The sequence below is a fragment of the Centruroides vittatus genome, unplaced genomic scaffold, assembly GCF_030686945.1.
Source record: "Centruroides vittatus isolate TY-2023 unplaced genomic scaffold, ASM3068694v2 contig_3103, whole genome shotgun sequence".
Taxonomy (NCBI): Eukaryota; Metazoa; Arthropoda; class Arachnida; order Scorpiones; family Buthidae; genus Centruroides; species Centruroides vittatus.
In genome coordinates this window covers 519,370-590,801 of record NW_027121999.1, presented here as the reverse complement: position 1 = coordinate 590,801, position 71,432 = coordinate 519,370, and the positions used below count along the sequence as shown (strand labels likewise).

The window sequence follows — 71,432 nt, the reverse complement described above, 5'->3', positions numbered from 1 at the left end:
ATAATTTATAATAATATAAATAAGAATTAATATATGCATACCTTTTCGGAAATTTCGGCCATTGTCAAATTAATTATACACGAAGACAAAACAGCGCATACTAATATAAGTAAGGAATTAAGCATAGAATACACGTCATCGCAAAAATAAATAATTATGTATAAAATTAAAGATATAATGGAAATTTCGCCGCAGTAAATGATATTAAATATGTGTTTGGTGAAATTATTTACTTCTTCTAAACAAACACAACAATCTTTATATTTTTTACGTACGTAGTTAAGAAAGTTGCTAACGTTTCTCGTAAGGGGACGAAATTGGGAAATTTCTAATGCCAAATCGTCAAATCTCTCGAATACAGTCGTCATGACGATAACAATAAAAAACATAATTATCCCAGTTCCGTCTAACAGCAAGTAGTTAATATTTATGACAAAATAACATACAGCAGCAGTTAATTCATTGGTGGATTTGGCAATTAACCGATACGAAAATAGTCCAATCTGAATATTAAGAAACACAAAAACTGCGATGCAGGCTGCAGAAGAAAGGTTTATCAATGTTAATTGCAATTTTTCAATTCTTCTTATTTCTTTATTCTTAAAATAACCGACGTAAATTCCATTGTTTTTCCTCGAATTGTATACGATAGACAAATATGCCAAACTTAAACAATGCTGATAAACGATTAACAAGACTAGAGTCGTGAGTTTGTCCTTTCCGTATATCTCTAAGTGATTATAACATATGTAAATGGCTTGAGATTCGGGAAGAATCAGCATCATATATAGGTGAATGGTATAGAAAACAAATACAGTTAACATGAAATTTTGATGTAATTTACACGAAAATGGTACTGTAAAAGAATAATGATCGCATTTGATAAAATTTCTTATTCCTAGAAGTTTAAAGAAATTTATTGTTGGCAGTAAAATAGTACAACAACAATTGTCACTTAGAACCTCCTTTTGCATAGTTAGTTTTCTTACTGCTAAGACTTAAATATTATAAAATCGCTGATTGGGTTACAATTTGAGAAAATTGTCGACCTATAAATTCCCACTGTCTTTCCTTAATCTCGAGAATAGATTTAGATGGATGAAAGACGAGACCGGATGTGGAAACCTCAGTAGCAGACAGCCCTGATTACCTGTATACGAACTTCCGATTTATAACAAAACTTACGTTTCATCCTTTCAAAATTCTCCTCTGAAAGGTGTCAGATAGATGACCGTCACGACTGTATTGTTAAAGGAAAAGTATGATGTACAAGAGCAAGCCACACTACTAATTTGAGACGGAGAGCGTATATTTTAAATTAAATACTGGACATTAAAAATACGATTAAAAATTGCAGTCCGACATAATTGATTGCACGTTTTCATTAATAATTTTCGAAAATGCACTTACTACACATTAACATAATTCGAGTTGTAATTCTGCTTATAAAGGTTAGAATACAGAATGAAAAATATTTCAGCTACATTATGTATATTATACGTGGTTGCTAAATCTATAAAGTTAATGAGTATAGAGATGAATATGGGCACGTGTCTTTCTGAGGTAGCTACTTAATTCTTAAAGTTTAATCATGTTTACTTTCAGTGTCCTTCGTCTTTCTAGTGCTTTTATTATCATTATTAAATTAATTTCTTAAAATACTTTGTTCGTAAATATTTTTATTGATATTAAACTTTTACACGCATCCATTATGATAATGGATGTAAAGAGACATTTTATACGTAATGAATTTATATCTTTCGCTTTAAAGTTTAGTGTCGTCTTCCTGTTACAGAAAATAATGAATGAAATTTCAAATTTATATCTGCAGTATTATTTTATAAAATTCGAATTAATTCGAGTATTAATATATTTATAATTTTCTACATACAATTATTCTCTAAACATCTAATTGTTCGAATAATTCTCGATCATTTCCGAAAAACCACTATCTGTTAATGAATATGTTCCAATGGTATTACGAATATACACGCAATTTATTAAACGTTAATAAAGGAATAGGTGTATATTATAATACTTAATATAAGCCAATACTTCATAATAACATTAAAATTATTGGGCTGCAATTTGAAATAATTGTAGACGTATAAATTGCCACTTTTATCTGAATGTCTGTCGGCCTGTATTTCCCTGATCTCCAGAACCGAGTTAGATAGATAAAAGTCCAAAACAGATATTAAAGGCGTAGGGACAGCAAACCCTGATTAACTAAATACGAACGTCTGGTTTTAAATAGAAGGCACGTGATTTAAATTTAAAATTTTTCCGAGAACAGTGTTAAATAGACGACCAGCAGACTCTGTTGTTATGGGGAAAATCGAGAGCATATACTTTATTTTAAATCGAATAACTTTAAAATATAATTAAAAATTGCCGCCCGAAGTTGTCACAATCAGTTTTGCTCCTATGAATAGACATTCACTATTAATACTCAAAGGTTTTAGTGATTATATATTATTTTCCATCATTTTCAATATTAGAAAATTGCTTAAATTATAGAATATAATTAAGTAGAATTTCTTTATTTAAAACATCGATACACGAAACACTAATGGAAGTACATTAGACAAAAGATAATCAATATAATATATTATCGAAGTTTAACAATTATCTTATATTTATAATTACATTATCTAAGGCAGCGATCGCCAAAGTGGTCAATATCGACCCCCGGGGGTCGATATAACATTATTGGGGGTCGACGAAAAGACCAAAATTTACAAATTTTGAACCGAATATAGCTAATCCTGCAAAGGATCATCAAGGATTATGTGTCTCATTGATTGTCAGTTACAAAAATTATTATAAACATATATACAATAAATGCATAAATGTAAAATTTAAAAAAATGTATTAAAATAGTAAGAGGTTTTTTTTGTAACACAAACTTTTTGGTGGGGGTCGACGATAAAAAAAGTTTGGGGAACCCTGATCTAAGGTAAGAAAGCATTAAGTTAAATTAAAAGAACACTTCCAATAAACGAGTACGTTTTCATCAGTATTAATGGACAATATTCTGCTGCATAATTCATTTACACTTAATCATGTTAAACGTAGCCAATATTCATATTCATGTACTTTTATTACGTGCTTACATTAGCATACCATAAATGTATATTAAATTATATAATACATTTTTACTTAGCCATTGCAGACCTACTCTTTATATTCGTGTACTTTATTAACAAACCGATACTAAGCGGATATTATCATCAGAGCATTCAGAGCGAAGGTTTTATGTAAAGTTAGATATGGACACAACGGCGGAAATACAATCCGATGTTGAAAGATGCGCTTGCAAAGTTCTGTCTCCAACGATTAATTTCCTCAAATTAATCGGTATGGATAACATGATCAGTTGTAATCATCGACAAATTCGATATTCCTTCTGGCTTAAATTCTATCATGCAACAATACTTGTGGGTATTCTTTTGGGTACAATTGTTTTGTATCTGATGGTTTTCATACCCGAATCAATTTCGATTTATTTATGCATGAATCATTTGGATATATTTGGAAAGAATCGGTTGATCACTCTGGGCTTACACATTATTTTCCAAAATTCGACACTTCTTGTGTTCATTTTTCTTTTACTGAACGTAAAAAAGAAGCGTGCAATTAATTTCGGCTTTTTTAATTGTAGAGAAATTAAGAGAATTCAAAAAGTACAATTATTTCTAATAAATTTTACAGCTACATTATTCCTTGGGTCAATAATCCAAGTAAACATCACTCATGCATTTCGTTCCTTTTGGTTAATAGCAAAATCTACGAATCAGATAACGGCTGCTTTCTGTTACTTTTTCATTAATGTAAATTTCTTTTTCCTAAATGCTTGTATAATTTTTGTTATTTTGTTTCTAATTTTGTTAATAATCATACGTCAGAAGTTTGAAGACTTGGCAAGAAATATTGCCGAATTTCATCCGAGAAATAGAAATATCAGTAAATTTCTTCAAAGTATTCGCGAAAATTACAAAGAAATTTGTATTCACCTCGAAGAATTCAATAATATTTCTAGCAAAATCGTTGCAACTTTTTATTATGGAGCGATCTTTTCATTTAGTTTCATTCTTTACATAATTTTATACATTTTGAATCCTTCTGACATTTCATATCCTGTAATATGGGTTTTGTTAATTATCATTATTATAGCATTTATTTGTATTCGAAACGTTTCTGAAATTTCTGTTGTGGTTAGTATGCATTATTTTTTGTATGATGCGACAAATTGTCCCTTGTAATGTATATTTATTTAAAACTGTTTAATTTCAGGCGATGTCTCCTTTAATAGAATTGAAAAGATTTTGTATTTTCCGGCTGACCACAGCCGATAGATTAAAGGTAAGTTAAACTTTTTTCACCGAAGTTTTTAGAATGATTAAATAATTAATTTTCATACGTCTATTTAATTTTATTTATTTAGCTGATTTGTTCGTTAAAACTACTCGATGGTCCTCTAAGAGGATTGGAATGTCTGGATTTTGTCTTCAGTAAAACTACAGTTTTTCAGGTAGTCTATTGTCTATTTTTTACAACATTTATTTAAAATTATATATTTTAATTTATAAAGGATCATTTTTCAGATGTTCGAGGTTGGAAATACCGTATTTTCTAATCTGAAAGAATTACAACAGATGAAACGTCAGAAAACTTGTTAACTTCTCTATATTTATATGTATAATTATCCATAACAGCATGTGATATGATGCTAGAGAAATTTCTGACTTGAAAAAGAACCGATTCCGGGATTTTTTTTGTCAGGTCGAGTGGTGGAGGAGAGAAGGGTTGTTGGTAAGGCGTAGGCGATAAACGAGTAAATGACAACATTTAACAATGGAACAACGATTTATTAGATAACGATTACAATATCTAACTTTGAGAATCTATCGACTTTGTTCTCTAGCTTCCGAATACACAGAGAGGGCCGAGAGAGAGTACAGGAATTGTTACCATACCTCTTGGATGATTCCACGGAGGCTCGATTTCGTCTCTGTTTAATTGTTTGCACAAAGTTATAAAAATCGCGACTGAGACACGGATCGCTCTTAGTAAAATGGTGCTCGGAGATACGGCTGTTCGGTAGACTCCTCGACGTCATTGGGCTGGAGTTTGCTGAGAGACTCCCAAAAAGTTGTTGGATGTCATTGAGCTGGCGTTTGATGAGAGACCCCCTGAACGGGGGGAGAAGCGGGCTTTTATAGATTTGTCTTGGGAAAATGCGTCACGTGATTAATTGTTATTGGAGGTAAAGGTTATTGTAGTAGATGTGGAGGTTAAAGGTGTCCCCGGGACCAAAATAAAGTTATGAAATCAGACGTTAATTGTAGACTTATAGGCAGATAGGAGAAGGACTTGGCCAGTTTTGAAAGTTTACACTTTGAACTTAGTTGCTTTTAATTGTTACTTGAATGGCCACATCCACTTTTAAAAACTATGTGAACAAAATTAACGTTTAATGATTCTTCATTTAAATCATTTGTGATTAGATCAAATCCCTAAACATTTCAATCACACTATTTTTCCATCATTTAATTCTTGCGCATTTATTTTGTCCAATGTATTATTATATATTCTGAACTCGCAAATCTGTCGCAATTCATCCAAGCAACCTTCTGTATCCTGCCTATGAAACTAATCAACATTTTGTCACCGCGTGTTTCTTTGAATAAAATATCTGATGTTGTGTTGGCGTTAGTTTTCCTGATTTTGTATTTGGGCTTTATAATAATCAACCACTTTCAACATTGTATAAATATTTTATTTCTTACGTCTAACAATGGGAGTAGAGTTATGCACAATCATGCATATTGTAAACGATTGCTTTCAACGGAATAGGGACAAAAGTGACATGACCTTGTGAATTGGTCCCACTTGGTGTTGTATTTGTAAACAGGTGGGGAGACAAAAGGAGCACCGTCTTTGTTTATTGGACTTGCGTGAGGTGGGGCAATGTGTTTGTCACATGTTAGCTTGCTAGAAAGAAAATGTAAACAAGTTACGGACGTTATGGTGGGCTTGTTTCGTCAGGAGAACAGCCGACGTTTTGGAAAGCTTCAGATGAAAGGAAGAATCGTGATTGGTCGGAAGTGGTCGTCCAAAAAACTCTTTAAATAGTAAGACGGGCGAGAGGAAAGGTGAGAAGGGCAAGAGACTGGTATACGGTAGTCTCAGGCACTTGGAAAGCCCGCTGAGCGTAGAGAGAGTGTTCTTCTCTGGTAAACATTTCAGGGATGGGTTAGTGCGGAGACTGGACTGACCGTGCAGTTGAGCCAACTCCACAAGCTGACTGAGGCCTCCCTAGAGTCTAATAGTTCCCGAAGGCCAAGCTGATACCGTGCCACATTTTGTTCTCCTGTATATGTTATGTTGTCAAACTTGTATATTCTATGTATTTGTTTGTAAATAAACTGTAAATATTCTCTGAATTGAGTGTGGAGGTGTGCTTTCATCGAATCTGAATCAACTATCGGATCGTGATACACACGGAACCCAACTCAACGAGATGGACTTTTGGAAACATCATCACTAGATCTGCACTCACAGAATTAAAAGTAAGTCAAAGTGCGCGACATATTCACATAAGCGTGTTATTCAGGTAAGAATAAATTGAAGTTTTCTAAGGATTATTCAAGGATTATTAAGGTATATTTAAGGAAATTTGTTAAAGATTATTCAGGGCACCTCTTGGCACCCCTTAATTATTACTTACTTACTTAATTTATTTATTGTTTATTGGTTTAATTATTAAACTGTTTATGAATTTCGGAAGTAATAAATTAGTTATTTAATATAAGTTAATTTTTTAAAATATTCATATAGGCCTATATCGGTTTACTAAGTAATAAAATGAAATTGCATGTGCATTTAAAATAACTTAAAATTTTATTAAGATTTTATATTAAAATTGAATGTTTAATTAAAATACAAAAAGTTGCGTAAAATTAAAAGTATAATCCAAGAAATTACAGGTAATACATAATTTAATTTCGTTTTTAGGATAAATATGCCATAGAAATATAGCAAACTATTTAAATTTTATTATTAAATGCACAACATGCTTTTATCATTAACATTGAATACAGTAAAAAGAATCAGTTGCTAATGATTTTCATATTTCTCCTTGTAATGAATATATACAAGTAGTTACACTCTATAAGTGTTATTACAATAAATAAATAATTTATAAAAATCATTCTTTGTTTATAAAAAATAGAGGAAAACAGTTGTATCAGTAGAAATTAGTTATAACAAATTTATTTTTTGCAAATATAATTCTACTGAAATTCATTTCTTCAAATTTTCCTAAAATTTAAGTTAAATGAATTTATGGTAATGAACTCATATATGAGCAATCTGTGAAATTCATTCTAATGTAACTATGAATATTGTACATGCTCACACTTTAGTCGTAATTAATTATCATTATAAACGAGCAAAAATTATTATGACATGGTCACAACGCGGGGCGGCAATTTTAAATCATGTTTTTAATTTATTTAATTTAAAATATATGCTCTCCATCTCAAATTAGTAGTGGCTTGCCCCTGTACATCATACTTTTCCTGATAACAACAGAGTTATGCTGGTTATCAATATAACTCTGTTCCGAGAAAAATTTTTGAATTGAAATCACGTTACTTCCGGTCCAGACCGAAAGTTCATATGCAGTTAATCAGGGCCTCCTGCCCATAAGCTTTACATATTTGGTATCGACTTTTATCTACTTTATCTCTCATCGTTCTCGAGATTAAGGAAAGGCAGACACAGGGACTGAAGTAAGTGGGAATTTATAGGCCTACAATTTTTCAAATTGCAGCCAGATAACTGATTACACGACATTATGAAAATTTGGAATGAAAATGTTGTTGCAACATGAAACATTCTGTACAGATTCTAATTCACGTGTAAATCAGGATTCTGTTGTTTCCACTGATGATTCGACCTTTTCCGATTTTACCCTTTGGATTTCGGAGTTTCTTCGAACGTCTTTTGTACCTTTAGAGCAACATGTCATTATGAAAAAAATCAACATAGCTATTGCCATTAGAACTGCATATAAAAAGAATTCATAAGACTGAAATAACAAAAATATAAGAATTAATTGGATTTATTCTGTAGTCTTGTAATAGATATATATTTTCTATAAATAACTTATATAAGATTAAATAACTACATAAAATAGTATAGACGATTGAGGTAAAAAGGGAAGTTATTGCAAAGCATAAAAGCGGTTCACGTGTGGTAGATAAGGTAACTCGTGATAGGCATGATTAGTAAAAATCAACCAATGGAAATGCTACAGATGCCGTAGCACTTTATAGGAATGTAAATAGGACTTCTACAGAGCTTCGAGTTATCGTTATTCGAATTATCGTAGTGTACTGAAACTTAAATATATACTAATTTAAAGCGATATTTAACTTAAGCATTAGAAAATATGAATAAAATTTTATAAATTTAAAAGATTTTTTCGGAATTTAGATAGTGTATAATAGGAATCAAATGCTTAATAATGTTTTTCTATTATCGTGTAAGAAAAAAATTTTAAGCTAAATTACTTTATTTTAAAAATCGATATATCAGGTCTGAGTCACTAATGGAGATTTACCACATCAAGCAGGTCGAAGTATTAAATTTTATGGAAAATTAACAAGCATATCTACTTTATAGTCACATTATGTAAAGCAAGAAAGCATTAAGTTAATTTAAGAACACTTCCAATGCATTAATACCTGTTTACATTAGAATACTGTAAATGGAAAATATTCCATTAGGCTTATATAATTCAAATATACTTAGCCACTTAAATGTAGTCTATATTTATATTCACGCACTTTTGTTAAAGAAATATTATTCAGAAGATATTAACTTCGAGAATTCAGAGGAAAGTCTTTCTAGAAAGACATTTAGTCACACAACAATGGAAATACAACCCGACGTCGATAGATGCTCTTGCAAAATTCTGTCTCCAACAATTAATTTTCTCAAATTAATCGGTGTGAATAACCTAATCAGCTGTAGTCATCGACAGTATGATAGTTCGTTTAGCAATAAGTTCTATCAAACTATAATACTTTTGATTTTTTTCGTGGGAAACATTATTTTGTTTCTCATGGTTATTCTACCCGAATCAATTTCGGTTTATTTATGTATCAATCACTTGGATATATTTGGAAAGAATCGATTGATCACTCTGGGTTTGCACATTATTTTCCAAAACGCCATATTTCTCATATTTCTTTTCATTGTATTAAACGAAAGGAATAAACGCAGAATTAACTTTGGACTCTTCACTTTGAGAGAAATTAAGAGAATTCAAAAAGTACAGTTACTTGCCATAAACTTCGCAGTTATACTTTATATTGGTGTAATAATCCATATGAATATCACTCACGCATTTCGTTTCTTTTGGTTGATAGCAAAATCCACAGACCAGATGACTGCTGCTTTCTGTTACTTTTTCATTAACGTAAATTACTTTTTTGTAGATGCTTGTACTCTTTCTGTAATTTTGTTGCTGACATTGTTAATAATCGTAAGTCAGAAATTTGAAGATTTGGCAAAAGACATTGCCGAATTTCGTCCACGAAATAGAAATATCAGTAAGTTCCTTCAAAGTATTTGCGAAGATTACAAAGAACTTTGTATCCAGCTTGAAGAATTCAATAATATATTTAGCAAAATCATTGCAACTTTCTATTATGCGACGATCTTCTGCTTCAGTTTCATTCTTTACATAATTTCATACACTTCCAAAGATTCTCATATAATAATAGTTTTGTTTATAATCATTATTATAGCATTTATTTCTATTCAGGTCTTTTCTGAAATTTCTGTTGTGGTTAGTATTCATTGTGTTTTATTATTATCCATTAAATTATCACTTGTAATATTTTCGTTTCAAATTGTTTAATTTCAGGCGCTGTCTCCTCTAAAAGAATTAAAAAGATTTTGCTTTTTCCGGCTGACTACAACAGACAGGTTAAAAGTAAATTAAAGCTTTCCACTAAATGCACTGCTTTGCAAGTTAAAATAAATTTATAATTTTTCTGGGTTTTTGAAAATGTAGTTTGTTTCAATACATAAAATGCAGAAGGGTTTACAAAGGGTTCCTTTCAGCTTGTGTACTGTACATTGCACATGCGTCCCTCTTAATCGTAGGAAAGAGCATTTAAACCAGGCAAGATCACAAATTATCTGAAATTAAAAGAAGTGTAGATGATCCCAGATTTGCTCTGCAAAGTGACAGCAAAGGTATGCTGATTACGAAAGAACCCGGTATTAGGTATAAATTTTGAAAAGTAAGGCTATTGGGTTAACTTCTGGAAAGAGGGCAATATTGTAATGTATGCAGGAAAATGCTTGCACTATAGTACTGACGTCTACAGGATTCTAGCGAGTTTAATACAGTGATATAAGGACGAGTTCTTCAGACCAATTATGTAATCGTGTCTTATGCAATAAGCGAAAGCTCTATTTACGGGACGATAGTTCGCGATTCCATAGAGCCAGATTAGTGTTCATTACTTGAAACACAATGCGATCTTTTGTAAGAAACGTCTGGTGAACGAGTGGGCTATTTATTACAAAGATCGCATTGTGTTTTACGTACTGGACATCAATCTGCCTCTACGGAATCGTTCACTATCGATATACTTGTGTTGCGGGAATGCTCTCGGAAGTATTAAATATTTTTTTTAGAGTTTTGGTAAGCTCTGTTTTAATTTCATTTAACTGTCATCTTTTTGCCACCGCGTCCGACTGAATGGAGAAGAAATTACTCACTAATATTTTCAGCATAATTGTTGCAAAATTTGCAGCATTAGCATACCCTTTTAACAAAAGTTCCTTGTTTCTATGCGTTTGCTTGCGTACCAACTTTTTGTACCTTCTATAAACGTTGAAGCTTACAAGCTTAAAGACCGATACTAGCTCTTCATGCTTTGATTCAATATTCTTTTTATTTTTATATTATACGAGTATTTATAAAATTGTTAGTTTTTGACTCGTAAGAATAACATCCTTATTATCAAAGTGTTTAAAATATAAAATAAATACCGGTTTGTTTCAAACGTTTTTATTTTAAAAATTTTGATGTATGGAAGAAATCTTACTAAATTCAAAATATGTTGCTAATCCAAAAAAAAAAAAAAAAAAAAAAAATTAAGGAAAACTGTAAAAGAGCACGCGAGGATGCCGTAGAACGTAGTATTTTATGTCTCTCGCCTCCTGTTTGCACAATGCAGCAATTGATTATTACCTTGCAACATGAACCAATTCTTGTGGTCATCCTGAGTCGCGGAATGACACACTGCATTATTGTCGGAAATTATTATAAACGCTATTTTTTATAACACTCGAAATTCCTGTAGGAAAAGATCCCTTTCTTTCAGCACGCGAATGCCTCTATTGTTATAAGTGAATATCTTATAAAGTTATTCGTATGCCGAAAGGAAAATTTGGTTTCTTTATTTTGTTTAACTTATTTTGTTCATTTTTCTGGACTATTTTTATTCACTAAGTGTTTAATTATTTATTTATGTCTCTCACGTTTCATATTACTTTTGTGCCAAATTTCTTAATTTAAGTTTTTTAACTTCAACTTAAAGCAATTCAAGTTAAAATGGAACACATTTTTGAATATTTATTTATTAATTCTCTTTAATTTGCAGGACAGTGTATACTAAGAGTAATGTAATACTTAATCATTAATTAGTTTAATTTATATCTGTTTAGCTGATTTGTGCATTAAAACTACTGGATGGACCTCGCAAAGGAGTAGAATGTCTGAATATCGTCTTTAGTAAAATGTCATTTTTTCAGGTATTGTTTATTTGTTACAATAATGCGGTTAAGATTATTACGTATTTAATTTTACAAAATAATATTTTCAGATGTTCGAGACTGCATATACCATGTTTTCTAATTTGAAACAATTACAACAAATGAAACATCGGAAAATTTGTTAATTAAACACTGCAGGAGAACAATTCTTATTATTATTCTATTTGATGTTCCATCTGCACCAGTGTTTCTTCTCAAAGAGAGAAAAATAAAATAATATTACAATTAAACGTCGTAATAGAATATTTGTAAAAGGTTAATATTTGTGCTTCGTAGTTTATTGTTACATTTGATTTAATTAAATATAATTAAGCGATTTAATGTTAAATAAAAAATATGTTTGAAAATATGATATAGTTTTTAATCGAACTGTAAATTATTTTCAAATATTTTGTAGTTTTTGTATTGGTGTAATAAAGTCTTGAAAGTTAAGGCAGAATATGATTTCATTTAAAGCATAATAAATGAAACGAGCAATTATTTATTGTGACGTTGTCACAATTCCGGGCTGCAATTTTAGTCATACGTTCAATTTATTAAAATATATTTCCCCCTCAAACTAGTAGTGGCTTGCTTCTGAATATCATACTTTTCCTTTAACAGTAGAGTTATGCCGGTCAACTATCTAACACTTTTCTGGGAGAAAAGTTTTGAATTGAAATAACGTCACTTCCCGTTTGCATCAAACGTTCGTATATAGTTATTCTGGACCGTCTGCCCTTAGTCTTTCTAAATTTGGTTTTGAACTTTCATGTATCTTACTACCTTCTCGAGATTAAGGAAGGCCAGTCTGACGGATATACATCGGGCGGACGAACTACAGTGGGAATTTATAGAATTACAATTTTTTCAAATTGTAGATCTATAAATTCAATTCAATTTTAAATTGAGATCTTAAGAAGGGTAAGGATTAATAAGATAAATTCGGAGTGATAACCGGTACATTAGGGGAATTGCTGCTATTTAGTTTTGAAATACGAACCCAATGGAGTGAAGATGTGAAGGAGTTAATAAGAAAACTTTCGTTTCTTGTTTTTTGCAAAGAAATAATTTATTTTAATTTGAAAATGGAATAATACTACAAAATAACACTCGAATCAATTAATTATTTATAATATAAGAGTAAAATTTTTAAGTAATAATAAATACAGTAGACCGTCGTTTATCCGAAAGCCGGTCAACCGAAACGTCGGTTAACCGAAAGCTTTTCAGTCGGACTGTGTCGTGCTGAATCGAACGTTTTTGATACTTGATTAACTTCTAAAGTATAATTTTTTTGTTTTTATATTTTTCAATATATTTATTTTGTTTGTACAAAATAAAGAAATAATTTTCAACGATACAATAGCCTCAATTATTATTATAAAAATTTTTGTTAGGCTTAAAATCGACGAAAATTCAACACGAAGCGACACGCAACGGAGAAAAATTTAAACATCGGATAGGTTAATACAGTCGAGTCCGCATAAGTCGACACCCGGATAACTTGACAACATCGGTTAAGTAGTCACTTTTCTGTGGGGACCCTGCCGACTTACATAGGCATTAATGTTAAAAAACTTCGGTTTACTCCACACCGTTTAACTCGTCACAACTGGATAAGTCGACATACTTTTGCCGTCCCACACTCCGATAAGTCGTCACCCCCTCCCGAAAAAATGAATTGACTCCGCACGTGTGGTGCGAACTCATTTTTTTCAGGAGGGGGACTAGATTTATTTATTAATATATAATTAATATATTTAATAATATAATAATACAATTATGTGATTAAAATATGCATATTAATAAAAATGCCTTAACATTTTATGTATTTTTATGTATAAAATAATAACAGATAAACAAAAAGAAAATATGCAATCTACATCAACGTCACACCAGAATCCAATTTTGCATTTTCTCATGCCAGAGGCATTAAGAATCCTTAGACGTTACTTGCCAACAATTGACAATTGCAAAGATGATGTTTTCAAGGCGTTCGTGATCGTTGAAAAAGAAAGTCGAGACGGTTAAATGCTCAAAACAAACAACACCAAACGAATTTTCAGTTTTTCATCTACAGAGTAATTGTAAATGGAGGACACAATGTATTGTGAGCCTATACTACTGTATAACGCATTACTGTATTTTATTAATTGTAGTTTTGTGGTTTTTTTTCAACTTCGCTTTAGTCGTCACATCGGATAACTCGGACACATTTCTACTTCCCCTTGGGGTGTCGACTTATGCGGAGTCGACTGTATATTTTTTCGTACACAATCAGTTATCCGAACAACCCCAGTCCCCAATTGATTCGGATAAACGACGCTCTACTGTAAATAATAAAATAAAATTTTGTCAACGTAGACATTAATTATTAATAGGACAATTATACTGGTTTTAAGCATTTACGCAAAAATTGAGGAAAAGTTCTTAAAGAAAACAGACTATTAAGCTACCTGTACACATACATCGATTCACATCTGTGTTTCGGGCTATCATGCTCCTCATCAGCAGGATTACAATTGTGATAAAGTTTAAGATACACAAGCATCCAATTCCAGACAATAATTGTTTTCTGCATTGAAAACTAAAATGCTTCATATTCCTATTATAGAAATTAAAAATATTTTATGAGAACTAAAACCTTTTTGTAAAACTACTAAAATTATTTGTAAAGGAAACGTTTTACCTTTACAATAATAGTAAGGCAATAATAATTAAATAATAAAATAAAATATTGGTAAATATTATAATATAATAAAATTATTAAATAAATTAACTTTAACAAAAGTATTGTGGTTGTGATCTACTCTATTTCATCGACCTCTACGCCTCTACGGCTTTCTCCGACTTCACAGTCCCCTTTTCCCTTTCTCAAGTCGGGAGCACTGCCCTCTCCTTCCGTCCGCTCTGAGATCTTGACCAAGAATGGCTCTTCCGTTGGCAGCTTTGCCTCAGGCTTCCTTTTTCTTTTGTTTTCTCCAAAATTCAGAGAAACGATAATCCCCCTATCCTTTTGTTCTACCAAGAGTTCTGAAAAGAGTTAATTCCTCTAAGGCATTAAGAGTTAATATAGAAGTTTCTAGAAGGAAGTTATGACAAAAAGGGAAGAACAGAATATAAAGAAAATATAAAATATAACTAAAATACATATAACAATATGGCTGACGGCCACGGTATAATTTTACTTATGAATTTAATATACAAGAAGATATCAAATGTGTTCAAAAACACGTAACGAACTCCATCTTCGTAACAATAAAAAAAATTATACAACTTTCTGTTCAAAACTTGGAAAATTTGTTGTACGCACTTCACATCACGCACAAAACAGAATTAAATTGTTGATTAGATGCACAACTCGTCTAGTGTCATATTGTAGACAAGTTATTGCATGTAGCGGCAAGATTCCGTTCATGTTCAAACCTGCATAGATATGCGGCCGCGGTCGGCTCGACCCTCGCCGTGCGATGCTTGTCATTACTTGTATTTTACTCAGAATGTAAAAATGGCTACCAATTTATTTATTGCTATTTATTTTTAACTATCCTAATAATGAAAATGAGTCACAATTATTTTACTTTATATTAAACTTTTCGCGGACCCCCTGACGTTGTCCACGCACCCCCAAATTAATTTGCCAAAGACCCCTAAAGTGGTACCAAGGACCGCTGGAGGTCCGTAGGAACCACTGACTTATAGGAACAGATCTTCGATTCTGTATATGAGGAGCCTTATATATCTGCCGACTTTGATATATATACGAGCCTCGCTTCTGCTTAAGGGAAACTGGCCCCTATTTAGGCGTTATAAACGTGGAGAAAACCCGGAAAACTACACATGGTCAGCCCGGTCCGTCCGTGCGAGGCGCGAACCCACAACCGAACTCCCAGTGTTCGGGGTACGAAGACACCTTGGCCACTGGTGGGCTGTACCAGGTTTAGAGATACAAGTTCCATAATGAAAGGTTTCAAAAGGAACGTCTGCAATATTCAAATTTATATCGTTAAAATTCGAATAAATTATAAATATGAATGAACCACTTAAAAGTGCGAAGGTGTGAATGCTCGGAAGTGGGTTGTTAATGTAAAGTCTATCATTCCCTCCCCCCAAAAAATTTTGTTATTATTGTATCTATCTATCTGTATATTATATATTTGTGAATTGTCATTTATACTGCATTATCTGCTTAATTTTAGTTTTAATTACTTTATTTTAATCCTTTTTCTAATGTGAGAACCGAAGGGAACCCTTTTTATACTCGTTTTCGGGGGACTGACTAATGCTATGTATGATACAACTTTTTTCTAGTTCGATCTGTGTCTAAAGTTTGTTTATATTAATTGTTAATATTAATTGTTATATTAAATAATATAATAAATTTGACGAAATCGAATATTTCGTCAAATTTATTACTTTTGGCTATTGAATAGCTAAAAGTAACTTTATGAGCCAATTTAAAAGCTAATTTTATGAGGTAAAATGAGTAACAATACCGAATAGCCGCTATTCAGTATTGTTACTCATTTTACCTCATAAAATTGACAACAGCTGTCAAACATTCGGAATAAATGGTCGGAAATGACTTAAGGTCAAGATTTGTCTTACGACCTTAGTAACAATTGTTCAGTCGGTGGATCGTCTGATCGAGTTTATCAGTGACAAAATCGGGTGAAATAGGAAGTGCGTGGGTTTTTTCGGTTCGGACCCCTCTGTTGGGTGACCTTCTCATTACCCTCTGCAGGGCCGGATTTACATAAGGGCATTTGGGGCCTGTGCCCAGGGCCCCCACAAAATAGGGGCCCCCACAAAACTAAAACTTTTCTATTACCGCGACAGCCTAGTGTGGCCTAATCATGAGGGCAACAGGCAGAGAAAACCAAACCCGAGAAAAAGTCTATGAAACATCGGAAAATTTCGGGAAAAAATTTCACATAGGTATTTTTCAGTTAAATTAAAATAATTAGTTTTACACAATAAAATATATGTATGTTTACAATAACCTTATTTTAAATGAAATTTACAACTTCCTAGTTGAAATCTAATTGAAAGTACAGTATTTTGTGTAAATTTTCTAAATCATCAAATTTGCCTACTCTTAAAGGGGAGATCCCCACCGAATTTGTGCCCAGGGCCCCTGGATTGGTAAATCCGGCCCTGACCCTCTGTCGAGTAACAAATTCAGTCTTGTGTTCATTGGCTAGCGCCGAAGATTACGACGAAGGTGAAAAGGAACAAATGATACCCGGTCGCGAGGGGAGAATCGTCTCTGACGTTCGAGAAGTATTTAAAAGGGTAAAAGGTCACTTCTGGAAGTGCCGTAGAAATCAGAGGGGAGAAGGTCGTCTTCTTGACCACTCACGGAGAGAAGAGGGAAAAAAAGGAAAATTGGAGAAAGAAGGGAAATAATAATTTATCTCGAAACTTTAAAATCTCACACTAATAATGTATTTACTTTAATTAATCAGTTAGAAATTGTATTTTTTGTATTCTGAACTCTTTTTATTTTTTATTTATTTATTTATTTGCTCTGTTTGGTTGTATGAAAACAAAGAACTGTTAGCTAGCTATATACAAGACGCTCTTTAGACCCACATCTCGTAGAGAAGATGCGTATGTAAACGTGACAGCGAAATTGTTTATCTATCAAGAAAAGGTGTAAAGGAATTTCGCCTATTTTTCCAATTTTAGGGACCCCCTTTCCAAAATTTTTGTAATATCGACTTAAAATAATTTAGAGAAACAAATTAAAACAAAAAATTTATCAATTAATCGTTATAAATCTCACAACGTGCGAAGGAAAAGATGAGGGGATGCTCTTCGCTTCCCCCTTTTTCGACGGTGTTATATGACAGATGTTATGCTATCCGTGTCACATGGACACACATCATTCTTCATTGACAAGAGAGGAGGAGGACCACTAGATGACCAATCATGCATTTTACAAATTACCTCATCTTCCTCCAGAACTAAAGCATGATTGGTCAAAAGCAAAGAAAAATAGAAAGAAGTAGAGTAAGATATAATTGGGAGAGTGAGAAAGAATTGAAAGAGTGAGAGAGGATTGAGACTGACTGGACTGGCTGGACAGGAGATTGACCAGAAAAAGACAACCGACCTACTGAAGGACCTAATGATAGACTGGATAAAGGAACAAGAAAGAGGAGAAGACAACTCTTTTCCTGGTATGTTGTGAGTCGCGCAGTTCGGATATCCCCCGTTAGGTTCCCCCCGTTTTATAGACAGGAATAGGCCAATTTCCTAAATCAGATTTTATAACGTTGTTCAATACGTTGTTTTTTTAATAATAAACTTTTTTTCCATTTGTATTTGACTTTGCAATCGTCCTCCTGAGAGGCTCATTCCTGGACTTCAGAGTGACTCTTACCCTCGCGCTTTAACTATTTGTTTTTGTCTAAATTGGAGGTGTCCGACAAAACACACCTGGTGGCAGGACCCTACCCTGAACTTGCGTAATCAAATTTTTGACGGCCCCCGACTCCCACGTTAAGGATGGACGTTTTCGTCTTTAGTCGCTTATGAGGAAGCCGGGCGGTGAAAGACCCGGTTCGATATACCGTAAAACCTATCTATGGCGACCACCCACGGTTTTTTCAAAAAGTGGTTTTTTAGACAGGTGGTGCGCTGTAATACCGTTCCGCACGTATTTTGCGCACAGATATGCTAAAAGCCATATCTACTAAGCAAAACTCGAGGTGTGCAAAAATAAGCGAATTTGTTCAACGTTAGAGCTATATTAATACAGTATTTTATTCTTATCGGATAACTAGATTAACAGAAATCGTCGTGATTTTATAAAACAGATTTAATACCAGTATTTTAAAGATTAATACAGTATTCGCATTTTCTCGATTATAATGCACACTTTCTTTTTTCCGGCTTAATTAGTTCAACTTTGTTCTCTTCGTCCGCTCCTCAGTTACGTGGTTACATCATCGATATAGAAGGGCGTGGTACCTCTCCACCACTTCAGTTTTGGTTTTCGTTAGTTTAATTTTATTTTAACTTTAAAAATTCTGTATTTTGTTAATATTTAACACTTTCTTAAGTACAATAAAAAATTATTAATTAATAATAAAACGATTTTATTTCTTTTCATAATACGATTTCATTGCATTAATGACAATCGCGGAATGGAAAAAGGAAGGTTGCCTGTAAAACTGATTTTTGCGTTTATGCGTTTATTGTTCTTTGAATATTTTGTGCGCGAAAATCGCTTGGATATTATTTTTATAAAAATTTCGCGGAAATAAGGTAGGTTGATACAGAAACTATTTATCGCACATGTACTGTATATGAGCTTCAAAAAAATAAATAAATGAATTTTATTAAACGATGAGATCAGCCGATTAATTAATTGTATCGTGTACAATATTTTATACCCCTAAGGAAAATACCGTAGGTTTAAGGTAAAATAAATTGCGTTTTCCTACAGTTAAACTTCGCCACTAATTGCGGTTGTGATAAATAATTTTCACTTACTCTGATAACTTTAACACGATCTTCTGACAACAGCACTTCGCATTTCTTTCGTTTTTCGGACAATTTCGAACAAACTGAAATGAATTTCCTTTGTTGCTAGACTAATTCATTAACGCCTGCACCTAATTTCAAGGGTGGGAGAAGTACCCGAGATGGCTTTGAACAATGGTTTAGACCAGAGATATTTGCGAAAGTGGTCGCTTATTACAGTTGTTGTATGTTGTTTCTGACCAAAATTCGATGCTTGCGGTCGCGTTACACAGGTGGTCGTTTAATACAGGTAACTTATACGAAGACTATGTATAAACTATTCCTTGCCAGAAATTTTTGCCCGTTTTGACAGGTGCCTGTCGAATGCAGGTGGTCACCTAAGCAGTTTTTACTGTGTCCGCACGGACTACCCCGAAAAATTCCTGAGGCATCTAATCTTGGCGATCCGCCATGATTAGATGCCGGATCGCCAAGAAATTAATTCGATATCTGTTCTTTCGGAAATCGAACGAAAATTGATAAATATTAGCGAGGTTGAGGCCGAAGTTTTAAACGCAAAAACGTGTACGTCGGACGTTCGGCGCCGCTTTCCTGTAAGCCAAGAAGTTTGACAATGGCGTTTGGAAAGTCAGTGGAATCATGCTCGACATTCCAGAGGCCATTGTCAAACTCCTAGGCTAAGAAGAAAGCTGAACGTCCGACGTACACGTTTTCGCTTTTAAAACTTCGGTCTCAACCTCGCTATTGTTTCAAATTTTGACTTATTGTTGAATTATGACGTAACAAGATTACTAAGTATATATGAATAAATGTTTGGAATGGAGCAAAATAAAAAAAATTAGTTTAATAAATAACAAAATACCCTGGTTCCATAATTATGTCCATTGTGAGTCGACTCTAATGGATCGGAACCGACTTAAATTAATAATAAATTAACAATACTAATGAATGGACACTAGTGCAGTGATGTCCAAACTACCAAATCTGATCGCGGCACATATTAATCACTCCAGCAAGCATATTCGACGTATCACTTATAAATAATGGGAATAGGCCTATTTTTGATCTATGTGGAATGTACAAAATAATTGTTGCCCGCTTATCTACGACTTGTCTTGTATCGGCTAGTCGGATGAGCTTCAAGGCTATATCTCCCCGTGGTAAAGTGCGACGTAATTGTCACGTAATAGTAGTTCTATGCGTTTATGATGGTTGTTACGCGGAGAATAATGCCTTCCGGAAGATCTTTTAAGAGTAACTGACTCCTATTCAGGCGTTACAGACGTGGAGAAAATCCGGAAAACTCCACGTAACCAGCTCGTTATGGCTAGGCGCGAACCCACGACCGAACTCCCAGTGTTCAGGGAACGGAACAGCTTGGCCACTGGTGGGCCTTGGTGGGCCTTGGTGGGCCTTATCTACGACTTAAGCACAGTTTTGTCCCTGTATAGAGCGTGGCATTAGAAAGTCTAGCAAGGATATACTTCTATATATAAAATTACATTATTATACATAGAAGTGTAAACTTTTTGAATAGGAATGTTATAATTTTTGTACCAAAGCTTAATTCTCAATCCGCTACCAAACTCAATAAAATGAAAAAGTTAATTTTCTGATTTTTTAAAGTGAAATATTTTTTATTTTAAAAATATTATTAATAATATAATTATAAATAAATTGTTTAAATTTTATCAATATTTAAAAGAAAAAAAAATCAAATACAGTATTTTAGACGACAGATGGCGCAGAAGACCTCCAAGAAGAAAGACAACAGAAATATACAAGTAAATATAAAAATTTTTTTATAATAAATTTCGTATCATTGCGGTTAGTTATAAAAGGAGAGAATATATGAATTAATTTAGAAAGCTTTTAAAATATTGACAACAGCGAGAATGTAATATGAAATTGATTACTTCGACGTTATTGACGATATATTTTCAATTTCTTGTATGAGTGAATGTGATTGGATACTTGCGCTGCAATAAAAATTTTTCGGCCAATCGTATTGCTCGTGACAGAAAGCTATCCATATTATCTTATTACAACTGATACATTTGACATGAATTGCATTATGTTGATTTTTACAGTAACTTCCAATGCTATTACGCAACACATAAGGCTATTTACAGTTATTGCTCCAATTTTCTATATATAAAAGCCATAATCTGAAAATAAAGTAATATCTGTTGATAAAGAGTTTCATATTTATTAATATGGTAAATTAATCCATATAAAGCTATCAAAAAGATTAATTTGATGTTTGTAAACAGTCATGATAATGTGCTGATTATTCTATAACAATTACATATGTAAGGTTGTTAAATACACTTTTAAATATTAGTAAGTGAATGATCAGGAAATATAAATCAGATTTTAAAAAAGAGCAGATCCTTGAATTCATTAGCAAATTCATCTAATAATTCTCTAATAAGCTTCAAATAATTCAAAATATAATACGTTGTAACAATTAATTGGTGGAAATAATGGTTCAAATTTTGTTTGGTTATGATCTCAAACTAGGTTTTTGCAAATGAAAATGTAAAATATCAGTGATTCTGGATTCATTTTACAGCATGTTTGTTAGTATGAAAGAAATACTGAATTCACTTATTCAAGTAAATTTTTAACATGTTAAAAATGATTGGTTTACATTCTTAATTGAAAAACATTGGCTATGTTGTAATATATGTGGTGGGTATATATGAGGCCTGATCAAAATCTATCCTACCTTATTTTTTCTTGCAAGTATGGTCAAACTTGGAGTTCACAGTAAGTTATAATGAGTAAAAACACCATAACAATTTTAATTTACTCATATGTCATTTTCTCATTGTTATAATGAGCATACTTCATGGATAAACTGAGAAAATTTTTAATAGCTATGCAAACATATGAACATTCTTAATTCTTCAAGCACTAAGAAATTCAGTATAGTAATACCTCGACTTACACTACCCTGACTTACGTGAACCCAGAGTTATGCGATTTTCAAATCTCGACGATTCGTCTTTTGTTTGAGCACCACACAACTCTTGATTACTCACTCCCACTACACTATCGTTCAGCTTACACGTTCGGACATGTCACGCAGAATCGATACATAGCTACAATTTATTTCTGTGTTTTTTATATCTACAGAGACTTGAGAGACTCTACTATGTCATCCAAATGAAGCAGAACTGATTCTTCTGCATCAAACAAGAAAAGAAAAACTTTATCTTTATAATGTAAAGTTAACATTATAAAGATAAAGTTTTCACTTTCATTTTTCATCTTGTAATCCCTTTTCATTTTTGTATCGAAGACTTCGATACAAAAATGAAAAGGGGTTACAAATTTTAGAAAATATAGACTCCAACGAAGAGTGCATTTCTTCTACAAAATGAGAAATAGAAAAATTATTAGCATGCTACAAGGAAATTTTGTGGGAGAAAAAAAAAATCTTTGAGCTGTCAGACGAATTCGTTAGATTTTGTGAAGCCTTCTACATCAAAATAACTTTGGTTTACGATTTTAATAATATAATTTGTTATACATATGTATTATCTAAGATTTTATTAAATATTTTTTTCTAAATTATTGTTTTCGTTAGTCCCGGCTCCAATTAAAAATAATTTGTATGTATTTATATGTGAAATTATACCTCGACTTACACGAATTCGACTTATGCGGTTATCGCTTGGTCCCACCTATCGCATAAGTTCGGGGTATTACTGTACCAAATTCTTGAAAGATATAAAACTGAAAGGGGTAATTACTCAAGTTTTATAACCTGCATGGATTATAGGCCTATTTATCGATTATCTTTCTTTTTGGAAACAGTTCCTCTTTGTTGACTAGCTTCTGGCCCTACTCTCCTAATATATAATTTTATTGCTGTTTTGTTAGTTTTTGCAGTGTTTAGTTTTGTCTAATATTAATCAGTTGTAAAGTAGTTGTTAACCTACTCTCCTAATTTACTTAATCATCACTATGATTGTAAAATTACCATATACTGTAGTTGGAAATGAACCCTTCCGTGAAAAAGATATCTGTAAAGAAAAGAAATTTATCTCTCGATTTATGAAAAACTAGAAATTATTCATGAGTTAGAATGTGGTATTAAAAATGACAGTGTAGAAAGTTTTCTTTGTCTTCTTTGACAGTATTGACATTATGGAAAAATAAAGCAATCATTTTAAGATTTGTAGATAAAAAGACTAACTGAAATTGGGCATATATTAATTAGTGTCATCTTTAATAACAAAAAAGTAAATTGTTTAATATTAATTATATTGTAGTTTATATAACTATTAATAAAAATACAGTATAATATAATTAAATAATTTTTTTGTTTGTTCTTTGAATCTGTCAACTTATTTAGAATTAAAAGATAGATTTCATAATCATCAGTGGCATAACTACAAATTTTGCTGCCCACAGGGTACCCCCATGTGTTTGTGCCCAAAGCAGCTGCCCATTCTCTTCTAGTTACATCACTGCTCTTGGATATAACAAACAGTTATAATGAGAAAATCTTGCTGGTTCCTAGTGCATGTTATAATCGAGTTTGATTATATTTGACCTTGGATCATATGATGTGTGAATTTTGGCATCCTGTCTTATTTTGCAGTCACTGTCAGACAGCCATGATAGTTGTGTGTATATCAGGCAAATTCTGGGCTTGCTTAGCATGTGCCGCATACTTAAGACAAAGTTTTGACTGTCAATAATATTTTTATATGAGAACAGATATGCTAATAATAATTTATTCTAACTCTTTTATCATTTGTGTTTCCTTTTTCATTGGCAGCTAGCGGCTAGCCATTTTACGTCAGTGTGATGCATGCGGAAACTTGATCGCTTGCTCCTGTAGAGGTTTGCTGCAGCAAACAAGTGAGTGCACATGACATCATTCAAAGCATTTAACAGTGCACATGACATCATTCGAAACATTTAACATGGTCAGATTGTATCAAAAGCTTGCAGTACCCAGTCAGCATACATGTATTATGTACAGGGGTGGATCTACACATAGATTAATAAGGCTTAAGACCTGGGCTCTCAGTGTCAAGGGCCCACAAAATTTGAATTATCATCATAAATTTTTAATACTTTTTCATTATAATATATTTCATGTGTAGATATAATGGGCTTTATAATAGTCCATACATTTTTATTCACACCAAATAACATTTCTGCCTATTGTTTAGTGCTAGAGATAGGCCTATTATTCTTATAACTTTCAGCATGCTAAAAAATTTTGGTCAGGATTCACACCTGGTGTATATGCTGTTATTATTGCATTAATGATTTGGTGGAACATGACAGATCCTGATTTCATGAACATTATAACCAGAGATGAGACTGAGGTCTACAGATAAGACCCTGAGACAAAGGCATAATCATCCCAGTGGAAAATACAATGGTCTCCATGGCCAAAGAAGGCACAACAATCATTCAGGAATGTGAAGGCTATGTTAATTGTTTTTTTTTTTTTTAGGGTGTAGTTTGTCATGCATATGCCCCTCGTGGAAGAACTGTGACAAAGGAGTACTACCTGACTGGTTTAGTTTACAGTACCTATGAGATGCTGTTAGGTGCAAGAGCCAACAGCTCTGCAGTCTGGAAACTGGTTCATTCATCACAACGAGGCTTCTGCCCACAGATTGTATTGTATTTATCAGACATTTCCTGCAAAAAAGAATATTGTACAGATTCAGCAGTCTTCTTACTCTCCAGACAGACAGGTCTGACTGACTTTTGGTTATTTCCCAAACTCAAGATGTCACTCAAAGGAAAGAGATTTCAGGGTGCAGAGGTGATCAAGACTAATCTAACAAAGTGCCTGATGGAGATCCCAATAAATGACTTTGAAAAATGCTTTCAACAGTGGAAGCATTACTGGGAGAAGTGTGTGAACTCAGAAAGAGTCCGTTTTGAAGGGGAGTAATGTTTGAACCAAATATTCAGGTGCTTTTTTTCTGACCTCAGGTCAGATACTTTTTGATCAGACCTTATACTTAATAAATTTTTATTGTCATCAACCCCTTGTAATGGCTGATGGTAACAAGGACATCAAGAAGAGGCTGGGATTTTTTACAGGGCTTGGAGAAAACTTAGGTGCCTATAGTGGTTTCTACTCCTATAAAGTTAATGTTATTTTTACTAGAAAAAAGTAAGACTGCATTTTATTAATAAAGAAACATTGTATATTTCATTTGTCCAAAAAAAAGAGACAGAGCAGTAAAAAATGTCCACTATTTCCAGGCCCTATATAAGCTCTTGATGGCCCTGATGTGAACTAATAGTTGATCTTAACAAGCAGTATGCAATTTTGGTCTCAAAGAGTTCTCTGAATAGCTATGATGATAATTCAATATACAGTTTATTGCAAAATAGCAATTTTATTTTCAGATAAATTTTTTATTCAAAGAATCACAGAAAAATGCCAAATTAATTATCAAATATACATAAGAGGAAAGACTTAAGCATAAACAAATGAACAATAACCTCACACACAAATGAACAATAACCTCACACACAAATGAACAATAACCTCACACTATTCAGCGCGGTGTGCGATTGATGCATAAACAAATGTTACGTACTATCTTTTAAATGAGTATTTTACTATACATCTGTGCTAAATAATTAATACAACTATGTAATAAAACCTCAGTGGAAATAACAAAAAAGAAAATTGAAACTGTTGTTATGAATAGAAGGGTTTAAGTAATGAGAGTTTGAATGTAGTTGCTAGCCACTTGAAGGAGTAAGAAATGTATTCTGTATTCTTGTATTTATAACATTATTTAGGATCTAAGCAACTAATAAAACTCTATATATGGATTTGTCTGCTTTGTAGTTATTGAGTAGGTGTAATTTTTCAAACAGTTTTGCTTTTTTTCAATAACTGATTTATTAAAAATTACTTTAGCCACCACAAAGCTATTAAGATTAGAAATTTGAGAAAACCACGCTTTAAAATGGTCTATGACAAATCCTCTTTGTAACACTATCTCTGAACTTTCACCAAATAAATGCTGTTGTCTTAACCTGTTTTTCATTACTACTGTACTAGAGTTCTGTAGAACAGGGGTGTCCAAACCACGGCCCGCGGGCCGCATGCGGCCCAACGCAAGTTGCAATGCGGCCCAATGAACGTGTAAACAAAACTGACAAGTTTATTTTATTTATTTATTTATTTATTTATTTATTTCAACGGCATCAACCACAAAAAAGAAGTTTCACAAAGCCGTAAAACTTATATATATATACTGTTGAGATGGCTATTTTTGGGCTACTTTTTAGAAAATTTTGGCAACAAACACTAAAAACATCTGGCAACACTGATTCGTTCTTTTTTCTTTCCACTCGAACTCGTGGCCGGACTGATATTGCCGATCCCTCTCTAATATATCCTGTATATCTCTTGTTTTTATTTGTGAAACAACAAATTATATTATTTTTTAAATTTATTTAATAGTTGTTTCTTTTTAAGACAAGTAAGTAAATACTTATTATTTTTATTAATTTTAAATAACTAATTATAGTAATGTCAATTAACCGTTTAGCATGGCTTCTACGACTCAACAAAAAACAGTTTCTAAGAAAAGGAAATATATTGATGAAAGAAGGTTATTTAATGAGAGATGGACAGAGGACTATTTTTTTCTTCAGGTGAAAGGTGAAGCGCACTGCCTAATTTGTTGTGTTTCAATACCTGTCTTCAAAGAGTATAATTTGAGAAGGCATTATGCACAAAAACATGCTTCCAAATTCGATGCATATCAAGGAATGTGTCGCAAAGACCAAGTAATGGTACTGAAAAAAAGTCTTATATCTCAACAAAAGGTTTTTAGCAACGTTACAACTCGGAGAGAATCTTTTATAAAGGCTAGTTTTGTAGTCGCAAATTTAATCGCCAAAAAATCAAAACCATTTTCTGATGGTGAGTTTATTAAGGAATGCATGGAAAGTGTTGCAGATATACTTTGTCCAGACAAGAAAAGTGATATTTCTAAAATCAGTTTGTCTCATCAAACTATTGCCAGGAGAATTGACGATCTCGGGAAATATATCGAAAGCGACTTGAAAAGTAAAGCCTGTGGGTTTACATTTTATTTTTTGGCCATGGATGAAAGTACTGATGCTACTGATACAGCTCAATTCGCGATTTTTATTAGAGGTATTAATGACGAATATAGTGTAACTGAAGAAATGCTCTTGTTAGTGCCATTAAAAGACACGACAAAATCAAGAGATTTATATGAAGCAGTGAAAAAAACATTAATGCGATTTTCTTTATCCCTTTCCAATATATCTGGTGTAATTACAGATGGGGCCCCAGCTATGATAGGTAGAAAAGAAGGGCTTGTAAAATTAATAGAAAACGATGCCTTTGCTGTCGAAAATTCTCGTTTCATGAAGTACCATTGCATACTACACCAAGAAAATTTATGTGCAAAAGCTTTGAAAATGGATCATGTTATGCAAATCGTTGTCAAGACTGTGAATTTTATAAGAGCCCCGGGATTATATCATCGCCAATTCCAAGAATTTCTCAAAAGTGTTGATACTGAGTATGGCAATATCATTTACCTTGCAGAAGTAAGGTGGCTCAGTCGAGGACAAATGTTAAAAAGATTTTATGATCTACTTAATGAAATCAAATCTTTTATGACATCGAAAGCAAAATCTGTGCCAGAACTTGACGATGCCAACTGGCTTGCAGACTTGGCATTTTTGGTAGATCTGACTGGTCATTTAAATGACTTAAACACACGTCTTCAAGGGAAAAACCAACTTATCAGTGCAATGTTTCAAATCATAAACGCGTTCCAGGTAAAACTGAAATTATGGCAGGCCCAATTAAATGCGAACAACTTTTTGCATTTCAACACGTTATCCAAGCATATTTCTAAAAAGGGAAAAAAATATGAGGCCTTACTTTTCGATTTGATACAAGAATTCGAAAATAGATTTTCAGATTTTCGGGAAAATAATCTTAATTTTTGTATTTTTGCGACTCCATTTACAGTCGATATAGAAATGCTGCCAGCAACTTTTCAAATGGAATGCATAGAGTTTCAATCTGACATCCAACTTAAAGAAAAATTTGATCATGTCTCTTTGTTTGACTTTTATAAAACATACCTACCCAGAGACATATATCCTGCACTGCACAGTCATGCGTTATTCATGTCATCATTGTTTGGAAGCACCTACATATGTGAACAACTATTTTCAAGAATGAAGCATACTAAGAGTAAAATTAGAACCAAAATATCGGATGAACACCTTGAGGGCTGCCTGAGAATTGCAACCACTTCAATCGAACCAGATATTGACGCATTAGTTTCTCAACAACAATGCCAAATGTCACATTAGTTTTATTATTACATAAAATGTATAAAATGATGCCAAACGAGTTACATGTTCTGTATTTGTAATGAAAAAATTTTAATAAATTATACGAATGAAAAAATTCTAATAAATTATACGAATGAACAAATCTTTTAAATACTGAAATATGAAAACTCTGTTGACTTTTTTTTTGCTCTTTAGCTAACTCCGGCCCATAAATCCATGATTTCGTCCAATGTGGCCCAGAGAATCTGAAAGGTTGGACACCCCTGTTGTAGAATGAATTAATAACTCAGGAAAAGTTTATTGTTTGTTGGTACTGTAAGCTTAATTCCAACAATAAGACCAAAGTTTAATAATATTAATATGTATGACGATTGACAACTTGACCAGATTAGACTTCTCTAATAGATAATGAATATTTTTGTGTTTTTATAACCTGATCTCTCCTATTCCTATTTTTAACCAGTCTTTATTTGACATCTACAGACAAAATTTTTCCTCTGAAAGAGTATTTGAACTGATTCTTTGTTTTAGTTTTAAAATAATTATTTACATTTGTAACACAATCTTTGAACTTTGTGTGGGAGTAAGGTAGGTAGATTATGGACAACAGCACCTGTTATTTAGAGTGTCTGTCATTTAGAGGTAAATATAATATATTTCCTATTTAAAGGATCTGGAGATTGTAAAAGTGTCCATTAAGTAGAGATAGATGTTCAGTGTTTGAGAGTGTCCATCAATGGAGGTTTCACTGTATATACTCTGGATTTAAAAAAAAAAATTGGATATTCTAACTTATAGTTGATGCTAATCTATTATATGTATTTAAATCATTATTAATATAGTATATCTGATTTAAATTATATATTTTTTGATGTACTACAATATGACATGTTAAACTAAATTAAATTTATATTTATTTAGTTAATTGCAATCTTTTAAAATCATTTTAAAGAATATTAAAGTAATTAATTGAAAGAAAATATTAACTGGTAAAAATAAAACAATATGTGAATTATTCATACAATCCTCTAGCAAAATATTGTCATCAGTCATATAAAGTTCAGTTTTACATTTACTAACTGTTATTTTTTTTCTTAAAGAAAACTTTTTTAATGTGTATGAATGTATAATGAAAAAATCAATGTTTAGTTAAAGCAGTGGTGATATTTGAAATAGTTAACAAAGGGTTCGCTAGCAGAAAATTTTTCCCTGACAATCACTAACAAACGAAATGGAAGTTTTGGCTAGAAATTAATACAATACCTTTTCTTGCTATATATCTAATAATCAGTGGTGTATTTGGAACGTAAGGGGCCCTGGGCGAAGACCAGGTAACAATAGTATATTCGTGCTGTCGACTTTTATTTTTCTTTTATTTTTATTTAGGCAGAGAAATTTTTTACCCCGAATGGCACTGCTGATAATAGACAGATGTCATCATCTCTCGAAATATAATATCATTTTTATTTCGCTGTCCATAGCCCGACATGTGTTCCACAGCCATCTTGTATTATCTCGTGCGCGTGAGATTGTGGGATCTCTCTTATGACTGGATCTAGTTTCAAGAACTCTCTTGAATCAATCGCAATTAAACCTCGTTACGGTCGAGATTGAAACGGTTGAGAGAGATTGCACCAAGACATAGTCCCCGACCTTGCTCACAATCTAGATTGAAATGCTCAGTGCAAACGGGGTATAAGGCTCTAGTTTAGTAGTATTACAGAGTATAATATGTATATTTTAATATATTTTTAAAAAAAAAACAAAACTATTGAGAAATGTTCTGTGTTTAACAAGGTTCGGAAAACTGAAAATTTTAACAACGGGTTTGGGCGAACCTGTGCAAACCCACTGAATATCACCACTGAGTTAAAGCGAAACAAACTGCCAAAATTATCAGATTATAATATGGCTTTGTAATTAATTAAATCCTAAATAAGAACTATTTGCTATGAAGGAAGGTCACGGGTTCTTTGTTGTCCCCAGTTGGTGCCATTAGTGACCAGTATGGTTATATCTGAATTAATAATTCTGGAAGCAAAGATCACTCAGAGGTCTGTTTAATGTAACTGGTAATGTGTCTGCATGGTATGCTGAAGTTGCCTGCTTTGGACTAATTCTTTTCCTCCAGAAAATTCTAAATTAAATGAAATTTATTATAATTATTAAATCTGGTGCAAGATGTCAGCAAAACTGTCTACCTCTAGACAAATTATTTAGTATTTAATTAATTACATAGCCATATTATAACCCAATAATTTTGGCTGTTTGTATGGTTTTTAATGCATAGATTACCTTTTATAATATGAACATAATACAATGTTAATTTAATTGCACTGAAAATATGCCATTTTTGGCTTTATGTTACAATTTACGTCAATAAAGATTTTCTTGTTAAATGAAATAATTATCTACATTATAAAATTGATATTTTAAATATTTTAGATTATTATTTTGCAATATTGTGCTGTTTAAAAGTAAATAATACACATTTTTTTAGATTTTTATAATGCTATAATCATAATTGCCAACTTTTACAATAAACTGTATTAATTAGAATATTTATTTTTTTTATAAATTAGAACATTTCCATTATTTGAATACTTAATCTGTTATATAATATGTTTGTTTAGTTTGCTATTCTAAAATTAAGCTTCTGTTATTTTTATATTTCAGTTATTTATCTCGTTTATTATTATGTTTTGTTTATATTACACTTAATTCTGTTTTTACATGGTAAAATTCTTGAAAAATCTATGTAAAAAGAAAGACTGTTCATAAAGACTAGAAGATTGGCTCCAGTCCTAAAAAGCCAATAAAAATAATGCAATAATAGGAGATGTGCAAACAAACTAAATGAAAATATATTAATATATTAAAGTCTTAGTTTGGTTTTATGCATTTACTTCCCATCTTTTTATTTCATAAAGCTATATTGAAGTAAATAAATATTTTATAAATAAAATATAATAAATAACAGTAGAAACTGGAGAAAGAAGTTTGAAAAAAAATCACATTTATGGATCTCAGCATATATGAAGATATGTGGAGACAGTGCAGATACATTGATGTTTCCGTCTTGATTTCTATCAACCTTTACAAAATGTGGCTTTCTAATTTTAATTCCAAACGTTTTTGGTCTTTTTAAAAGGCCTTCTTCAGGAAAACAAATCAAACTGATTCTTTCTTTAATGGACTGCTTGTTCTGGAATGTTATAAATTTTAACTTTAAATTTAACTTTAGATTTAACTGCGCAGGCTCGTATATAAATATACATTGACTTTGCAGAAGAACAGTGTTTTGCTAGGCTGGTAGTGGACATGCATAGAATCCTGGACTGTATCTTTTTGAAATAATTATCAGGTGCTTAGGTGCATTCTGTACTGTTAATAAAGTCTAGAATGCCATTTTTATGTTTTCCTAGTCATACAGACCATGTCCTTAGATTTATTGGTCTTTGAAAAAATTGAATATCTATCCAGTGTTTTGAACATTGTTTATTATCAATGTCTGATACATAAATAGAAAAAACTTATATTGAAAAGAGTTTCATCTGAAAAAAATGAAAATTATTTCTTCAATAAGAAAAGAAAATATGGAATAAAAATTTAATTTTCATTAATTTTGTATTAATTATATGTTAATAAGGCTTTACAGTATTATAAATATAAAATTAAATTATTAAATAGAAAAATTAAAAATTTTTCTACATATTATTGGTTAATAGAAAAGGAACTTTGGAAGATGTTATCCTATTCCCATGTATATGTTAGTCTCAACTTACACAGTTTTGATTTATAGTTACAATACCAATATATCCAGTAAATCAAGAATCATTTATAGTTCATTTTATTTGATTATTTTTTCTCATATTTCAAAGAATAATAATGATTGAAACAGGAACATTTCAATATATCAATGTGTTTTTCTTTAGTCTGACAGTTTGTTTTTTTTTTATAAATAATTCTAAAATTAAATTTAAGTTGATATTCTTTCATTAATATTTTTTAGCTTTCTCAAAAAATTATTTTAAATTAAATATCTTTGAAAATATAATAAATTTTTATATATTTACAGGTATAATTTGTTAAAATGGATGAGGATTTTTTAAATGATGATTGCCATCTAAAAGTATGTATGAAAGTTTTACATGAAATAATAATTTAATTATTTTTAATTATTATGGTAATGATTGATGTAGTTAATGCATTCCTCAAAATGGCAAGTTAATCAAATAATTTAATCAATACCAAGGAATCTGATTACTCTCAAGACTCAGAGTGTTTACTTACTGTATTTACTCAAATCTAAGATGCACCATATTTTCTACCTGCTCACTCGCAGATTTTTTTTAAAGTATACAACTCAAGACAAATTTATGACAACAGAAATGTTCAATACAGGGTGTTTTAAAACAGTAGGCCGCAGTTCAGTCTTAGACAAGATTGAACTGCAGCCTACTGTAGACCTGTTCAAGTCATACTGCCCAGTAACATCAGACATCCTCTGCCCACTCTCTACCTATGCTATTATACTCTCACTTTTCAAAAATAAAAACCGATGCAAAACTTAACGAGTGCCCACCTGACAGTATCATGAATGCTATACAAGAATTGTTTCTGTCAGAAAAATAAAAGGCTGGAATTACAAGGGAGAGTTACAAAGTTCTGAGGCATACTGTCCGATCAGTATATACTGGGTTGTGCATCGATGTCGAGGTCTCTCGCACTCTGAAAAGTTCCAAATTGTTGCCTGAAGACAAGGGAAGACCAATCAGTATTCATTACTTTACGTTGCTTCTTATTGTTTTTGTTCTGTGAGGTGTTCGTTGTCTGAAAATAAAAATCTTTTGTGAAATTGTTCGTTATCTGATTTGTTCATTAACCCAATCACCTACTGTATAATTATACAGTAGGTGATTAATTAATTAAAAATCTACTAATGTGAGGTAGATAATAAGGACTTATCACACCAGTGACAATAAGCACAAACACCCAGGTATCAATGGAGTACATTTAATAAAAAAAAACAAAAAGGGGTGTAAATGAAAATCAATTACATGAGTAAATAACATGAAATAACCAAAATGCATTTATTTATTTTGATAATATGGAATTCTGGAGTCCTAGAATCTATGAATTCCTCATAACTGTTTTGAGCTGTTGCTTGGTTCTTGAAAGCCTCCTCTGTCAGGAAGTTAAGATGTTTGAGAAAATGGTTGTCAGTCAGAGAGCAATCTGGTGAGTAAGCTGGGCTGGGTGAAGTAAAGTTTCGTATTCCAGTTTGTTCAATTTTTGCAGAGTTATTTGTAAGATGTAATCAAGCATTGTTTGGAGAAGAATTGGTCTTTCAAATGACAAATGTTATTGCAGTTCTTGGTGCATTTTGTCAATTTTCTGGCAATACTACGATACTGTGATGATTGTGCTTGAATTCAAGAAATTGTAGTGGATGATTCCACTTGCTGACCACCAAACAGTAATCATAATTTTCTTTTGATGTAGCTTTGGTTTGAAGAAGTGTTTTGGTCCTTTTTCTTTGTCCAGTTACTGCACAGTATTGTATTTTTGCAGGCTGGGAAAAATTAATTATTGTTTCAAAAATTTATGATGCTTGCTTATTTATGCTGTTTCTGATGGTGTGGATGAAATACGAAGGGGGTTAATGTAGTCTCAACAAATTAATGACTGATTGGTATACTCTTCCATCTTTGATTTTTCTTTAAATAATATCCAGTGCAATTTCCTGCTATATTTAAGTTTTAGTTCAGAATCCAGCATAAAGTGAATAGAGGTATGATACACTTGGATGAGAGTGGATTGAACTGTGCGCACAGTTTACCTGAGCAGAGGCTCACCATCATAACGCCTTAGATTTAGTACACTAATCAGAATTAAAATTAGTGGGAATAAAATTCTTGTCTGTTAAATTATTAGATATTGGTTTAAATTAAGAATGATAATTTTGTAACTTAACAATTATTTTACAAATGTTTACGTGCTAATTCAAAAAGTAATGGTTTATGGTTTATAGACATGATAATTTGTCTTTAAATACAATAAATTATAATGTTTTTAATAGTTTTAAACATTATTGTAGGGTTATTGCAATATAGGGAAAACAGTAAAGTTATTAGCCACTTATGAAATTTTTATTTAAAAAATTTTATGCTATAACAGAGAGATTAAATCAGAAAACATTACACTTACTGATGAATTCACTTTTTATAGCCTTTCTACTTCCAACTTCTAGAAATTACAAACTCCAACTGCTTAATCTAAAATATCCTTGTTTTACAAAATTGAATAATTATTTGCCATACACAACAATAGAAAAACCTACTGACAGCAGAAATTTGTATTAATACTATCATGCAATATTTCTAGAATAGCTTTTATAAAACTTTTAATAAAGAAGTTTAAATTTGAAATGCCAATTACTGGTTACAATAAAGTTTATCTTAATTGATTATTATACAATATAGCTCAGGAATGTTGATCGAAAACATTTACAATGAAACTGTATTGAGAAAGGTTGTAATGTGGCAGTTTAAATTACTAGAAGTTCAGTTAAATTTATTCATTCATATGTTTGTGTGATTTTTTTTTCTTAACACATTCAGTTATCTCATTTCTTGTTTAATAGCTTTATTACTTTCTTGACAGTTTCCTAAGTTGCTTCATAGAAATTAATTAGTATACAATTTAAATGAATTGTTTTAATGTATCCTATTTGTACTGTAAGGATCAGGAAATGATTTTTTAAAATAATTTGTAAACATTTTACTTTTTGTAAGACTTTACTACTTTTTTTTTAATAGAAATTTTTGTTAAATCTATTAATCCTAACATAGCAAATTTTGAAGGAAAATTAAGCATCTGATAAAACTGATAAAATTTCCTACAGAAGTGACACATTTTCCTCAATCTATTAGTCATTACTTAAATCGGGAAATATTATTGAAACATCCTCTCCTGTATGCGCATGCACCATAATCTACACATTATGGCACATATGCGTAGTTACCATGCACACTTTAAATTCTTTGTTTGCTTATTTTAAATATAATTTGTTCTAAATGGTTAATGCCATTAGCTTTTAATTTAAAAAGGCCTGTTCAAAAAGTTTACTTGAATTTATATCTGCCTGAGGACAACGCTTTATAATACATCGAAAGCACTAGCAGCAATAAAACATTATTTTAAATGTATTTAATGCCTTTTTGTGAAAGTTTCTTTCTTATTTTAGTAAATATCCTCTGATAAGACAATTTTGCTGTGGGATACTATGGATACTACAGTTTTGGAATAGTCTGCTTTTCTCTCAAAATCAGAAAGAAATGTATCACTCAGATTTAGAGTTATTCAGAACCACCCATCAACTCCAGATGCCTACAGTGTAAGAAACTTATTAAGTATGAGAAATTACATCAAGGAATCATAATAATTGAGGTATAATGTCTTTACACGAAACTATAATCTGTAAACTCTCTCTCTACAGAGCATGTAAATGCAAATGCATGCTATAAAGTTTATCATGCGTTGTAATATTTTGAGTTTGTATCATTAATAAATATTTTAAGCTTGAAGTATAATGTTGGGCGACTTACTTCCATCTGACCTTGTCACTTCCGATGCTATTTGCTTATCTCTAGTCTCGCATAGAGGCCATGCATTCAAGTTGTAAATGTAAGTTATGTGATGTCAGAACAACTTGATATAATTATTAAGTCAGGAACCTCCCCGCTGATGTCAGAAGAGTTATCAAGACCTCATAACTGGTGATTTCACACTTCACTATAGTAGTAAAGTTTGTTTTCACATAGTAAAGCCATGTCTCCGTCTTTCTTTAAAATAAGTCACTTTATATTCACGTCGAATCCACAGTGGAACTGTAAATACTTATAGTATGTACAGGGTGTTTCACAATGTTTTGACGATTTTGAAGTTGAATAACTCACAAACTAATCACTAAAAACAGTTTAAAATTTTACACAAGGTACAAAATTTATTCAATTTTACTTATGAAATACTACATTGGACAAATGACAACCATTCAAGGCTACACAAGGACTTTTCTGTAAACTGCTATGCACACATTTGATGCTCTCAGGAGTTCGTACGGACTTCCTATGGCTGGTTGACTTTTGATTCAATGCACTGGCAGTTTCACAGAAGTTTTCCACCCAATTCAACATTGTTCCATGAGCAGGAATCTGATATTGCGGCTGAATCGTAAAATGTTTACGAAATTTATGTTGCACACAGTCAGATTCACCGACGCAAAAATAGCACTCTACTGCGAACACACATTGATACCAGTATGCCATGATACTATGTAGTAACCTATATGAGATAAAAGTTGACAGTCTGCACTACTAATAGAGGGTGCCGCCGTCACTGTATCTTGGTTTTAATGCGAGTTATTCAACTTTGAAATCGTCAAAACATTGTGAAACACCCTGTATTTGAATACTATGCAGGATGGTCCTAAAATCTGTGTGTATTTTATATGTTAATAACTAAAGATGTACAAATGTTAAATTAAAATTAAAGTCAAGTGTACAGTACCTTCTAATAGTAGCTGACTTTAATTTTGCAAAAAAACCATTTAGTTTTCTTCCCTTTTGACTGCACTGTTTTGGGTTACTAACAGAATCTATAAGTTAAGCTAAATTATTAAATAAAAATCCTTAAAAGTTGGGCTAAAATTTAATTTTACTGCATAGATTTAACATATTTATGTCTAGCTATTAAAGTATGAAACTGCGCAAAGACTTTGAGATCGCACCAAATAAATTATATTAGCATTTCTTCAAATCACTTTCTAGGAAATTATGTTTAGTTTCAATTTAAAATAAAAAGTAAAGAAGGGATGCTCACTTTATCAAGTTGTTAAAATAATATTAAAATAGTATGAAAACTTTCATGTCTTTTAACAAAAATAATAGTTTTAAACTAGTTTTATTATTCTGTGGTTAATTTAGTTAAAATACAAATAAATTTTTTTTAGGAAGTAGACGAACTGGAGGATTTAGATATTGCAGAAGAGGAGGCTCTTTTACAGATTAGTGAAGAAGAAGCTTTAGATGATGATAATGGTATGAATTCATTATATTTCTATTCTAATGCTATCTGAAAATATTTTGTTTCACTAAGAAATCTAATAGGTTAAAAAAAATAGGCAGCTTAATTAAATTTCAAAATTGCAATATAATTAAATTGGGAGCTTGAAAATATGCTAGTGTTACTAATCAAGCATTAAAACCAGATTCTTTTCGGGACTAATTAATTAACGAGTGACTGGTATGGTTATATTTAAATCAATTGGTCTGGAAGCAATGATTGGACAAAGGTCTAAGTAGTTTAACTAGCACTGCCTCTGCATGGTAAGCAGGAGCTGCAGTTTGAAATTTTTTTCTCCAGAATTAACCTTATTTTTTTCCTAAATATAATTTATTTGGGCTGCAGTTTGAAAAATTGTAGACCTATAAATTCTCATTGTCTATCTGGCTGTCTTTCCTTAACATCAAGAATGGAGTTAGATAGATGAAAACTAAGACCTTATGTGGAAAATACAGGTATGGGAGGACTTGGTTAACTATATACAAACTTCCAGTGCAAATCTGAAGATGTGTTATTTTAATTAAAAAATTTTTTTCTGAAAGGGAGTTAGACAGATGACCAGCACAACTGTATTGCTAACAAGAAAAGTATGATGTACAGAGGCAAGACATTACCAATTTCAGGTGGAGAACATACATTTTAAATGAAATAAATTTAAAATATGACTGAAATTGCAGCTCAGTGTTGTGACAATGCCACAAATAATTGTTCGTTTACTTCTAATTATTAAATTCAACACAGGGTGGCAGTTTAATTATCTATCTCTAGTTCAAATTGCTTAATATCTGGTTAATTAGTCAGCCTCATAGTAGCTCAATAAGAATCTGATCTGATGTTTGATTAGTAATATTTATTGTGTTGTTCATATATTTCATTACATGCTAACATTGGAATATTTAAATTATTATTGCAACAAATTGTTAATTTTTGGGTATAAAACTGTAATTCTTAAATTAACAAGTTTCACTTTAACTTTTCAAATTAAAATCATTCTTATGAAACTTCCTGTGAATAGTATATCAAAATTTTATGCTCTGATCTCATGAAAAAGTGAAAGTAGTGAATGTGTAACAATCTGCAACTAAAGCAATTAATTCATTAAGTCATAACATTTTTAATTCTTTGAATACAACAGCTCTTATTATTGAATATGTAATTACTTTCTTGATATAAAAGAAATAGTAGAATTTTTAAATGTGAGTATAGGTCACTTAGGGAAGGAATTTGTAAAAATACTGTATTTAGATGAAAATAACATGCATAGATAAATCAGAAGCATAGAGCAGCACGCATTGGTACAAAATGCACAGCAATATCTGCAGAATTTGGATCACATATAACTGATCAAATTTTGCAAGCTAGCAAGTACAAAAATGTCCAGTAATCTAGCACCACTTTGGTTTGATAGGTCCTAGATCAGGGATGGTAAATCTTTGGCACATGTGCCAAAAGTGGCATGTCAGGAGAAATCATTAACATAAATATTATTTATCTTGATTATTTCTCCTGACATTTAGATCATTTATCTTGATCTAAATTTCATGTTTTAATTCCAGGGTTTCCAATCTTTTTATACTGCGACTCCCTATACAGGCTGTAAGTTTTTTGCGACATCCTTCTAAAAGAACATACCTGTGTGTAGCTCTAGCAGACATTAAAATTACTTTATTATTCAAAGAAAACTCCAAAAAATATAGAATCTTAATAATTATTATTTATTAGAAAACATGACAGTACAATTAATGAGAACGTTCAGCTTGCTTTTCTGAGCATAACTTCTCAAATCGGAGCTGAAGTTTTGAAATCGCTACTTTCATTTTTTTTTCTAAATTTATTTGTGACCTGTATTTTGACTTGATTACTGCAACTGCAGAAAAGCCAGTTTCACACAAGTACAACATAGCAAACAATAAAAGAACCTTAAAAGCTGTAGTACTGATAGTAGGATATTCTTAGGATACATTGCTCCAAAATTGAAATAGTTTGTCTTTGAAGTATCAAACACAAATTCGTGTTAATAACAACCACTTGGCTTTTTTCCACCTTTATTTAGTTGATACGGTACACGTTTCGGGCCTTATGCCCCTCATCAGTCAACAGTTCTTCCCTCAGTATGGCACTTGTACACGGTAAGTTTGGACATTACAAACTCGAGAATAAAAGTTATAAAATTCTTGTACATTTTGTTGTTCTTTTGTACTTCTAGTAGAGATGGTTAATACACAGTACATTTCAAAGGTCGTTCGAGCACTTTTGGCTCGTTTATGTTGAAACAAAATCGAGCCAAAAGTGCTCGAACGACCTTTGAAATGTACTGTGTATTAACCATCTCTACTAGAAGTACAAAAGAACAACAAAATGTACAAGAATTTTATAACTTTTATTCTCGAGTTTGTAATGTCCAAACTTACCGTGTACAAGTGCCATACTGAGGGAAGAACTGTTGACTGATGAGGGGCATAAGGCCCGAAACGTGTACCGTATCAACTAAATAAAGGTGGAAAAAAGCCAAGTGGTTGTTATTAACACGAATTTGTGTTTGATACTTCGAAGAATAATACAACACGGTTTCACAAAAATCAACAATAGTTTGTCTTTATCGAATCGTAGTTTTAGGCTCGTATCACAAGATAGTTCTAACAGCTGTTCTTCTTCGACTGTTGAAAGTGTAGATGGGGGTGGGGTCAATTGGAATGGGTCTCTAATCCAGTCATATTGATCTAAATTCTTTGGAAAATAATTATCAAAATGGGTGCTTAATGTTGATAAGTGTTGGATAAATATCAATTGCAAACTTGGCTCCAGATTTTTAATCGATTTTTCTTGCAGGAAGCCATTTAAAACAGGAAAACAGTCAGTATTTCCTTGCTCCTCTTCTATTTTTCTTTTCCACAACAGCAACTTCTTTTTAAATGCTGTAATTTTATCAGCCAGTTGCAGTATATGCGTTTTGTTTCCCTGCAGTGATTTATTGAGAACATTTAATTTTTCAAATATGTTGCAAAGATACACCAGGTTTATTAAGAAGTCAATATCTTTAAACTTTTCTACATTACAATGCAATTCTATCAATAAATATGTGTACAACTCATTTTTTAATTTGTATACACATGAGAATACGTTACCTCTTGACAACCAACAAGAGTTACAGTAATAAAGATGTATACTTGGCACCCAAATCTTCACAAAGCTTACGGAAAAATCTTGCCTTTACGGGTCTTGTTTTTATAGTTTACCACTTTAATAATTATATCAATTACAGGATTTAATTCGGGTGAAATATTTTTTATAGCCAGGGCCTCCCTGTGTATGACGCAATGTGTTCATTTTGCATTTGGTGCCTTGGTTTTAGTGAGAGCTTGAAGTTCTCCATACTGCCCTGACATCGCACGAGCTCCATCTGTACACACACTGACACCGTTCTTCCATTGAATGTTATTTTCTTCCATGTATGAATCTATGATGGCAAACAAATCACTAGCCTTCCCGGTATCAGTCATTTCTTTGCAAAATAACAAATCCTCACATATATTTGTTTCTTTCATGTATCGCACGTAACATATTAATTTAGCATCATTATTATTGTCTGTTGCTTCATCCAGTTGAATGGCAGAAAGTTTTTCTGCAATTTGCTCATTAATGTCTTCAGCTTTGTCATGAATGCGACGGCTAAATGTATTGTTAGAAAGAGGAATATTTTTTATTTCTTTAGCTGCTGATTTTCCAATCATCACTGATACCATATCAATTGCTGCAGGTAAAATAAGAACTTCAGCAATCTTGTGTGGTTTTTGCATTTGGCAATACGGTGAACAAATTTGTAAGAGGCGAGCAGTGCTTTGGAGGGAATAGATGCTCTGGAAAACAAGGATGTCAACTGATGTTTCAGTTCTTGCAATTTTCTTGCGAAAAAATCTCCCAGTTTTCTTTGTAAATTATTGTGAGTTGTTTCTAAATGACGTTTCAATTTATTAGGAAGCATACTTTCAGCTGCCAGCACCTTGTGACAAACAACACATTGGAGTAGTTCCACATTTCCTTTGCTGATGTAGGTAAATCCAAAATTTAAATATTTGTCATTATATTTTCTGTACTTTTTTGTTTTTCTACAGTATCTTTTCTACTCTTTCCTGAGTCTTCAACACGTTTTCAATTTATTTGAGTAAAGTAATCCATATTTCAATGTGTAAATTAAATACAACACACTTAACTCTTTAAACACAAAGTTGGCCTAAGTCAGCTTAATCCATTCAAGATTGAAGTCTGCCAAACGAAAAGTTGTTTTATTGGTTTCGTTTTACAAATTGTTTACATTTTGTCTACTCCCTTCCCACTCAATTGAGTTCATTTTATTAGAGTGATATCGAATGTCAGTTGCTTATGTTTATAAAATCTTTGTTGTTTTGTATATACTGTATATTTTTTATATAAATTAAATATTATTGTATTGTTAAATGTTATTAACACTTTTTTCCAATGTTTTTTTTTATCATTTTTATATTAATCTTATTTTATAATATATTGTTATATTCGTTTTCATGTATATTTTAATATTTTTTACAATATTTTTAAATGACTTATGAAACATTTTATTGAAACTTATTGTATTTAATGAAAGGATTATTTATCTACTTCTAGAAGACGAATTACTAATATATAATTTTTCATATATAAAGCAAAAAATGAGCATATCTCGTTATGTACAAAAGATAACATTTAAAATCATGTTAATTTTTAAAATATTGACAAAATAGCAACAAAATATCACAAAACTTTACAAATGGCAAACCCCCAATAATATATTTGAAATGTTCCACAACTGGAGAGAGACTAAACCATATGTCTCCACTAAAATATATTCTTAAGGTAAAAACTATCCAGTCTACAAATATGTAGTAAAAACAAAAATTTTATTGCTTAAAGCCAGGCTTAAAGAGTTAAAATCAAAACACTGATTCATCAATGCTTTTAATCAACGAAAACAAAAAATCTGAATGATGAACAAACGAAAGAGTGGGGTGATGAGACGTGCGCGCTGTGCACTCACTCATTACGTTGCATACAGGCGCTGTGCATATTGCCTCATGACGCACAGTTAGGGAAGCCTGGTTTTAATTGATACAGTAGTCAGTTGTTTATCCGAATCAATTGGGGACTGGGGTTGTTCGGATAACTGATTATGAACGAAAAAATATATTAACCTATCCGATGTTGAAGTTTTTCTTTCTTGCGTGTTGCTTTGTGTTGAATTTTCATCTATTTTAAGCCTAACAAAAATTTTTATAATAATAATCGAGGCTATTGTATCATTAAAAATTATTTCTTTATTTTGTACAAACAAAATGAATATATTGAAAAATATAAAAACAAAAAAATTATACTTTAGAAGTTAATCTAGTATCAAAAATGTTTGATTCAGCACGACACAGTCTGACTGGAAAGCTTTCGGTTAACCGGCTTTCGGATAAACGACGCTCTACTGTATTTGTGTAAAAAGTTTGTATAAGTTGTTCCAAAGTCAAGAATAATTTTCATACAAATTGCAAAATACATCTGTCATTTTTAAGTGTCTTTGAAAGGTTTATTATCCAATCTTCCTTTTTCTTAATCAACTTCTTTACATTTATTTTAGTTAAAGCATATTTATTTCATTTCTTTAAAAATATCATTATTTGAAGTCTAAAACATGCATAAACATTTCTACAGATAAGTATGCTCACTATATGGCATGCGAGCTCAAAAAGGTTTGCTATCCCCGTCTTAGATTAATGAACTTTTACTATATTTATAAACCAATTAATATTTTCTAGTGATAAACAATAAAGAAGTAGTTTAACAGTTAACCTGTTTAGAAAAATGTATCGTCAATAAAATTTTATTTATATAAAAACATTAAGAAATTGAGCAAACATTAAAAGAAATGAAATATTATTGAATTTTTATTATAAAAAGGATGAGAATGAAAGATATATTTACATGATATTTAGTATTAAAAATGATTCTAACAATAATAAATAGTAAAATTTTACATAAAAATAGAATATAGAAATTTATTACAAATTTTTGATTGAAAAATGTATAATAAAGACAGTCCTAAGCACATCACTATACTGAAAATATCCAGCACAAACTAAAAATAATAAGGGGTTTTTATTGGATTAAAGATCGTCAAATGACCAGTTGTTCAACCGTTTGTGCTGGATATTTCTGGTATAGTGACGTGCTTAGGACTTAATTAAATCCAGTTTTTTGTGTGTTATGTAGTTACCTTTGTAATAAAGACAGGTTATGTAGCATTTATTGAATTGTATCAATATGTTCAGTTTCATGACACTTATTTGAGTTAATCAATATAATTTATTGATTTATTTGTTATCTGTGCTCCATATACAAATAAATATTCTCTTCATTTGAAATATTAATTTGAGCATTTGTTGAAATAGAGAATATATTTATTTTTCTTTTTACAAAGGGCTGCACTGTATTGCTTTCGAATGAATATTTATCTTGATCTAAATTTAATGTTTTAATTGATATTTGTGTAAAAAGTTTGTATAAGTTGTTCCCAAGTCAAGAATAATTTTTATTCAAATTGCAGAAATTCAGTTTGTTGATGAAGAAGGCAATCCTCTTGAAGTAAGAGATGGTGATATGGAACTATATGAAATTCATCAGTATGACAATCATACTTATACAAAGTAAGTTATTATATATTCATAAATAATTATAAAAATTATATATATATAGGGTGCTTAGGTTGCTAAGATCCTTATACACCCATGCAACTGAAAAGTGCGGATAACTACAGTTATGAACAGTTTGATGTAATGTTGTAGTAAAGTGACTATTTTGCTGTGAGACAAGATTACCTCGCCTGTAGTGGTAAAATTTGGAAGTTATCATTCCTATCTTGAAAGGGATGTACGACATGGGAAAAAGTCAATTATGTTGTAGTGCATGACTGATTTAGTATGAAAGGATATCCTGCATATTCAATTAGCATGAAATAGAAAATAGAATGCTAATGTACACATTGCACATGGATGATGAAATGTGTATTTCTTGTGTGTTCATTCGTTTCTCAAGTGTTTACTGGTAATGTGTACTTTTCATTTTCCTGTGTTTTCTTGCCACATTCATTACTGTGTCTGTATATTGTGCATCACTCATGCATGTCAGACTTTACTATGCATTTTGTACATTTGAAAAATTCTTTATACTGGGTAATCAAACTTCAGTTACAGATTACCTGAAATAGTACAAGGAATTTGGTGACAATGCAACTCAGACTTGGCAATATCATGTGGCACATTGCATTGTCAGTTTATGATGTTTCCAAACTCTTTGTGCTACTTTATACAAGTGAAACTCACAAGAAATAACATCAAGAGTCTGGATCTCTGTATGTCAATATCTATATATTAAACAAAAACTATTTTATAGTAGGATTAAAATATTCAAATTAAGAAGTTCATAATTAAATGGAACTAGAATGAAACCAAATAACTGATAATCAATATATTAAATGATTCAGAAAATTTTATAATATTTAACATTGCATTTTTTTTTTTTTTTTTTTTGTAATTGAAATTACATTGCTTCAATTTGAAAAATGAATGTTATTTCTTAGTAATGATATCTATAGAAATGTGAGATCAAATAATAACAAACATATGTATAAAAATACTACATTAGGATTATTACAGGAACATGTATGAAGTCATTATAAGTATTTTCAAGTCTTTGCTATTCATTATTTTACTAAAGTATATAAATTATACTGTTTAGATTTTTAAAAACATTTTTAATATTTATTTTTGTAGAATAAGTTCAGATTCCCAACAGGACGAAGACATTTTAGAAGTAGAAGTAGACGGAGAATTCGATAGTTTCTCACAAGAAAATGTTGATAACTCTTTTAATTCAACAGAGGTTGGTATTTTTAATTTACGATATTTATATTATATTTACTTTTAAATTACTGGTTAGTTAATATTGATAGCTGATAACTTTTAATGCGGAATTGATTGGCTTTGCATTTTGTTCTAATTTGAAAAATGTTTGTTTATGAAAAGTTTTTTTAACAAATAAATTTTGATTAAAACAAAAAGTAAAAGCATAAATTGTACAAACATACAAATAAGATGTAAATCTCCTTAGAAACTAGATGTATTTAGTATCAAAATTACAAAAAGCTTTAAATAGTGTAGTATTAAAACTTAAAAACCTTTTGCACATGTGACAAATACTTTGATTACTTTCAGTTGGATTTATATTCCTTTTTTATTTAAAATCTGAAGGTGATCTTTAAAAAAGGATGAAATTGTGTTTATTTAATACTGGATTTAAGGTTCTTTTGGAGTTTTGTACAAATAAGAATGAATGAAAAGTATTAAATATTTGTAAAAATAAATTATATGTAAAATTTTAATACTTATTATATGATGATTTCTGAACATAAAGATTAAATATTAAGTAGAAATGAATAATTTAAAAATACCACACACACATACAGTTGGGTCCTGTACAATGCAAGGGGATATGTTCCACATTATAGGAAATTACATTTCTAAAACATGCATCATCAGACAATTTTATGCAAGTTTATACTTAGACCTAGAAGTTAAAGAAGCAAATGTATACCTCTGGATGACAAAATTAGACTTGTGTGAGTATTAGTCAGTTTTTTTCATCACATTATACAGGAGTTCACTGTATATACTGTATTTATACATAACAAATATCATGTAAGAATTTTTAGATGAATGTGTATAATTGTTGGGGTTTTATTTATTTGTTATTAATTACCAATGTATTTATTGTGACAGCATAATAACACTGGGCTGCAATTTTTAATAATCTTTTAATTTAAAAAAAAATCATGTGGCTTCTGGTCCAGACCAGAAGTAGGGTTTCTGGCCCCTAAGCTTTCCATACCTAGTCTGAATTTTAATGGTGTCTTGTTCCTGTATGTCATACTTCTCCTGATAACAATTGAATCATGCCGGCTATCTATCTATCCATTCTTAAGAAAATTTTGAACTGAAATTACATGACTTCCAATCTAGACTGAAAGTTCATACATAGTTAATTGGGTCATCTGACCCCGAGCTTTCCATATTTGATCTTGATTTTCAACCATCTAATTCTATTCTCAAAATTAATGAAGGACAGAAAACAGTGGGAATATATAAGTTTGCAATTTGAAAATTGCAGCTCAATAAAAACAAAATAAAGGCAATTAATATTGAAAATTAATCTTGATGAGAAATAAAATTATAATTGGTTTTCTTTAATCTTCAGTCAACGAGACAAGTAAAGATAGAAAACAGTCGTAAAATAGAAGAATCGTTAGAACAATGCGAGGTTTCTCATATGCCAGAAACTGTGAAGAATGAAGCAGAGCACTTGGAGACAGAAGAAAGTGAAGAAGAAAATGCAGACAATGATGATCGTCATGAACGTTTCAGATCTGAACGAGCTAATGTAATAAGTATATCTGCAGCAAAGAAAAGGCCAGATATTCCTGATAATTTGGGTAAGGATTAAAATATTAATGAAAAATTCAATAATAGATAAATAAATTTTTATATTAGATGGTTATTAATGAAACTTTTGAATTCTTAATAAAATAATAACTATATTGTTATATAGGCTTTCATATTATGTTTAATTCTGGAAATAAAATTCATAGAATGTGAGAAATCTACCAATTTATGTTAGGTGTATCAGAAATTAAATAAAAATAAGATCAGATATCACACATATTTTAATGTCAAAATTAATAAATTTACTAGCATATTTTATTTAGAGTGTAAAATCACAAGAAAAACTAATTTTAAAATTTTAAAGTTAGAATTGTTAGAAAATACATGTTAATAACTGTACAAATTGTTAGATTTGATTTTTTTTAAAATACTATGTGAAACTTCATGAACACAAAACTGTTTTTATTGTTTAGATAATAACAGAAAATTTTGTCTTAGGTTTTCATGATAGAATGAATTTTATTATAGGATTTTACAAATAAAAATCAGCTAATATAAATAATATATTCATAGTTATTTTACTTAGTTACTTTGGTATCTAGGAGAAATTACTTTCCATTTTACACTGTCATCTTGTTTACAGACTAATTTCGAATATTTGGAGGTAACTGTATTATCTTTATGGATCATTATCAATGTTTATCATAAAAAGATCCTAAATTTCTTTTGTAAACTGAAATTACTGAAGTGGTCACTGCTTGAGAATGTATAGAATACTTTTTGTCTCAATATGTCAGTGTTTTGCTTCTCTGTTAACAATTAACACTGATATTGCATTAGTGACCTTTATGTCGTTGTTAAATTATAATTAGATGTTTTTCTTTTAAAATACTAAATTATTTTCACTCATTAATATCCAATTAAAATAAAACATTTTATCTTTCAAAACTTAATTACATAAGTAAATAATGACTTGATTAATTTTTTATTATATTTAATTGTTTTGTGTTAATGTTCATTAATAGACTCTGTTATTTCTGCTGAAGAAGCGGCAAAGGTAAATGAATTCTTAGCCAGAGAACAAGAAAGGAAGAATCGGTATCGTAAACCAAAATCTAAAAGCAAATTCGGTAAAGGAGGGCTTCAACATCAGCAGTTGCAGATGAAACGACCTTTAATTACTCAGGTGAATATTTATAAATAAGGAATAAGATATAATTGGTATCAAGTTTTTTAGATATCAAACAAAATTCTTTCTTTTTATTTCATAATCACAAATAAAAAATTATTTTTATTTATTTTTGCAAACTACAAAATCAGCATGGGTGTGTGTTTTTTTTTTTTTTTTTACACATTTCTTTGGAATATTAGGATTACAAATATAGTATTATACACAATTTATAGTATTTTTGCAATTTTATATCTGGATGTCTATCACAGTTTTAGAGCTAGATGAACTGTTATACTTTTATAATAATAATAATTATTATTTAGAAACAGGAAGTGGGACTTTATAAATAAATTTTTAATGTTGTTATCTTGGCTTTATATATCTTATCTGAAGTTCTTATTCATATATTTTGTTGATTTACAGAATGAAAAATATTCTGTTTCAGTGAATTATTATAAGCTTATATTGTTGTAATATTTATTATAATACCCAAAATATACACCTTATCCTGTTTTAAGGTATGAAAATAAATATTTTAATTTTTTAGCAATTTGAATTTCACAGCAAAATTAAGAGAATCACGAAGACTTGCTATAATTGTCAATTTTCAACAACTATCAATTAATTTTTTTGAAATTAAAATTATTAAAAGTCTAAAAATTATTAATAATGGTTAAATATGATGAATTGTTAAGTTTTTATATAAATCTTGTAAATGAAAAGTTATTCTGAAATTAATGTAATTAAAGTGAAAATTTACTTAGAATTCAATAATTACTGTTTCATCTTTCCAATTTTACTTGAAAATGTTTGAAATATTTCTTAGTTTTGTATTAGTTTTATGTGCAAAATTAATTAGTTTTACTCTTAAAAAATATATAATTAAAAGTTTATGAATCTCTATTTTAAAAAATTATGATTTCTTTCTGTAAAAATAAAGATGAGGAGCGAAATACCTGTTCAGCCTGTTTATCCCACACCGCATGTAAACAATAATGTACAGCCATCTACGTCACAGCAATCATCTTACACTTCTCATAATCCACCTAGAAAGATATTAATAAATCCACATTTTCGCGGGCCTCGTCCATCAGTTTCAGAAGGTAAAGAAAATTTTATTGGTTTAATTTTATTACAAGAAAGAATTCATTAAATAAATCATTTTGTAAACGAATTTCAAACAGAATCATCATACGCACCTGCCAAACAATCTCAGTTTATTCGTAATTCACATTCACAACACATAAACAGTGGAAGGAACATGACTCCACAAATACAACAAAATCTACCTCCGTCGTCACTACAAAATATGGGCCCAAGATTTCCCATACCGCAGCAGGGACAGTATCGAATGGGGTTGCTAGACAATCGACCGCCAGCCTTCGGTGGAGATCGACAGTTTCCTCACAATCAAGTAAGTATTTAGTATTTTGCATTTAGCTTTTCTATATTTATTTGTGTTTTTTAATGATGTGATTTTCTAATTTAGCAGGACATGCACTTTGATCAGAGAAACCATCCGTCATCTCGTGCTAATTTAGAATGTATGCCTGATATGTTTCGTCCACCTATCAATACCATGCCACCTGCCTGTATTCCACAAAATGATTCATTATTGGGTTCTCCACCACTTCAAATGAATAATACAAACATTCATAGATTTCAGGTGACTTTTAAATATACAGTCAAACCTGTTTTTATGCGCTCTTTTTATGTGCGATTTTTATTTGTGCGATTTTTTTAATGCGAATTTTTAATTTATGCGGTTATTTTTGTGCGATTTTTTATTTGTGCGGTATAGTTGGCGACTAGTCTCGTGCGATTCGTCATGTCTCACGTTGACTTATTATAGCTAAATAAATTTATTATAGCATAAATGCACTTATTATAGTAATATTATTGCATGAATATGCGAAAAATGAAATAATTTACTTTTTAAGTCAACAAAACACCACCTGGACAAAAATATGCAAAACAGACGATAGACCAGACGATGCAGTCAAGTGCTGACATCTGTTGTCAATAAATTCTATTTCGTACGGTTTTGAGTTATTTTCTATGTGAGACTTTTTTTATGCGGTCCCCGTTGACCGCATAAAAAAATATTTTTTTAATTGTGTCGCGAAAACTATTATTTACAGCCATTCGTGAAGTTTCGTGAGATTTTTTTTAATGCGTTTTTTTTAATGCGGTCCCTATCCCCCGCATAAAAACAGGTTTGACTGTATATTATTTCAAATTCATACTGTAATAAAAAGAAATTCTTTTAATTTGCAATATTTAGAAACTACAGTCAAGTGAATTGTCTACTTTTTCATATGGTCTTTTATTATTTTATATTGAACCCTTCCATTCTTATGTATATATACAGTATATAGGTTATATATGAAATACTATTTCATTGTAGGATGTGGCTCTTATGACTTTCTGATATGCTGTATATGGTTCTTATTGTGACAAGGTTTGGCCACCCTGGTGTATATTATTTATGATTTTGTTATTAAATTAGTTTGTTTTATTCGATTTATTTTTAAGTTTATAAAATTATATATTAAAAAAAATAGATATTCTTTTTATTGGTGGCTAATAGAAAATGTGGGCTTACCATATAGCCAAAGCAATACAGGCATTAGCTCGTTGCTCTGGGGACCCAAGATCGAATATGAGCAATAAACCTTGGAATTTTTGTGGATGGTCGTCCTGTATGCATCACACCTCATTGAAATATAACTATAATTATAATTACATAAGCACAGTTTTATTCTGTCATTCATCATTTTTCTCTATGAAAAGCAAATTTTGATATTGAAAAAATTTTTCTCTCATTATTAGTGATGAATATAAAAAAGATACAATGCCAAATTTGGCAGTATGCATCTGTCTTTCTTACTTATGTTATATATGTAAAGTAGATAATCTGTTGTCTTTAGTATTTTATTTTTATTATCACTTTGCTCTTGATTTAAGAAGAAAAAAACAACTGTTTTCAAATTCAAATGGACAAAATGGCAAGCCTATCCATGAATTTTCAGTTAATGAAAGGAAAGAGAAGTGTTTAAAGCATCTTTATTATAACACTGGCAGATGAGTTTGGCGTTGCTCAGGCAGAAAGTAATTGTAGCAAAAATTAAGATTATTAGATTATAGCCAATCTTATCATAGTTCTTGCACCCAGTGAAAATGGGTGCAAGAACAATGATAACTTTACTTGAATAAAATGATTAATTTTAAATTCTAAAATCTAAGAAAACTTGTTTGAAACATTATATTTCAAATTTTTCACATTTGGAATGAATTCGTTTATTTTAGATTTATTGTTTTTGGGTTACCAAACAGTGGAAATGATTAAAATATTTATTAATTTCCAAAATATATACTATATGTGCCACTATTTACTTTCCTTTTTTATTATTTACACTTTATACTGACTAAAACTAACTCTCTTGTCTTTTTCCCTGGGAGAGTTGAATTTCCAAAAATCTCTTCTTAATGTGCATTCTCATGGCATACCCTACTAAAACGCAGTCAAAAATGCAAAAAACTGCATCCAAAATAGTACAATAGAAGCCAAGTTCTATTGTAACCCTTAACCTTCTACCTCTTCCCCATGGGACTTTCCAAAAATTTTTTATTAGGGTGCATTCTCATGGCATACCCTACTAATACCCTACTAAAGCACAGTTAAAAATAAATTGCATCTAAAACAGTACAGTAGAAGCTGTTTCTTAGGATAAGCATTAATCCTCTTCCTTTTCCCCAGCGGGAATTTCAAAAAATCCCTCCTTAGTGTACGTTCTCATGATGCACCCTAACTGTGTACTAAATTTCAACTTTCAATTCCTAACCGTTTGGGCTCTGCACTTATTACAGTAGAGCGTCATTTATCCAAAAGCCAGTCAACCAAAAGCTTTCCAGTCGGACTGTGTCGTCCTGAATCTAACGTTTTTGATACTAGATTAACTTCTAAAGTATAATTGCTTTGTTTTTATATTTTTTAATATATTTATTTTGTTTGTACAAAATAAAGAAATAATTTTTAACGATACAATAGCCTCGATTATTATTATAAAAATTTTTGTTAGGCTTAAAATCAATGAAAAGTCAACACGAAGCGACATGCAACAGAGAAAAATTTCAACATCGGATAGGTTAATATATTTTTTCGTACATAATCAGTTATCCGAAAAAATCAATTAGCCGAACAACCCCAGTCTCCAATTGATTTGGATAAATGACGCTCTACTATATTATTATTATTATTATTATTATTATCAGCCCATCTTGATTATATAATACGATTATATCTTACAAAAATAATAAGTTGTGATTTACTATTATTAACATGTTTTCAAATATAAATTGCACTTATTCCTATACACTTTGATATATTTTGTCCAATAAAAAATAAATTGTTTGGGTTGCATTTGATCGGCTTCGGTTGGTCATTAAGTTTGCTATGATTTACAGCGGTGGTAGTCAATCTGGTTCCTACCGCCCACTAGTGGGCGATTTTAGCTTTCCTGGTGGGCGGTAGGGTTTTGTTTGATGTTGAAACTACTTTCCGTCATCACTGTGCATCAATGACTGATGGGGCAGGTTGTACTGCACTCTAGTGCATGTAACGAGGGCAGGGTGTAACAGCATCCATCACTTGAGTTGAGTTCGTTTTCTGGTGGGGCCAGCCTTGCCAGATTTGGCTACTTTTTTCAGTTTGGCGTAAAAAAACATATGACACACTGGCAAAAAATTGTCTGTGTATTATAAACATATGTGTGAGAACGGGGAGGTAGGCAGAAGCAGTGTCTCCCTTTTCTTCGTCTCACTTGTCAGGATAGCTGTTACGTTGCCGGCACGTTATGCAAGTGGATAGGAGGTGAGATGGGGTCGACGATAAGGCGAAGCAATATTCGAGACACAGAGGAGACCATTTAACAATTAAAACAAGATTTATTAAATTTAACAAAGGACACCAATACAAAATCTGACTAAATTCCCTAAGTCGCGTAGGGTTCGAGAGAGAGCTTACAGTTCAGTTCATACCTCATAATTAGTTCCTTAGAGTTAGCACTTTGATATCCACGAGGTGGAGAGTAGTATTCGAAATAGGCACAGTTTATAATATCGCGACTGAGCGCGGAGACGTTAGGACAGTAGGTCCGAGCGGTGACGACGATTGACGGCGTTTGTCCGGCAGATGATATGATACTCCCCTGAGGGGGGGAGGAGTGGCCTTTATAAGTTTAGCCTGGAAAATTAGGTCACGTGATCGAAGGTGGATGACGATTTGTGTCATAGGTGTTCCCGGGATTCAAAATATATGACGAATTCGAACGTTAAGTATAAACTTAGGTTGCAAGATGATCCGTTTAAAGCTTAAGAACAAAGGATTGTTGACAGTTATATGGCCGGGGACGCATATTTTCTCGTCCAGGGCCGTTTTTAGACAGGATGTTTATATTAGGAGAAAATTCCTAAAACGAATTATTACAAGTTTAATTCTGAGGGAATTCCAGATCTCAGATATGCAAAGAATAAAAAGATAAATTTAACTACGTATTTTTACTAAACCTCCACTCAAAAATTACAAGTACAGTGGAACCTCGGTATACGACCTTAATTTGTTCCTGATGTTTGGACTTATACCGAATAGGATGTATACCAAACCAACCTTTCCCATAAGAAGTAATGTAAAAATGATTAATCCGTTCTCATATAAAAAAAACCCTCTCTTGATATGATATATTAAGGGGGTTGTAAAATAATTGAAACACTGTTTTAGCACATTAATGAAAAAATAAATTTTATTATAGATTTTTAAAGTTATTACAGCATATTGTATTATATTATTTAAATCATTAAATCAAAATCAAATCAAATCAAACTCTCCTTAATACTAATAATCTGTTTAAAAATTGATTTAACCCCTTTCGCAACGTTAGCAGATTTAATAATGTCTGTTTTTCACAATTGTCGATATCGTCGTTCTCGGAATACGGTATGCAACAGCTAAATCTCGAACACGCATGCCACCTTCATATTTCTCAACAATCTCTTTTTTCAGTTCTATTGTGATTCTAGTCATTTTTTTTAGTTTCCTGTTGCTTTTCATTTGCCCTTTTGCAATTCATGATTAATAAAAATATAAAATTTTACTTACAAATTAAAATCAGAAGAAATTTAACAAAGTTATAAACCGTGGCACCGTGAACGTCTAGTCTGGTCTAGTACACCGATAATGCTACTTTGTTCATAGATGGCGCAAATAATTGAATTAAGTCGTATACTGAACAAAAGTCGTATACCGAGCAAAATTTCGTCCAAACAGGACGTATTCTAAAGCGTATACCAAGGTTCCACTGTACTTTGCAGTTGCGCGAAATTAAGTTACTGCAGAACCAGTGGGCTGTTAGAAAATTTTACTACCAACAAAGATACAAAAGTGGGCTATAGGTATAAAAAGGTTGACTATCCCTGATTTACAGAAATAAATTGTTTTTTAATAAAGACACATAAGTGCATTGTTACTACTCTCTTGAGTAATTACACATATTGAAATTAAGAAATGTAGGTTTACTGTGAAATTTTTTCCTTTTTCTACAATACACCGTCTTACAAATGAAGCATAATTTGATATATTTGCTTCATATTTTAAACTCTTTAGTGTAGAAATTTTTTAATATAAATTAAGCTAACGTTTATGTAAAATTTGAATTATTATTAAATACCTTTTGAGATAGAAGACAAAAGTAGAATAAATCTTTGCATAACATTTTTTTTCTTTTTTAAATTGCTTGTAGTGTATCTTAAGGCAGCTTCACACGTTTGGTATTTACTGATTGCCAAATAATTGCCTATTGATTTGGCATGGTATACCAACAAGGAGTGGGAAATGGTAAATACCGAATATTAGTTGTAAGTAAATCATCCACACTACTCGGTATTGGCCAAATGTTTGCTTGACATTTGGCAAATACTGAACATGTGATTCTGCCTCCATGTGTCCAAATTAAATTTGTTTGAAATTATTGTGTAAACATTTGTGTTAATGATACTCTGTTATTAAGTTAAGATCATAGAGATTTTCTACTGGGCTAATATTATATAAATAATAATTTACTCAAGTAGTATAAACAAAAATTATCAATCAGCAATGATACAAGTGACATGAATGCAAAATAAAAGACTGAAATGAGATACAGTAATACCTCAAAGTTACGTGATATGTTGGTTTAACGAAACTTGCTTAAGTATTCGCATAAGTCAGAGTACAACTTTACATATAAATACATATAAATTTTGTTTAATTGGGACTAAGGACTAACAAAAACACTAGTTTAGAAGAAAAATATTTAATAAAATTGCTGTTCTTTATACATATTATTACAAAATATTAAAAAAAATAAATGAGTTATATAAAAAAGTTATTTCGATGATGATGGCTTCATAAAATCTAACAAAATTGTCTGATGTCACAATGCCTTCTTTTTCGTGCAGAATTTCTTTGTAGCAAGCTAATAATTTTTTATTCCTTGCTTTGTAGCTATAATGTGTTCTTCATTAGTCTGTTTTCTAAAATTTTTAACCTTTTTTTCAATTAAGCTGAGACCTGTCAAGCTTGCAATTGTTGTGTGCTTTTCTGGTGGAACTGGGTCTAAAGTGTCGGATACTTCAGTGACATTTTGCTCACGCATCTCTATGAGCTTATCAATTGTCAGCTCCTGACTATGTGAATCCAACAGCTTGTTGACATCATCACCATTGACTTCCAAATCTAATTGCCTGGCAAAATTAACTTCTTCTATTACATGAGCGACATCAGTTTCTGGCATTGTTTCCATCTTGTTTTTGAAAAAAACACAGACAAAGTTTTTTCCAGACACCATTCAATGTTTTTTTGGAAATTTTATTCCAAGATTCTCAAAGGATTCTTACATCATCTAAAACATTAAATTGTTTCCAAAAGTCTTTAACAGATATCTCACTGTTTTGCTTCATAGCTTCATTCAGGGATGTGCAAACAAGCACCTCTTGTAGTAAGCCTTGAATGTTTTGATGACGCCCTGATCCATCGGTTGAAGCAAGCTGGTTGTGTTTGGAGGCAAAAAAACAACTTTCACACATGGGTCAAAATCAATTAGAGTGGCAGGAGGGTGATTGGGTGCATTGTCAATGAGAAGCATCACTTTAAATGGAATCTGTTTAGACTTGCAATAATATTTGACTTCAGATATGAAGTGGCAACCAACCAGTCCTCAAAAATGGAAGTTGTCACCCAGGCTTTATGATTTGACTTCCAAATCACTGGTAAGCTAATTTTAGACATATTTTTTAAGGCTCTTGGGTTTTTGGAGAGGTAAATTAAAAGAGGTTTTGACTTACAGTTAGCAACTGTATTTCCACCAACTGTCACTGTCAATAGGTCTTTAGAAACCTTAAAGTCTGGAAAGTTTTTTCTTCACATGCAATAAAAGTCCTTTTATGCATCATCTTTCAGAACAGCCAGTCCTCATCCAAGTTAAATACAGTTTCACTGCTGTAATCACTTTCTTCTATCATAGTGTTGAGTGTCTCAGGAAAAGAAGACAGCTTATTTATCAGCTGCCTCCACTCTCTGTGATGTTATGCCAATTACAGCAAGTTTTAAATTGGTTGAATCAACTGTTACTAGCTACAAAGTTTTCATCTTTGCCTGCCTCTCTAGCTTATTTCAACCTCTCGAAAATCAGCTTAGCTTGATAGCACAGTGTTCTGATTGACTGGACAATTCTTCACTTTTACTTGATTATCATACCATAATTTCAGCATTGTTTCCATCTCAGCAATAATACCGTAATGTTTACAAATTATATTTGAGTTCAAGGATTGAGCATTTTTCATTGCATCAAGAATTCTTTCTTTATCGTTAATGGTTGTTCTTACTGTGGATTCCAGTAGCTCAAACTTCTTTGCCAATTCACTTTTCATTCTGGTTTCAAAATCCTTGATAATATTAAGTTTACATTCTAAAGATATCATTTTTGTTTTTTTACTAGTTGCAGGAGAATCAGATTTACTTCATTTGGACTCCTTAGTTTTTTTTTTTTTTTTTAAGGTTTAGAAAAACATAACAAAACAATCTTAACTTTTGTCGATTGTAGAATTGTAATCTTGCACGTAGAGTTTGTGCAAAATGTATCCAATGCATATCACATCAAGAGAAACACTGAAGATAGCAGGCAGCAGCATTGCCAAACAAAAAAAAATCAAAAAGCACCTAACTTTGAGTTTGCGTTAGTCGGGGTATTACTGTATTTTAAAAATTGAATAATAGCAACCATTTTTGTTCCAGAATCCACACTGTAGTTGCTGAAAATAATTATTATTCATGAACCATACTAGATTGAAACTGTCCTGCTCTGGACAATCAATAAAATGTGCTCAACTGGAAGAGACTTATTCTCAAAAATTCAGCTTAATTTCTTCAAATGTTTAAGTCCACTTGACACGGTCGAAATGATTTTTTACACAAAACCAATATAAAATATATAACAGAAAATTTTACCTAAATAATACAATTACTTTAAATAGTAAAATAAACTTGGACTTGTATGACTTTATGTTCTTGTACAATTTCTCAAAATTCCGAATTTCTCAACCAAAAAATGAAATTAACAAATCCATTCATCATTATTGGCCACAATGCAGTGCTCGCACGCATCCTACTTCATCACTTTTATAATTTGAATGTGATTTGTGCAACAAAATCAAAATAATCAAAGTGAAGAATGATTTTTGGCCTCTTTTTTCAGTGAAGGACATATTTGAAAAGCCAGAAAAAAACCTTGCATAGGTGCAATATATAAATAAAATGAAAGTTAGTTTATAATGACAATCAAATTTTACAAATTAAATACAAACTTTTGTTCTTAGTCCATCACACTTGATGGGAAAATTTCTTGTATAATATATTATAATCAAGATGGAGTTTTTGTTTAGCTAATCATGATTTATTTTGTTATGTAGAAGTGTATTTTAGTTTAATTGCTTTAATTGAATCAATTTTTATGAACAACTTTTTAAAAGAAAAATCAATTTATGCATATAAAATTTTATATAAAGTAATAACTTCATTTTACTTTAGCCACCCATTTCAAATTCATGGAATGTATTAACATCACAAGCTAATATGTCTCAACAGCATATGCCACTTCATCCAGCACCTCCGAGACAACCAATGTTCGAAATGCCCTTTAGAGGTAAATTGTATAAATTTTAATCAAGAATCATTATTCTACATTAAAGTAATTTGCACTGTTTGGATTATTTAATTATTATTTCTAGAGTTTGTGCTGTTTTATTTTACAGGACCGTCAATGCATCAACCATCGATTCCGAATCCGAATTTTCGAGATAATAATATTCCACCTCCCCCTTTACCGCAAGTTGTTCAAATGTCAAACTTTCAACATCAGTCGAATTCATCTAATCCTCCATCGTCATTTCCACCGTTACATATTCCTCCACCAAATCATCATTCTCAATTTCCCATGAATCCATTATCCGTTCAGCCGAATATGCCTCCACCGCCACCTCCACCACCACCACCACCAGCACCCCAACAGTTCCGGTCTCAGGAGTTTGTTCCAAATATGATGCCGATACAGACAACACCATTTTCAAATAATGCCCGAAAAGTAGATTTAAAACTTAGTGTTCAAAATTTCATATTATTATTTTGTGCTCTCATAATTGTAATTTTGTTTTTAATAGGATATGTATTCATCTCCAAAATATAATCGGAATATTCTTCAGCATCCTCATCAAGTTCAGCAGTCTAATGTTCAAAATAGGTAATTTTGAAACAATTTTTTAAAATTATAAATATGGTAAGCTAAATTAAAATCTTAACAGAAAGTAGTTCAATATTCAATTGCAATTTTATTTATTAAAATTTGCAATAGATTTATGACAGAATTTTTCAGTACAATGCCATGTATATTATTTTTACATTAACTTCTGTTGAACATTGGGTTAATTATGTAAAATTAACCTGATGCTCAACAGATATTGGGGGTAACTTTGGCTGTATCTTGATTCAACTTGATCAACTAAGAATGGCCATTTGTCATCATTCATTGAATCAAGAAAAAGCTTTTAACCTATCAATCCATCCTTAAAAAAACAACATTCATTCCATCAAGCCTTTTTTTGAATTGTCTCCACATACAATTATCTCATTCTAGGCTCAACACTTAAAAGTCTTGCCTTTTTGCCAGAAAATCTTAAATTTACCTAATTTCTTAACTAATTAGTTAAGAGAATGTGCCTAATGTCTATCTCTAGTAGCAAATTACGTAATATTATTAAAATTAGCAGAGTTATAGCCCGATTATTTCATCAATCGTTTGGTGATATTCCTATATGCATATTGGGCTTTGCGATGTTTGTGCTTTAACATTTCTGTTCTGTTTCGTGAGTTGCTACATTTCTTTTGCAAATATTGCTTTGTAAATTTTATCGTCTGATGAAGATTATTATTAATAAAATTGAAGACAAAGTCTGCCCAAAAGGGACCACTATTTATTTCTTATGTTCCAGGTTATACACATTCATGGTGGCAGATCTTTCTTTATAGGTACATGCTGCCAGAAGTTAAAAAAGCCCTTTAAAAACCAAATATATCCAATTAAAATTATAAAATTTCTTAAAAAAGGAACTGGTGACATACAGGCATCTTGCTTTTCATCCATTCTACGGGGTGTTTCTGCTTTTATGTACTGTAACAAGCACTAGAAAATGTAGATTTTGAAGCTGCCCCCTGGTGACAATACATTTAGATTTTTCTTTGTAAATTTTTTTATCTGATGGAAATTATTATTAATAAAATTGAAGACAAACATTGCTTTTAATTTGTCATAAAACAGAGAGTTTACCAAAGATAAAAGTTATAAAAATGACATCATTATTCTTGACAGCAATATCTTTACTGAAAAAACTTTGTTATAGTTGTGTATTATGAAACTGTCTCTTTTATCTGTTTTTATGTCTATGCACTCTTTTCTGTCTATGCACTTAGTTGTGAAGATAAAAGACTGAAAAATTTTTTTTAATTTAAACTTTGAATGCATTAATAACAAGATTCACTTTACAATTTAGCATAGTCATCCTATACAGCAGTCAACATTTTTTCATACTATTAATTTTTATGTTTTTTTTTTCTGTAAAATAGAATGCCTTCTCCTCAAGTACAATTGTCCTCACCTCAAAGACGTTATAAAGCACAAATGCAGAGGAAAAGATTAAATTCGGATAATAAGACCTCGTCTTTGGTAAAACAACAACGAATTGATAACCGTAAACAAAGAAAAGTATGTACTTTCAAACTTCCTCAATTTAATAAAAATTATAACTGTTTTCATATTCAGGAAAAGTAATTATGAATTTTATTAGAGTGGTAACATCGGACGAAAACCGATTGCACAGAATTCTAACATCAAAGAGGTTCCTATAGTTGAAAATCTGCCACCGTCGCAACCTGCCCAGCCTGTTAAAGAAGCAGCAGCCGAGATTGAAGAGGTTTGTATTTGAATTTTAAAATTTATTTTGCAATATTTAATTATATATATGTATATATAAACCCTTGTTGTTTTATGTGACACACATATGCATACCTAGGGCATACTTCTAGAACTTGTTAGTTACATTTTTAAAGTAGTTAAAGTAATTGAATTCAAACTTCAGTTATAACTTTTATTCATGTTGGCCAGATGACTGAGCCAAGAGTTGGCAACCTTTGGCATGTGGGACGATTTTCAGTGGCACTCTGAATGAATAGAAATGTTGTAAAAATCATATTTTAATTATTAATTACACATTTAAATGGAAGCCAGAGTTTGGTGTAGGCTATGGTACATTAAAAACAAATCTCTTGCTTGTATGTTTATATTACAGTGCATGCATTTATGCTCCATATTGCCATCTATATGTTGTGCTTGCACTTCACATGTAAGAACATAATTCAATTAACAACTTAACTTCAAAATTATATATTTTTAAAATTCAACCAGATCAATTTTAATTATATATGGACTAAGTGATTAATATGGGCATTTTGAATAATGACAAACAAAATCGGGCACTAATAAATTTTGGGTTTTTTTTTTTTTTTATTATCAGATTGACCTGTCACTTTGAATACTGCTATCACCTAGTCGGACAAAGTGATGATATCTTAAGGAGTGATCCTTACGCTAGCCAATCAGCACTTGCATCTGAGTTGCACTTGCTTATTATGTTCAGTATTAAATTTTAAATTTATGCAACCAGTAGTTAATCTTATGCAACATTTTAATTTTACTTTTGCTTCTTAAAATAGTGTTTTCTTCTTTGAAAAAGTAACGATCATGGAGCAATCATTAAGTGATACGAATAACTGTTTCAACAACCAATTAAATTAGTTACTAGCAGCAAAAGATCAACAGTCAAATTTTTACAAATTAGCATATTTGACAATGATAGAAAAAATGAAAGAGTCGAAAATCAAAATGACCTCAAAGTTACCAGAAGAATATCAGAGTTTATGAGTGCATCATACTGGTATAAACTGCATCTCCTGACGTCATGTTTGTCAAGTTAAAAGTTGGACTAAAGGATTTTATATCTAACATATCAACATTAATACAGTAGATGATTTAGAAACTTTTTAAAACTAACAGCATTGAATTTTTTTAAAATAAAATTTATACCAAAAAAGACATTTCAGAAGTTTCATTTAAGATGATTTTTTGATTGAAGTATAAATTTGTTAATAATATTTTTCATTAACATTAGTTTAATCAATACAGTTAATAATACTTACTTTTAAAAGACCTTGTGTTGTTTTTAAAATACTTTGAAATAATTCACAAAATATCCATTTTTTTCATTAAGAATCGTTCAGAGTTTTTTAAAAAATCAAATTGCCCAAAGGAAATTTAGCTGTATTCATAATGTCTGGCCAATTTAATAAATTAGTCAATATTTATCAGGTTGTGTGACCATTTTAGTCATTGTCCATAATGGCTGGACATTATAAATAATGCTCTATTAATTACTTGGTCCATAGCATATATAACAAAATTGGTAGAATCACATCAGCACCCAGAATAACACTATAACTTAGGTTTGACATAACACCACCGAAAGGTTGCCAACCCCTGACTGAGTGGTTAAGGTTGCAACCTATCAATCTGAGGGACCGGGAATCAAATCGGATGTGTCAATAAACCCCAATAAAATATGCAAATGACCTGAATTTTCAGGTCATTCACATATTTTATTGTTGGGCCTGTCTTCCATCACCCAGCCATCCTTTTGTGGCCTGGTCAAACCTGTAATGGACTTGCTTAGTTCCCACAGGGTGGAAAGAGTTTAAAAAAAAACTTTTATCAAACAATAAGTTCATAAATGGATATTTGATGTCTGAAACATTGAAGGGATAAGTTCAATGAAATAAGATGAAATGAAGAATATTTCAGTCTAATGTAGTATAGAACAATGGTCGGCAACCAGTGGTCTGCGAGAAAATTTGGGTGGTCTGTGGAAAAATTTGGACATTGTTCAACTGAAGGTTATGCAAAGTATTATGGGAAAAAATGCAAAATGCTTAGTTGCTTTTTTCACTCTTTGGGGGTTTTTATTTGAATCTGAAACCAAATATAAAGTGACTGTTTTCAATAAATAATGAACAATAAACAATATTGTGAGTGCGATTGTCATCCTTGGTGGAAAAGCACTAAGAATCCATAAACTTATTTCAAACAAGCTGCAATGAACTTTAGTCTTGCATTAATTTGTTATAATTAAACATGCAAGTTTCATATTAATATAGTAAAATTAAACTTTTATGATCATTATTATACTACAGACTTTGTATCATTTAAAAAGATTCACGATGGTGGGATTTAAAATTGTGAGTTTAGTGGTCCGTGAGGTCAGAAAGGTTACCGATCACTGGTATAGAAAAGTGATGTTCTATTTCAGTGGTTCCTAACCTTTTAGTCCTGTGGTTACTAAGCACTGGTTTCAATCCATAAGGGACTGGGGAAAATATATTTTTACCACTCATGAAAATTTCCAGAGTTTCGTTTGCCTCAATTCAATTCCAGGGTTCTAGAGTGGTAAGTTAATATCTTAACTGTCTTGACCATCTGGCCAACCAAACTTCAATATTGCAATACTACAAAAAGTTTCAATCTAGTTGGAAATTGGCTAGTGCACAAGGAACACCTTTTGGTGTGGGTGAACACACATATACGTAGGCTGTTTTTTTTTCTCCCCCAACTTCCAATGGTCCATAAAACAGACAAGTGTGAATAACAAAATAAATTTATTACAAAAGTTAGGTACAAACATGGTTACTTTTCAACATAATCACCGTGAAGATTGGGGCATTTGTCATATCTGTGGACGAGCTTTGCAATCCCCTCTTCACAGAATGTTGCTGCCAGTGACTTGAGGTGGGCCTTAATGTCATTTTGAAGATTGCCATTAGTCTCAAACTTCTGCCTTCCTAGCTATGTTTTCAGTTCCAGAAAGGAAAGAGGTGGAAATCTTCACACATTAAAGGTGTGAAGACTTTCAGACTTCCACCCAGCTTGGAACTTTTTAAACACCTAGTATATAGCCCCACTGAGCGACTTTCACCTCTTTCCTGAAAGAAAATGTTCAGTTTTCATTAAGGTTATGTTACTGGTATTTAATCTATCCCATGGTGAAATTTTTCTTCGTTGTGTGTGGCCGCCATGTTGAATTTTTGTCAATGTTAAGACTAACGAAAAGTTTTTTTTTAATAATAATCATGGCTACTGTATTGTTAAAAATTATTTTTTTATTTTGCACAAACAAAATAAATATATTGAAAAATATAAAAACAAAAAACATTATATTTAGAAAGTTGTTTTACTATAAAAATTATGACGCATAGCAACATCTAGTATCAAAAATGCTCCAATGCAGAGACGAATATATTGAGGGTTGTCAGGGCAGATCAAATGAGATTAACATGAAAATATTTGGCAACAATGCAGGACAGGTTAAAGGTTAAAGGATTTGTTTTGTTAAGCTAGTAGTTACTAAATTATGGTAGTCATGTTTCTTTTCCCTTCTTTCACACAATGCTGCAGTAAGAGATCTTAAATTATTTACTAATCAATCGTTATAATTAAGTAATTAAACATGCCAATTCTAAATGTATTACAAAAGTATATTTTTAGTCAGTTTTTAATTAAATTATAATAGTTTCATTCATTTTATTTTAAAATAACTCCTAATAAGTATCATATCAAATAATAAATATTAGTAATGATTGTACGTGTAAATGAATAAATGAACACATACTTACTGGTGTATAATTAGGATGAAGAAACCAAAGAATTGAGAAGGAAAATAGAAGAGCAAAAGAAATTACGTGAAGAAATTCTTCGTCGTAAAGAAGAGAGACGTCGTATGATGGCAACACAAAGAATGAAAGAACTGCAGCAACGTCTAAAAGAGCAAAAACAGCAGCAGCAGCAGCAACAACAGTTTCAACAGCAACCACAACAACAACAGTTGCAGCAGCAGCAGCAGCAGCAGCCACAACTGCTGCAGCATCAGAAACCAGTTGAAATCAAAAATGCAATATCAGAAAGTTAGTTAATACTGACATATTAATTGTAATAGTTATACATAAGTTTTGTTTATATTTGCTATAATTTTTTTATACAGATACAAAAGAGCAAACAAAATTAACAGTTAAACAAAGAATTGGCATTTTTAATATAATGAAACAAACACCAAACTTTGCTCCCAAATTGAAAAAAGTCGTAGTTTTAAGGAAAAAATTTCAGCAATTGGGCCAAAATACGCAAAAGAATCCAGTGATCATACAGACAAAAGTAAAAAAAAATTTATTTATTATTTTTTTAATAAATACAATTAATAACAATAAATAAATAAATTGATTTATAAACTTTACCTAAGGCTCAACAAAACACCCCAATTCAGTCAACGCAAGCTAACATAATACAACAAAGGATACAGAATCCTCAGAATAGGACCGTTGCTCCTCCTGGTACAAAAATAAATCAGATTAATACTATTAAGAAAAAAATTCCTGTTACAAAAGATCAAAGGATAGTCATACCGAGGGGACAAACTCCACAGACTCAGCGACAGGTGATTCAAGTTAATACCAACGGAGGAAATACAACTACTAGAAAGGTTTTGACTCCAAATTGTAATAGAAATGCAGTACGTATGCAGCGTATGGTAAATTTAATAGGGACTGAAGGACAAGGCGATGCACCTTCTGCACAACAGGTGACTATTACAAATTATAGAAAACTTGAAATCATTAGCTTAATACCATTGTTTATAACATTCGTAATATTTAGCGGAATTTATTAACTCAAAAGACACAGACTGTACTGATTGAAAATTTGACAGCTTCTACTAACGAAGCTCAACTCTCCAAACTTTGCTCTTCGGTTGGTCCTGTCGAGGTACGTATTGTTTACAGTTTGATTTAAAACAAAAGTTACTGTGGTCAAGAAATAATTTTATATTTTTAAAATTATACTTTAGAGTATTCAGTTACAAAGAAAGGACAGAAAAGCTGTTATAAAATTTAAAGATCCAGTTCATGCCTCTAATTTTCAGAAAAAGTATCAGAGGTACATTTTAATTATAATATAGTTAACAATTTTTAGTAAGATATGATAAGAAATTCACTTATATCCTTAAATCTTATATCAAAGTTATATAATAAAATCTAATATATCTAGTTTTTGAGTCCTTTTTTATGCCATTTATAATAATATTTCTTTGGTTGAATTTTTACTATGTATTTTAAAAAATTTTAGATTTTTGTTCAATTATCTATAGATGTGAGAAAAGGGCAATTTTTACAAATTGTACAATTTAATTTTCAAACAAATCAGTTTTGTTTGCTTATTAAATTAAATCTCAAACTACTTCTTTTAGTATTTAAACTGGAATTATTACTGAGATTTTTCATTTTATTAAATATGAATATTTGCTAAACAGTGAATGTTGTTACAAATGTGTGTGTGTGTATTTAACATGTATATACTGCATTTTTGTGGATTTGTCCAGCATGTCAATCTAGCTGGGGAGACCATGAAATCAGATATTTCTGTATGGTAAAAACTGGCATGCAGGTTTATCCCATTATAATACATATCCCAGGGGAGGTTAAAAAATGAACAAGCTTTTATTCAAAAACTGTGAAACTGTCAGCATTATATCAAAAACTACTATTATATGTTTAATTTCTTCATTTTGTCTTCTTTCTAATGAGGTAAAATACTCTTAGAATTCCAAAAGTGCTTTTTTGTGTATATTTTATTATTATTTGGTTCAAAAATGCAAAAATAAACATATTAAATTTAAGAAATTCACACTGATTAACATAGATTTGTATGAAATTTGAGAGGAAGGTGTTATTTTTTAAGGTCAGTAGATGGCCAGTGTAGCCCACACTGACTAACTACTACTACTACTAATGTCAATAAGTTGTCAATTGTTTTATTGTCTTGTAAAAAAAAACTCTTCCTGATTTTAACTTGTTCAAATTCCAATGCTATTATTTTATTGTACTCAGAAGAATATTTCCTTTAACATTTAATTATACATATATATACACACATGTACTGTACATACATTACAGCTAAAACCTGTAAATTTGATAAAACTAGGATTAACCAGCTAATATCAATTTTATCCAAGTTTTTTGGTCAAAACAAGTAACAATCTATTAATTTTGAACTTTATCCATATAAACACATGCTTTTCATTCCATTTTGGTTAAAGTGGAAGAAAAAAATTTAGGGTTTCACTTTAGCCAGATAATCTGCAACGTTTCCATACTGTAAGTGGATCTTTTAGATGAAAATGGTATGTGGATTAATACTAGCTTACCAGATTTATTATTATTAAACTGGATTAGCAAAACAAGAAAAGAAGGTCGAGGAATTCTCAAAGTGGTCAGATAGTCAAAAATTTCTGGGATCCCCACTTTACAGTAAGAAAAAAAAATGTACTTCGATTTACAGATTAACAATATGTAAGTGGCATATACCAGGGGTCAATGTGTAGTAATAAATAAAATTGAAAAAAGATAAAAGGTCTTCTGGTGAAGCTTTTAACACTTTTGCAGTTTTTTGCAGCACAGACTCAAATAAAGATATTGTTACAGCATATTTGTATGTGATCCCACATTCAAAAGAATTTATAAGACACTTATTTTTGTTTGTCTTCAAACATATTTATTAATACAATATGTAGTCTTGGAGTTTACAAATACTTTTTAAAAAGTTTATCATAGTCATGAAAAACATTGTCACCATATCACCAATTGGTTTGAAATCTGGCAATAAATTGCTTGTAAAAATGTAATATCATTACTATAGTCAACTCTATCTAAAGAATAATAGACAAACTCCACAATATCTGGATAAATCCCAAATTTGAAGTTTTATTCTTGCTTCATTCATTTTCTTTTGGATAATGTCGACTTTATCCACTCATGACTCTGACAAAGTATGCTTTATTTGGATAAGTTTGAAATTAATAGATTGTTACTTGCCTTAACAAAAAGACTTGGATAAAGTTAAGATTAGCTGGTTAATCCTAGCTTCATCTCATTCGTGGACTTTAGCCATGACATATACATGTTATTTTCATTGTGATTTTGGATAATTTAGTTAATTAAATTTAAGATTTATTGTTCTTATAGATATCAAGATATAGCAAAGATTTTTTTAATGCTTATTCTTCTCTATAAGTTCATCTTTCTTTGTATATACAGTAGTGGCCGAAAGTAGAGCTACCTCAGACATATTTTTAAAAATGCAACCTCTATTTTGTTTACCACCTACTACATGATTAATATTATGATAGTTGAAAAGAGCACAAAAAGAGTCAAAATACTCAATTAACTCAGAGTTTATTTTAAATCTGATTTACAAAAGAAAAAACAAAGTTTTTATATTTTACAGTGTGACAAAAGTAGAGCTACCAAAGAACATATGCAGATTTGTCCAGTATTTTTAGGACAAAATATTAGTATTTTGTGGTGTAACCAGAACTTCTGATCACTGCATCACATCTATGTTCTATTAAATCAACTAAGTTGCCTGGAGGAATACAATTATCAAATGATATCAAACAAAGAATGGTAGATATGCATTTGAAGGAAAAAAACCTTTACTGAAATTGGTAAAAAATCTTTAATCTGCATAAAACTGTTGTCGCAAAAGTGGTGGAGTGTTTTCAAATATATGGGACCATTGTTTCTGCCAAAAAGTCACGTAGACCACAAAAAACAATACCACAGTTGGATCGTTCAATCAGGGTACGAGTGTAGCCAACCCTTGTTTGACTGCTTCACATATTAAACGTTAAGTGGGTAACCCAGATATAAGCTTAAGGACTGTACGAAGACGTTTGACTAGTTTTGGATTGCATGGAAGATGACCAGCAAAGAAACCACTCATCTCTGCAAGAAACAAAAAGTTGAGATTAGAGTTTGCACAGGAACACATCACTTGGACCAAACAAAAATGGTCCAAGGTGTTATAGAGTGATGAATCTAAATTCAATGTCTTCTCTAGGGATGGTATACGATATGTCAGATGACTAATGAACACGAGATATGACCCAAAATGCATAGTTCCTGTAATAAAGCATGATGGTGGCTGAATAATGGTATGGGAATGTTTCTTTGCAAAGGGAATTGGTCCAATTCATAGAATTAATGGAATAATGGATCAAACCATTTATCAGGACATATTGCAGAATCAAATGCTTCCTCATGCATGTTGTTCAATGCCAAGGAAATGGATCTTCCAACAAGACAATGATCCAAAACACACAGCAAATTTGGTAAAGCAATGGTTTTAACAGAAAACAATGAATCTTATGACATGGCCAGCCAATCGCCAGACCTAAACCCCATAGCGAATGTTTGGGATGAAGTTGAGTGCTGTATACACCAGTGTACATATTTGAATCTGGATGAATTGTGGTCTACCATTCAAAAAGCATGGTATATAAGACTCCCAAATCACTGCTTGACATCTAGTTGATTCAATGGAACGTAGATGTGATGCAGTGATCACAAACTCTGGTTACAGCATAAAAATACTAATATTTTGTCCTAAAAATATTGGACAAATCTGCCCACTTCCTTTGGTTGCTCTATTTTTGTCATGGTGTAAAATATAAAAACTTCATTTTTTATTTTGTAAATCAGATTTAAAATAAAATCTGTTGAGTTAATTGAGTATTTTGATTTTTTTTGTGCTCTGAAAACAGTCACAATATTAATTATGTAGTAGTGGTGAACAAAATTGAGATTGCGTTTTTAAACATATGTCAAGGGTAGCTTTACTTTTGGCCACTACTGTATGTGCATATAATAATATGTATATATAACTTCTGTTATATTATTTGAAATATTAACAATTATTAATGATTTAATTATATAAGAAAAATTTTTATTGTATTTAATCAAAATTAATTATATAATTTTCAGGCACATGCTAGATTTGTCAATGATCCAAGTATCTCTGTACCCTGCTTAAAAAGATTGTATATGAATACATGTTTTTCATAGAAATAAGAATAAATGCAGGTAGGAGCCGTATTTCTATAAAATCATCATTAACTCAAATTTGTCCATGCAATTCTGTGAAGATGCGTTGCAAATATTCTAACTTTCAAGACAAGTGAACTATCGCAATGACTGAATCGTGAAATTAAAAAAACAAACATGATAATTAGTTATCATCATCTAGCATGAACATTTATACAAATATTCTTTCCAATTATCCAACATACAGAATATTGCTGTTGTTATAGGACCAGTTTTAATCTTTGATTTTGTTCAATTTCAGTATGTTGTACAATGAAATTCTTAGAGCATATTACATATACTAGTTTACTAGTTGAAGTAAATTAAACAAAGTTTATTTTCAAGAATTATATTGACTATATAAAAGTTTCTACCAATAATTTTGGTGTACATATGAGTAAAATATTGGCAGTAAATTCAAAATATCAAAAATAAATATTCTTGTTTTAAAGAATTTCAAATTAAATATTTTTAAATATATCTGTTTTAAGTAGTAGTTAACTATTCTAGAGAGAAATATTTATTTAAAAATTTAGTTTTTTTTTTTTCGGGTTGATAAAACTCGTTTTATTAAGGTTAATTTATTATCATTTTTATTTTTTAATAATGATTTGAATACAAAATTTCAATATTTTGGCAATACATTTATTATATGATTAAATTTCTTAAAAATATTTTCCAGAAATTTCTATTATTATTTATGCTAGTTTGGGTTTTAATGAAATAAATTAGCATGGTCTGTAAAACCTACAAACTTTGCTAGTAAGTATTGTACAACATACATAGATTTTATTTTGTCAAAATAATTTTTATGTTATGTAACTTTGTGTAAAGAAAACAAACATAGCTTGCCTTAAACGACATTTGTATTATTGTTGTTAATGTGAAATTTATGTGCAGATAAAAGATCATTAAAACGTTTCATATACGATATTCAAAAAGTGTTTAATGAAGTCATTTTGGGTAATGTAGAGCTTAATTTGTTAAATTTTTTCTCGATTTCTGGCACAAAAACTGTTTCGATTAAATCAGATCTTTAAGTACAAATAACAAAGAAGTTTGTTGGTTACGAGTAAAAATTGTTTTGATTTATTCGTGATTTTTAATGCTTTTATAAATATAATGTGCCAGAGTCTAATCAAATTAGGCTTATACCAATTTTCCAATGCAGTAGTTATATTCATGATTTACTGTAATGTTTGCTTTATAAATGACATTATGTGGTACTTAAATATACTTTATTGTCTATATTTGTTTTTATAGTATAAATTGTTTTTACATGAATAATATT

At 31.0% G+C, this 71,432-nt stretch overlaps 2 protein-coding genes across 3 annotated transcripts; both read left to right on the top strand.

Annotated features, from left to right (window-relative positions):
• Positions 1 to 21,084: 21,084 nt before the first annotated feature.
• Positions 21,085 to 71,082, top strand: LOC136973185 (RNA-binding protein 33-like). 2 transcript variants are annotated; one of them, XM_067267888.1, is made up of 21 exons: positions 21,085 to 21,128; positions 32,780 to 32,833; positions 37,715 to 37,802; positions 44,426 to 44,525; positions 45,651 to 45,759; positions 47,131 to 47,365; positions 48,341 to 48,501; positions 49,427 to 49,589; positions 49,671 to 49,900; positions 49,979 to 50,152; positions 58,607 to 58,721; positions 58,831 to 59,159; positions 59,236 to 59,315; positions 60,695 to 60,833; positions 60,916 to 61,041; positions 64,861 to 65,134; positions 65,212 to 65,381; positions 65,467 to 65,805; positions 65,880 to 65,987; positions 66,070 to 66,158; positions 70,043 to 71,082. In XM_067267888.1, the coding sequence occupies exons 2-21, from the start codon at positions 32,795 to 32,797 to the stop codon at positions 70,089 to 70,091; spliced, it is 3,117 nt and encodes a 1,038-aa protein (XP_067123989.1). In that variant the 5' UTR covers positions 21,085 to 21,128; positions 32,780 to 32,794; the 3' UTR covers positions 70,092 to 71,082. The 2 variants fall into 2 exon arrangements, with proteins under 2 accessions (XP_067123989.1, XP_067123988.1); XM_067267887.1 differs by having other exon boundaries at positions 49,976 to 50,152.
• On the top strand, positions 26,905 to 28,719 carry LOC136973168 (general transcription factor II-I repeat domain-containing protein 2-like). The gene has a single exon (XM_067267867.1). It carries the CDS (start codon positions 26,905 to 26,907, stop codon positions 28,717 to 28,719), a length of 1,815 nt encoding a protein of 604 aa, XP_067123968.1.
• Positions 71,083 to 71,432: the final 350 nt, after the last annotated feature.

Excerpts from the sequence above, each read along its gene's own strand:
- LOC136973168 (XM_067267867.1), top strand. The coding sequence starts at position 26,905 with ATGGCTTCTACGACTCAACAAAAAACAGTTTCTAAGAAAAGGAAATAT.
- LOC136973185 (XM_067267887.1), top strand. The coding sequence starts at position 32,795 with ATGGATGAGGATTTTTTAAATGATGATTGCCATCTAAAA. Across the intron at positions 65,806-65,879 it reads ATGCACCTTCTGCACAACAG|CGGAATTTATTAACTCAAAA; the intron begins GTGACTATTACA and ends CGTAATATTTAG. Across the intron at positions 65,988-66,069 it reads CTTCGGTTGGTCCTGTCGAG|AGTATTCAGTTACAAAGAAA; the intron begins GTACGTATTGTT and ends ATTATACTTTAG.